Source organism: Pecten maximus, chromosome 12 (assembly GCF_902652985.1).
Source record: "Pecten maximus chromosome 12, xPecMax1.1, whole genome shotgun sequence".
NCBI lineage: Eukaryota > Metazoa > Mollusca > Bivalvia > Pectinida > Pectinidae > Pecten > Pecten maximus.
The window spans coordinates 16935352-17007440 of NC_047026.1; the positions used below are offsets into that span (position 1 = coordinate 16935352).

The 72089-nt window shown below is 35.4% G+C and overlaps 2 protein-coding genes across 2 annotated transcripts in view; one reads left to right on the forward strand and one right to left on the reverse strand.

Moving 5' to 3' along the window:
- LOC117338887 (M-phase inducer phosphatase-like) overlaps positions 1-7884 on the reverse strand; it is a 9657-nt gene extending 1773 nt beyond the window's left edge. Inside the window, exons 1-4 of the mRNA XM_033900251.1 lie at positions 7879-7884; positions 5123-5329; positions 611-769; positions 329-409 (exon numbers count right to left, since the gene is read on the reverse strand). Coding sequence (XP_033756142.1) covers positions 329-409; positions 611-769; positions 5123-5329; positions 7879-7884 — 453 coding nt within the window. The remainder of the gene's footprint in view (positions 1-328; positions 410-610; positions 770-5122; positions 5330-7878) is intronic.
- Positions 7885-22301: 14417 nt separating this feature from the next.
- LOC117339366 (potassium channel subfamily K member 9-like) lies at positions 22302-42742 on the forward strand. Its single transcript, XM_033900916.1, has 3 exons — positions 22302-22592; positions 24962-25468; positions 37452-42742. The coding sequence occupies exons 2-3, from the start codon at positions 24988-24990 to the stop codon at positions 38516-38518; spliced, it is 1548 nt and encodes a 515-aa protein (XP_033756807.1). The 5' UTR covers positions 22302-22592; positions 24962-24987; the 3' UTR covers positions 38519-42742.
- The last annotated feature ends 29347 nt before the right edge of the window (positions 42743-72089 follow it).

Here is a 72089-nt window from a genome sequence, read left to right on the forward strand (position 1 = left end):
CGCGGAGCTAACTGTAATGTCCAAATGTTTCGTCATAAATACATGGCGTTTTCAAGTTACATTTAGTGACGTCACAAATTAAATAATATCTTTGAAAGATTCCAAAAAATTGTGGTTTACACCATTAAAAAAATGTCTATGCCATCAACTGCATTCTATTTCCCATGGAACTTGTCACAAACTATTTCAGTTCGGCAGATGTTCTTTGAAATGGGCATCTCAAATATCTAATGTATATTTAGATATCTCATGTATTTCAAGAGATCTTCAGAAACAATATTTTAACCGCGGACGGAAAAATACAAAAAAAAAAGTTTGTCTGTCTTACCTGTCTTAGGATATTTGGAGTCTGTGAGAGGCATGGAGTTTCGTCATGGACCGAAAATCTTTTGTTTTCAAACATTTCATCCTTAAATTAACACAAAGAATTTATTAATACTTTACTCGTTTTTGTAATGATGATACATTTTTTTGTACATTTGTAATAATCTATTTTAATATAAATTAATAACATAATATATAATACATAATACATAATAAATAGATTATATCTAAACTTATTTCAACACAGGTCTAGATAATATTGATATATGACATCAGAAATACTTACAAAATCCATCCCTAGTCCAGAGTCTTCATCATTCATGTCCGGGGAAGGTAAGGATTTTGGCCGGGCCAGAGAAGTCTTAGCCCGTGGGGTGAGGATTTCTGTCAAATCCATGTTTAACTCTTCGTCATCGCCGAACTTCAATAGGGCCATGGGATTGAACTGTAGTACAATAAAGAGGTTACTTTAACGTCAAATAAACAGATATAGATAAATTACGTTATTGAACATAGAACGATATAATTTATAACCAACGCTTTCTAGACAATGAAATTTTACTATCTCGTCTACTTAGCCATTGATTGCATCGGAAGAAGTAAGGACAACTATATTGTTTATTTACTTTTAGAGCTTAAACCTTGGACTACTTTGAACGAAAACATTACAACTGTGAGACTATAGCAGGAATATAAAATAAGATTTTCTTCATCAATACTTTCTTTAACTTTCTAAGACCAACACTATTAAAGAGGGTCTAACCAAAGTCTTACATACCCCAAAACTGTTGTCAGAGTGTTCCATTCTGTGAAATTCTGTAAATAAAACAAATGTAAAATCAGTAAAATATATACAAATATATAAACAAGTATATGGTCTAGTAAGTAATAAATGTTATGGTCCAATATAGGTACTAGATCCCAGCAAACAGATGTTCGTTGGATGCGTATCGCTATATACAAAAAAAAAGTATATCATAATGTGTTTGGCGTTCAATCTTCGAGACATTTTGAACAAATTGATATTCCAGAAAATATTATGCCCTAGCTACTGAAAGCAGGTGAGACCAGTACCTTTCAGGCCGGAGAGTAAGAGCTGGACTGACCACTCTAATGTCACAACGTCCTTTATAGAGCTGACCGGATTGCTGTAATCCTACTGACCAGACCGTGCAATACTGACCGTGACATTATAATCCAGCTACAGTATGGCCCTACCCCCGGGAACCGTATTGTTATTATCCCATACAATGTAATATCGTCTATCATCGCCGTCATCTACCAGATTATCGATTCCATTGACCTAAGCTAATGATCATCAGTTCAGACAAATAACCCCACCCCGGGATCCGTACCGTAAATAGCGGTGACAATGCCCTACCACAATCGTCCTCAACTGCCCGTGGGACAGCGCTATGTACGACTTTGATCCAAAACCTGTTGTGTGGTATAGAGTTCGAATCTACATCAGATTAGATATAGTTATCCCCAGAGTCGTCAACAATTTATACGTATCACAGGCCCACGGGTTGTGTATACTAAAACTTGTTTCTTATATATATATATGTTTTATATAGATAACAAGCAGATCTGGAGAGGCTATTGGCACTTCTGGTCCGCCTTCTGAATTACAAAAATGCGGTAAATTCAATAATTTATTTACATTTTTTGCTTTTTTTTTTATCTAACAAATCTGCCAATTTACTGTATACAATATCTAACGCAGTCGACAGAAAAGTATGGCAAGCCAAGTTGTCATTTATTCACGGAGCAACGTTGATCTAGGATTTTACCAAATTATATAAGATATCTCCTCTATATAAATAGCCGGGAAAGGGAGATAACATATATATAGATACCCGAGAAAGGGAGATCTCCTCTATATAAATAGCCGAGATAGGGAGATCTCCTCTATATAAATACCTGAGAGAGGGAGATCTCTTCTATACAAATACCCGAGAAAGGGAGATCTCCTCTATATAAATACTCGAAAGAGTGAGATCTCCTCTATATAAATACCCGAAAGAGGGAGATCTCCTCTCTATAAATACCCGAGAAAGGGAGATATCCTCTATATAAATACTCGAAAGAGGGAGATCTCCTCTATATAAATACGCGAGAAAGGGAGATCTCCTCTATATAAATAGCCGAGAGAGGGAGATATTCTCTATATAAATACACGAGAGAGGGAGATCTCCTCTATATAAATAGCCGAGAGAGGGAGATCTCCTCTATATAAATACCCGAGAGAGGGAGATCTCCTCTATATAAATAGCCGAGAGAGGGAAATTTTCTCTATATTAATACCCGAGAAAGGGAGATTTCCCCTATATAAATACTCGAGAGAGGGATATCTCCTCTATATAGATAGCCGAGAAAGGGAGATCTCTTCTATATAAATACATGAGAGAGGGAGATATCCTCTATATAAATAGCCGAGAGAGGGAAATCTCCTTTATATAAATAGCCGAGAAAGGGAGATATCTTCTATATATATACCTGAGAGAGGGAGATCTCCTCTAAATAAATACCCGAGAGAGGCAAGATGATTGGCTCATCAGTTTAAGTGAGGTGTCGACATTCATGTTACTGTGTGTTCGTAAATAATGTTAATGGTTTTACATTTATAGTCACCTCTCACTCCTAACAGGAAATTCTCCTACTTATAATAGATATAACGGCGGATGTTAAATGTGTTAAAGAAATCGGTGAAGTTTAATTCCACGCGACATACGTAAAATGTAACTATCTCCTCATTGGGTATTTTATGAAATATAAAATTGAAATTTACTTTTGACAAATATATATATATATATAATCATTATTTAAATCAAACTGAAGCCAGAATGGATTTTCTAGATAAACAGTCTTATTTCACTTATCGATTTATTAGTATCATAAGCCTTGTGTTTTTGTTAGAGTTATCTCCCTTGTATAAAGTTGATATGTCGGTTTTAAAGATTATCTGATATTAAAATTACATGTTGATTTGTACACATTCAAATTACTTATCATTGGAACTATATAATTATGTACACACTCTTCTATAAAGAGAAAGTATTCGTGCTCAGAAAATATAATATATTAATTGAAAATTGCAAATTTAAATTTAAATATCTGTGTTCAGATCAATGCAATTCAATTCAATCTATTTCCAAATGCAATATTGCATATACTTGTAGTATTCCAAGATACATATATGACCACATACAACAATTCACGCAAACAAAATGGCGGAGAACACGGCCCAATTAATTCCGGAATTAAAAACCGGAACACAAACAAAATATATAATACAGATGACATGCCTATTATATGCTAATTACACTCTTTGTGAATTTGTTGGCTTCATATAAATGTCTGGCTAACTTACGAATTCCGACAATATTACTGACACACAGCAATTGGATAAGTTTATACATTGTACATCGACGGTTTGCGCCAGTAAAATGGTTTTATGTATTTTTTTCTAAAATCATGAAAACTTTTGCATGCTCTATAGGTTATCTTTTTTGTTACCTTTCTGTGATGTAGAACTGCCAAGGTATGTGGTAGTGGACCGGTATAAGTGAAGTTTTAGTGGAGGAACTACGTATATATATAGTTGGGCTAGATATATATGACAGGGGACCGTGTCAGGTTTTCGAGCACAGTTGAATAAGATTGCAATTTTCTGAAGTTGTTGTATGGAATTGACCCTGTCTGCTAAAATCATCTGAGTTTTAAAAACACTTAGGAAGACGTACCGAGTTTGAGGATAATTAAACAGAAATGACCAGGTGTTTGACCGCTTGACCACCCGAAGGTGTTTCTGATTGCCGTAATTAGTACGGACTATGAGATGGAGAAGTGGACTTACTCAGGTTTGTTTTGCTTAGAGACACTGAAGGGCGTGGCTTGTGAGTGGTCCCGGGGGTGGTGGACGTCTAGATATTCAATTAATTAGTTCTGGACGATCCGAATTGTGCATCAGTAATAAGGTCATGTTTTGTACTTACATCTTAAATACGTTTATTTAGTACAGAAGTAAAAAGTTTACAAAGACAGCTAATTAAACTAATACCTCTAAAATTATTAGGTTAATTAATAACGCCTCTCTTATGAACAGGAATAACATTACTGACGACCAATTAGAAGGAAAATAACCAGATTCTAGTATATATTTAAATATCGTAGATAAAGTAATTCCCCGCCAGCTTTTAAACATTCATTTAGCAATCAATGGGGTTCATGTGATTTACCATATTTTAATTTTCGAATAACATTTTGACCTCTTTGAATGAAATAGGAGTATCTTATTCATCAAAAACAGTGTCATTATCAGTACAATTTAATATCAAAGTCGTCATTATGGGCTGGATCACTATATCTTACTGGACAAAGGACAGGTTTTTGAAATGATTATATAATTGCTTATCATTTAGCACTAGTGCTTTAACTTTCTTCCTACCAAATTTCGTATAAAAAGACCCGGGGCTGTGTTTTCTGATATACTCCGGCATATCACCATCGGCACTCAGACATTGCCTATTTTATTTACTTTCGAGGATTTTTATTCTTTCTTCTTACGGGTAAGGACAGTGTGCGTCAAGTAACATTGATTAAAATTGAAATTCTTCAACGCAATTAGATATTGCTTACGTAGAGCTTCAACACGATCGTTAAACCAGGGTTTGTCTTCTACACTAGAGGTTTGGGTATAAACTTAAGCAGGGGACTTGTCAGTGTTATTATTGGACGAATTTCTTAGAGAAAAGGGTTTCATTGTTCCAAGTAAAACCTCAGTAAAATTACTTACAAAGGTGTCAACCGAATCTTGATTCAGTTCATCTTTGATTAAAACTGGTTCCTTTAATAAATATATGTTAACTTTGACATATTCCAGAAACTGATATTGGTACACAGCCTTCCATTTATACACAGGTACATCATCGTCATCGTCATCGTCATCGTCATCGCCATCGGGGTGTTCTGCCTGAGTGCTAATAAAGATCTCTCTCTCTCTCTGAACGCCAAATTTTTTTTAACAATAGATATGTGTTGTTTCAGGAAACAATGGGGATGCAATTATATACTGTTTCATATCAGATGTCCTTTTTTACCTGTACAGTCACCTGAGATTTACCTGTGTTTCACTAGGCATATATCAGAATTGTATTTTTTCAGCTTTTTGTACGTCCCCGCATTCAACAAATATATGAAGTATATGATACAATGTACCATGTAATGACATCATTTTTTTTTTTTTTTTTTTTTTTGTCTTTTTTGTTTTGTTTTTGTTTTTGCTTTTGTCTATATACTTATACAGATCACATTTACTAGAAATATTTAAAGAGTTAAATATAGTTTGCTTAGCTTGATCCTCTAAACGTTGTTTGATCAAGGGTAATAAACTGAGGAGCAAGTCTCATCCATATAAAACCCAATCCAAGTTCAAAAAGTTTCTGTTTTACAAACTCTAGCCAATTAGATTGAGGATAAGCTTTTTAAGTTTCTATAATGACAACAATCTGTAAATTTCATTCAAAATACAATTATCATGATTAAATAACAAACCAATATTTAATCTGATTAGAAAATGTGGTTATTTCTATAAGACTATTTTCACCGTATGTAAAAATTCAAATCATCAGGAATTCTTTTCCTTCCCAAAATCATTATTTTGGTTTTGCTGGTATTTACTTTGAGATGCCAAAGGTTGGAATATTTCAAAAATGTATTCAGCTGCTTACGAAAATCATCAGCAGTGTCTGATAGTAATATAGTGTCATCCGTGCACAGCATTACATGCAATTTCAATATATATATTTATTTCTTGTTCTAATCTGTCACATATATAAGACAAACCTTTACAATTTTGTTACTTAATAAAATCTTCTAAATCGTTAAGAAAACGTGAAAATAAAAACGGAGATAGATTATCGCCTTGTCGGACCCCGGAAGAACTCAAAAATACAGTTGAGAATACACCATCTTTACTTACTTTGGCCGTGATACGATTGTACAAATTTTTAATAATCCGAAAACATTTGCCATCGATATCATTGATCAAAAAGTTAATACTATTCAGTTCCGTTATTTTGTAAACCCATGGTTGGCGGTAAAATTATGAATTTATATATGTAACTCTTAATTCTGAATAAGTTTGACACAACAAAATAAGATGAGTTTCAACACAACTTAATTACTTTCACATGGCGTATACGCACTCAACCTATATGTACAGAGTGTATATGTATATTGCTGTTTGGACACACTTTTCTATATAAAGCTGCATATATTTAACTGTTTCATTTATCTCAATAAACATTTTTTGGGGGGAGGAAACAGCTATAATTTAAGACTTTAATTTTAAGACTTTGATAAATTACATTGATAATTTTTGACATAAAAATCATGTTCACAAATATGATATGGTATTGCATTTTTTTTTTTTTTTTTAGAAATGGTATATTTAATTTAAAAACAATACACACATAAATACGTGATGTTTAATTTAAACCCTTCATTTTACCTACAGGTGAGTATCAACAGGTAACTTTTACAGGTAAATTTACCTGTTGCCATTGAGACTCCTTTTTGGAAAAAGACTATAATCACTATCAAAACAAACTGCTCTACAGGTAACTTCAAAATGTTGGCGTTCAGAGAAACACAGTGAATTTCCAATGTGCAATGGAGCATAATCGGATAATTAGGATTTTTTTTAACTACAGAAAATATACTAAATGGTATCAATACATGATCAATAACACTCATACCATTTGTACCACAGGATCTCGGACTCGGATATTTTGCAATTTTAATTAATAACTCAGGCCTGCGGCCTTCGTTATTAATTTAATTGCAAAATATCCTCGTCCTCGTTGTATATCCTGCAATAATACACGAATCATCGTTAATTATTTCTTAAGTAACGCCAACTCACCGCCTTGTGTACAGCGAGTTAATTCCCTTGGTACAGCGAGTTAATTCCCTTGGTACAACAACTGCGTGGAAGTCCTCAAGTTCGAACTCAAAGTCCTTAGGAATTAATCGGGAAACGAAGGCAATGGACTGGAGAGTGGTATTGTCTGAACGTAACTGGTAAAGCATCAAGCCACCTACGATTTTAATTTGATCGGAATTAAACCGATAATACTAAGTCTGAATACTGAACTATTTTGCAGAGCATTTAAACACCACGAATACACGAATGTCTAGATAGTATTCAGAAAAACAATGTCAATTATAAACTATTTAGTGAGTATGTGATCTGACAACCAGTGTCACCTTGATCGCGTGTCCTGATAATTCGTATTGGCAGTGAAAACTGTACGCACGAGCGATAAAATGTCACTGCCGACATACTTTGCGATGTCATTACAGCCTCTGGGACTCAATTACCCATCTATTATTCATCGTATAATTTACTGCGTCTTGTTTCCAGGTAAACAAGCTCAGGATTTCCTTCAGTCATTGTACAAGATCTACCTGTTCGTGGATTTTAATTTACTTCACGAACACACGGATCAAAGACAGTGCCTTCTGTGATTCCAAAGGAAAATCAATTACCGCCATGACGACTCCGCGCGTGCTGTCATTCCGAGAGTCCAGCAGTCTGGGTGATATTGGAATTGAAGGTATGCTTGTTGTACGTCGGTCTGTTTTCTTTGGAGAAAGCTCAAGATATTTTATTATTAAGCATGATATGTAGAAAAGGTAAATACTGTTCAACATTTTGAAATATGAATTAAGTAATATATAACAGTATGTACCGAAAATGAATAAAAAAAACTACCTCATATAGCCCCGTCCTTCTAAAACTAGACATATATAGTTATTGACTTAAAAGTGGGAATAAGGAAGTAATGCTAAAATATTAAATAAGATATACTAAACTAAAGAGAGGTATAAGATACAATTCGAATAAATAGAGGATCGATATTGGTCCTTGAATAAATGAAGAGTCGGCTTGTAATAAGTATTAGAACAGGTCTGAATTTTAAAAAAAAGTTTGATATGCTTAATCAATAGTAAGTCACAATACGTATTGAAAGTATGCATAAAGTAGGGCTTAAAAGATATCTCTACAGTTAGTGTTAGATATATGGAGTGTTTGTAATGTTATAAAAATGACGTTAGGGCTCAATTTGCGGGGGGAACCCCTAAAAGCGAAATGTATATATTGCTAAGCAACATAAACACTTACAACCCAACCATTGCATAGTAAAATGATAACATATAAAAAAAAAATATATAAAAAATACTAAAACTGCAAAAAATTGTTTTTGTTCATTATATACCTACATGCACTAATATTTACCTACAACTTTCATGATTGTTTGCATATCTGGTAGTGTTTTTAAGGGTAATGTCCTATAGTGGTACGTTTTTAGATGTTATGTTAAATTCATTTGTAAACAATGATTATTCTTGTTTGAATCTTCATTAATCAGGAGCATCATGATAAAAAAAAAATTGGCATTTGAAATATGAATGATACCGTGAAAACTATATCTTCACTTCCAAAGTTGATAATGAATTCAAAACATGTTTTCCAGGCACACGATGTCATCTACATTGTCCTTAAATGTCTATATAGTGTTGTTAGGACGTTTTATAATACCAGTTTCTCTGTGTGTTAACTACGGGACTTAACTCGCACTTCCTTACTGATTCTATAATCCCGACAATGTCGGTTGTACCAGTAGCCTGTCTAACCATGTAACCAACTGTTATTGTTACCGGACTCTCTATGTAAATGTAAATTAAGTATTTTCGACTGTTGACCGGTCAATAATTTTTGACTGTTACCAAGGTATACAACAGTGACTGTCATCCTGGTAACTAACGGTGACTATCACACTGGTAACCAACGGTGACTATCACACTGGTAACCAACGGTGACTGTCATCCTGGTAACCAACGGTGGCTATCACACTGGTAACCAACGGTGACTGTCACACTGGTAGCCAACAGTGACTTTCATCCTGGTAACCAACGATGACTGTCATCCTGGTAACCAACGGTGACTGTCACACTGGTAACCAACGGTGACTGACACACTGGTAACCAAGAGTGACTGTCACACTGGTAACCAACGGTGACTGTCATCCTGGTAATCAAGAGTGACTGTCACACTGGTAACCAACGGTGACTATAACCATGGTAACCAACGGTGACTGTTACCCCGGTTACCAACGGTGACTTCCTCCCCGGCAACCAAATATTACTTTCACCCAGGTATGTAACGGTCACTACCAACACTATTCGTTTTACCATCCTTCTCGCACCCTAAAAATATATATACGAAATGTCTTTAAAGGGATATTCCGCACAGTTTTGTTCTTTTGTTTATCTGTACCCTTTAAGAAACATGTTAATGACATTTAAAACTAGTATCAATATCAAAATATCTTCCCTGTGGTCGATTAGGACAAGCACAATTGGTGAGAATACGATGCGATGAGAATACCTATGAAATAAGAGCGCCCCGATGGAATTCGGACGCAAAAGGATTACTAAATCATATGATTCATGCAATGTATTGAGTAAATAAACAAGTGTGTACTCTTTTCACTTATGATTTCTACTGGGATCGCAATTCCATTGCTTCGTTAGGCTATGTTCCTGCCAATTTTATAATGTACACCAATATTTTATACAGTTCATCTACTACAACCGAAACCTGGTATGACGTAGTCATTACCACGTAAACATTTGTAAATCTAACAAGCTAGATTGATGAATATGATAACCACAAATTGGATATCATATGTTTGGTGTTATGATAAATTGAGTCGTGCAATTTCCGCAATAACTTAAGTACCATATAATTACCTCTGTAACTTTTTTTATATTGAAAAAAATAACAAGTCGTGCGAAAGATCCTTTGAAGCAAATGGACTTGGCACACATTCTCAACTGACAGTCAACGTACGTGTCATTTATATCATTAATACATACAATGTATGCCAAGTCCCTGTTTCTTTAAGCGAATGATCTTCAATCACAGCAACACACAACAACACAAGGACATACTGTAACCAGCATCAGACGTAGATTGACATGAGTTTGGAATCTACGGTTTTATTTCCCTGATAGATTTTCAATGGTCTCTATGTACGTTTACATTTTCCTTATATTTTGCTTTCGTTTCATTGGATTTGAGTAAGAATTACTATTTTGTTTACATGATGGTGTTGTCTGCTTTGTTTGGATGTTGATAATGTCAAAATAGAATTTACATCAACCCGAAATGATTTTTATTTATGTTTCATTTTTATGAAACTTCTCTGAACATTTTTTGTCATCTTATATATCTCAATAATATATCTCAATATCGTAAGCATGTTCCGTACCTACAGCGATATGGTAAGTTTTAAAGGAAACAACTCATGGCGATAACGTTTGTAAACAAGCGTAAGTCGTAAATAGGAATCCCGATTTCCCTTTGTTCTCATAATCTATAAATAGCTTTGAGATAAGAATTTATTATCTTTTGTAAGTGTGTGATTTAAGCAGGGGACAATAAGTTGACCATCCAACTGTAGCATTATTAAATCTACACTTCAATTTTATTTCTGATGAAATATACATGTATATTGTACACAGTACAAAACGGGCACTCTATGTAATTGTCACCTTATTGACAGGATCTGACAACAAACGTGGCGACTTAAATTCAGCACTTTTATGAGCGTTCCTCTTTTGGTGGTACCATTACATCATATTCCATACTCAAGTTAATAGAGGTTTACAATATAACCTTTAAATTAAATGGAACAGAAAATCAATATTAAAGAAAGAAAAGTTTGACATAAAACTTCTCCCTTAGGATATATATTTCCCCTTAAACATTTTTGCTACTCCTTCCGACATTGCAAATTATGTATATTTATATCAGTATGAATTCCTGTAATTATATAGATAGCAGCTACAACATACCATTTTGAATCAAATCTCTAAATTCAGACACTGTAATAATTTAATAGTTATATTATCATTATATAATACTACCGAAATATACTTGTCCAGATTTGTGCACGAAGCACCTGTTTTGACCCTACTGTAAGTACACTTTGGGGACTATTGACACATGTGTGTGAACTACCTAACCCTCTGGTATTCCCAGTCTGACTGGCCATCATATGTACTTCCCCACCTACTCATGGGACGAGTGTGGGTTAACGAGGTAACATCTACATAATACTCATTATCTAGTCATTAGTAACAATAGGGGATGGTTAGTCGCGCTAGGCAAGAGGCCAACAGGGGTTTCATGGGGACCAGCAGAATAACGGATCATCTGACAATGATAGTGAATGGTTAGTGAGTTAGTGGTATGAGGCAGCAGTTTGGCCAGGAAAGTAACCAATCACAGTCACATCACAGGTGAAATAGACATTAAAACACTACATACTGTACATGTTGTTACACCTGAGACGATAAATCGCCTACATCATATGCACTGCTCAAAAATTTAAAAGCATAAAATGGCACCCACGGATATAGAACTTTTTCTAATTACCATCAACAGATGATAAAATATGCACATGCCCTCAAAATGATGACTTATAAGATCGAAAGCTTCATACAGAAGACGAAAGCAAAACCTGCTAGAGTTTCTTCGGGATGCAATTAATGATTAATAAATCAAAATAAATAATTATATCCCAAAGAAATGTTTTCAAAAGACAAAAAGAGAAGCTAAAACTTTCGGGGGATGGTAATACCGTAAAGTATTTAGTTTTTGGTGTTGTATCAAAATATACAATAGCCACTTCTTGTTTTCAATAGATTCTAATACACTTTGTTTGACAGGTAGCATCTTTAAAATATGTATGAAACCAACCATTTCACGTAAATCACCAACGATGATGGCATGAAGATGAAATAACATTCCTAGGGAATGTATCTTGTATATAATTCTGTTAAGATTAGGAGAACAACTTCAGGTGCACCAGATACTGAACTCCGCACTGTAGTAAGTAATGAGACATAACGTTAAGTGAGCCGACTCACATCTCAGGCACGCACAGCGATGACAACGGGATTTCCAAACCCACTAACATAAATGGACCCAGTGACTTCAGATTTCAACTTAGAACAAATGAAGAATTTTAATTTAATCCAATCTATACTACAATATTGAATTATAACTTGCACAGCTCGCTATATTATGTATAGTGTATATTTTGTAATACTCGCGGAAGATTAAATAGAGCTATACTTGCTGTCATTAAATTAATCTCTGCTGAAGAAAATATGTTTGATAAATACCCAAATAAGTGCAAGCATACGTTACCATTCGTAAGCAGAACGCTGCGCGGACTCGTCACTCGCACCCACATGACTCCGTGCAACATTGCTTATAAAATATCAACCGGGGCTAACAGTGTTTAAAAAAAGACATAAACATATATTCATACAACATTAGAGTTTCTGTAACAAGCTTTATGAAAAGTGAAAAATCGTTTATAAACACGTAGAATCGTCAAATGATAAAATTAATCATAATCGCTTCATTTGTTGAGTTCAATTATCGTGGCCATCATCATTATAGTCAAATATATATTTACTTAATTATTATCATTCTAATATTCTATTATCATTATAGTCATAATTTGTTACAGGCTGTAACTATTATTGGTAGACAAGGTACATGTATACACAAACAGTCTGTTATTTTATAATGGGACATATGGCATCTGTGTAGGGAGTTTTGTATAGGATCTGAGTGTTTATCAATCTTCTATACATCAATACCCACGACAAATGATCCTTATGGTCACACTCTTTTCAGTTCGTAGAGATTAGAAAGAATGATATGCTCATTGAGTTCTACTTGTTTGAGAATCCCCCTTTCGTGTTAGCCGCGTCGCCTTAGAACTGGCGAGAATAAGTTCTTAAAAGGAAAATTATAAGTATGTCTCCGGGTTGATATTTTAGTTAACACTATGAAATAGTCACTGAATTGTCTAGTTAATTTACCAAGTTGACTTACAGCATCGTACCCCAGTTCTCATTTTCAGAACGTACCATGACCTTACTTTGAACTAGATGATCACGTAGTCGTTATTAATAAACCAGAAGAGGCTTTCCCTCGCGTAAACCCTGGTCAGTAATGCAGTTTTTACTTTTCCAAGGGATTCCTTGTCAATCTTGTTTGGATTACATCAACGTCTATGTGTCGGGTTTCTATTGTTATTGTGTTTGTTTTGAATGACCCCCAAAACAATACATTATTTACGCAAACCTTACTTAGGACAAACATACATATTTATGTCATCTTTCCAACATCCTATTATCCCTACAAACCAGAATTGTCTGAAGCATGCTAGGGAGGTTCGTAACCTTACAATGGCAGATCGGGTATGGTGATACAATGTCGATCTATCCTGTCAGTGTCACTCACCTCGGGGCAGATCTGCGTCAGAAGCACCGACTTCATTAAGGGAAAGAGAAAATTATAGGTTTAACGAAAGGAAACAATGATAAATAAACACAACAGTTAATAGCGCCACCTATCGTACAATTTATGTCTCATTTGTTATTCTCGTTGTACAATTAACCTGATGTTGTTTTCCCGAATATCCTCATCATTGATGTGATAAGATCGTTGTAGGTATCAAGTACACCATTAATGTCAGTGTCCCCATGAACGTTTGCCCCTTTTCTGTTGCAATAGAACCACATGTTTTGCATTACTTAAATTCCATCGAGGACTTACTTAGTAAGCAACGAATATATGACGTTGTAGGTGTCATGACTGCTATCTGTGCTATTTAACTACATCATAGGTGACATATATTCTATAAGATGCCTGACACAATCGAGTCTGTGTTCAAAGGTATTTTCTATTGTTTAATAGTCACAATAACGATTTAGATGTTATTTCATGCGTGTCATTCTCAGTACAAATACAAACAGTAATATTTATCCTGAAGACAAATATAACTTTTCAGAGAGAATATCAAAATCATATTTATCTTGTCACTATGTCACAATTTCAACGTAATTGTATGTCATAATCATTAGATGGAATGTTTTTTCGTACGTTGACCGTTCGTCCGGTCCCAGTCCGTAAACTGACTTCTCGTAAAACCACTTGGGATAATCTGTTTGAAACCATCCCGGGAAAGTTACCTACATAAAGGTGACCGCCAGCAGTCATTTTGGAGTTTGACACATGGCGTTTGTTATCATTATTAACTTCACAACCAATCTCAATAACTACAAATGGGAATTGTTATAGACATTTTCAGTATATGCCTTATTTGGTAATACCTCAATTGAACCCGCTCTAATGTACCAAAAGTCATTTTTAATTTTGATGTAACAGTATCCTGGTTCACTTTGCTTTTCTATTGACTACATTAAGTACACTCACAGCAACATAGCCGTCTCAAAGCGGTTTACAAGTTATGATATGTTCTTTTTGGGCCTCTATGACTTTCCCAGCTCCCTTGAGAGAATACAGCAGGAGCTGCCATTTTTAGTGCTAATGGCTTACGCACGACATTTTCCTATCACTAGTGTCCTAACACTAGACCGACCATAGAATATAACAAATACTATAAAACAAATAACATCAACAATACCTCCCTCTCTCGGTGATACCTTTCTTTTGTTATCACCTCGCAACGAACTCGGGGAGAGGTCATCTAGCGCCCCCCCCCCCCCCCCCCCCCCCCCCTAGTACGTACGTGTGTAATCTTGTGTCAGCACTCCAACCACTTCGTTTTAAAACAAATTTTAAGCAAACTTCATTTATAGGTCAAGTAGGAAAATACTTCATACGAGTTCGTGTTTCAGCGTTTCAAGGTGAAAGACAAGGTCATTGTTAATATTTTAACCATTGTCAGCGCTCTAGCGACTTCACGCGAGGGGATTTATATTGCATGCGATGCCTTGTTATATTGCATATTTCATTGTACTAAGTTTAACGTTGTAAATATCCTGTGTACACTCACAATTTTGTAGTCCTTGCTCCTGAAAACTCATTCATATGTAAAACTCCATTAGGTCACATAGGCATATAGAGCATTCCCTAGGTCTGTATGTGACGATTCCATATAAATCCTGACATTTGTATACACCAACACACACGCCTTCAAAATGACCTATATACCTCGGTCGTGTGATAAAGAGTCAACTCGACATTCATGGTATTGATTTGATGTAAATGTTACGATAACATACAAACAGGACGCTTTGGTAGTATTTTTGATTTATTTGAACACACCACAGTTTACGAAAATAAACGTTGTACATCCGCCCCGGGATCGTTTACGCTTTTACGTTTTTCGCTGTCATTTTGCTTGTAATCTATTTTCACGGTTGTCGAAATTATTCCGCCTCCTTATCTCTTTGTTTAATTTGTGCTAGAATAAAATCAGAACATATCAACTACAACATGTACCTAAATTTCAAGAAAATATCTTCTTTTCTCTCCATCCATGTTTTAGTTTTAAGAAAAAGCTTTCCAAAAAGACTAAAGGCATGTCAATCGGAACAAACAGTGGTCATGACTTTTTCGGCAAGGCTCTGTATTTTTCGAGGCTGAATCTATATCCGAGCTTGTCAGAGCATGTAAAAATGTCAAAGCCAAGTCCTTGAAACATTAACCACGCCGAGCGCTTCTATCTTCTTCAACTTAAAACCAAAGACACATTTCTAAGGCACTTACCTAGGTCTTTTCAATATGACCAGAATGGACAGCGTGGTATTACGTGTTATGATAAGGGTAATCATTTAATTTCTCCACTCTAGATTTCCACTTGTTTTCTTACAGCAGTAGATGCTACCAATATTTCCACGACTGATAGCGACTAAAGAAAGAAATATGTGCATTACAGGGATAATGGTTGATGGACAGTATTGGAAAAGGTATGGTTGGCATTATTATCTCATCAGGAATGTCATGTATATGACTGGTTCTTCCCTTGTCATCATAATCCAAACACGTCAACTGTATCCTTCTGAAATGTGAATACGCGGACGTTATCGATAAAGCAGAGGACGTTTACCCATTCAGAACGTCTGGTCGTATTTTTGTTGACATTTATAAGAGTCTCCACGAAAATATTTTATTTGTTTAAACAGCTTGAGTTACGGATTTGTTTTACCAGTCGACATTCTCTTGTCTACTTTTATCAAGTCCCCTTGGACTTCAGAGTTTCATAATTGAATTATTTGGAATATATCAGTCTAAAATGTCCAAGATCACACATATTTGTAAGCTGTAGTTTTAGCGACATAGGTGATTCAGGTCATGATCAAATCAACATATTATTGTTTGTCTGATAATTTACTGAAAGGTGTATTAGGTCAACACTGTAGACCTTTACGTACGTTAGCTCTTGATGCAATAATGATTTCTGTTATAGATAATCACTTGGTCATCACATGATGAAGGCGATCCTGTAAATAGGATGAGTAGTGATGTAAGGACCCGTCATCAGTATGTTTGTTTGTCTATCCGTCTATATGTTTTTATGTCTATCTGTCTATCTGTCTGTCTGTCTGTATTATTATATAATCAATCTTGTTGTTTAGGTTTGCCTCTGTCTGTCTTGAACAATGCGGTGTGATCTCGAGTAAAATCTGTCTCACAGTGTATGTCAAGTTTAAAGGAGAAATTATTGATTCGCATTCCTTTCCATAATAAGATACATTCTGTATATCGTGTATTTGATAATGAAATTATGAATAGCTCCGAAAATACACATTGAGAGTGAAACAGAGGGACCTAAACCCGAGGGGGCAGCATAATCTCTCCCCGAGGATTGATACCACCCTCCCAGGGGCAGATGGTAATTTTTGCTTATCCCGTGTCATATTGCTGTTACATGAATGCAAGACATTGGTGACGTGGTGTGATTGTGGACATGACGCCATATATTGGTGCCGTGACGTCATTGTTGACGTGACGCCATGTATTGGTTCCCCATGACGTCATTGGGGACGCGACGCCATATATTTGTGCCGTGACATCATTGTGGGCGTGACGCCATGTATTAGATCCATGACATCAATTGGAAGTCACATGTCCAAATTAAAAGAGAACATTTCTGTAGCTGGGCTCAGTTTGTGCTATCACAATTGTTCATCATACTTATTTTCTTACAGGAAAAAACACGGATTGACATTCACGTGATACATTTACGTTTCATAGAAACTGCAAACGAAAATGAAGTAAAAAGTAATATAAACTTTTTCGTGCCCTGACCGGTTCACTCTCTAGGTCTAGAACAACCTATTTGTTTGGGACCAAACATGCATACTGTAAATATAGGATTACAATTCACACTTGCTCGGGAGAAGGACCTTTATGTAATGTGTAGTCGTGTCACGGTTGATTTCCCATGCGGTATAACATCACTCGCCGCAGTCTGGATGGATGTATTTGGGTGACAACGTCACTTTCTCCAGTCGTCATTGTTCTCAGAGATTGGGTCGATCAAAGTGTGATGTGACCCACAGGAGTATCATAATACCATAACGATGTAAAGGTTTATTCCAGTATGTTGCGGAGAAGTTTATTATACCATTTTCATTGCAGGACGTTTTGAAAAGAGAGCTGTGTAATGTGTTATCAGTTTTTATGTCAGTAACATAAAACAAAACACCACACACTAATTTCCAATTTCACGATATCTAAACATGTTTCATGTCTGATTGTGCAATTGACAAGAAGATACCATTTCAGTGCATTGGCAAGATATCGCGATAGAAAACCTCAACACTGACGTAAATAGAAATACGGTCTCCTGTTACTGTGTAGTTGGTCATTTCCGCGAGGATTTAATTTCTTTATATTCGATGTCATTTTACATATCCCAGCGAATATTTATCTATGTATACAAATGTATATGGATTTGATGTAGAGTGTCGGTGCTCCGCGAAATTTAATGCTCACGAAGTAGTTCCACCTGGGACAACCGCGAAAAATAATCCTCGTGTTTAACAAATATAGTGTAAGAATCAACAGTTGGAAGTTTCCCCTTAACGGCTGATGCATTGTTAAAGGAGCGGGTCGGGTGTGACTTACATAGTTAATCTTAATTATTCAAATGCCAGAATACGCTTCTTCGACTCAGTCGAGCCGCTCGACCGGAATGTGTTTCCTGTTGTTTTACATAATAAATAAACGAAATCTAATTGAACTTTTGGGACAATTTGGTGAAATTAGCATTATTGCATTGTGGTTAAGGTACCGGAAATTATTTTATTGACAAATCAAATTATGTTCTAATTCTAGGATAGATGAGAATTATTAATAACTATTGTATATAAATCATATGAATAGTAATAATACTATTGATATTTATTATTAATTAATATTCTTATATGAAATGTAAGTCAAATATTAACTGATGTATGAAATAATTATAGCGTACAACATTTTTTAGTCTTGGGTTGATTATAAAAGTTCATAATACAGGCACGAATCTGACGTTGATGACATAAACCTACATGTGCAAATGTATATTCATTTTCTAACAAAAGCTCGAGACTGATATTGATTATTTAAACACAAACATATCAATATAAATATCAATACGACACACTTATAAAACAATCTGACGTAAATAGCATAGGTCCCAGTGTGATAAGGATGGTTCTTAATCTTATTCAGGAATACGGCCTTCCTGTTACTTAATACCAGATATGTTTTATACATGGATATGATGTAATGTTGTGTGCTGAGTCACATCAGAGGATGCATTGTAAGCAATGTCTAATCGATCTAGGGAAAGTATTTCTAATGCAGAAAACGCCGATATGAGATGAAGAAAGTAGAAGATAAAACAACATAATTTTTATGTCGGGTGATCTGAGAGGATAATAGTGACAACGTAGCAAATGAAATCCATTGCCCTCAGTTGCTCTTCAGTTCGTATCGAATCGGGAGACAAACGGAGAACACAGATTAGTCATTATTCTTCCGCACAGCTAGCGGAGCGTTTTTGTAATATACATTTAAATTCATCGACAAACTTGATATTTTAATTAAATCATATTATTTTTTATATTGTTTTATGCTTAATGTGTTACATAAACGTATTTTTGTTTGAATAATACAGTTTCGTTATCATATACTGACGGACTATTTCTTTTAGCACTAATCATTAGACTTGCACAAGTTCTAGTAACAGAAGACTTGTAGCTCTTGTATTTATTAGGGGAAATGCGTGTTAATTGAAATATAAGGATTGAATGTTGCTTTGGTAAATTTTATGGGGTGATGAATCGAGTTGCTCTTGAGAAAAATTCAACATGAACTGCTTCGCATTTCCTTAAAGTTGCCCCAAGAGCAACCCAATTCATCAGCCAATGAAACTGACAAAAGCAACATTAAATCCTTAAATTGGCTAATTCTGAATATATATAAAATCAAGCATCATTATGGAGCGGGAATTAGACATTTTACCCGTGTTTTTGTTGTAAAATTTCATTGACTAAATTGAAATATTATGATATGAACAGTATTTTGGGTATTAAACACAGAAAATGATCTAGCCATTTTGAGATGTTTGTAATTGTGAATTTTCCAATACATGTTTATCCATAATATAATAGCTGTCTTGTGGTACCAGATATCTTGCCACCATGGCGATTGGTACGGACATATCCTACAGATAATTAGTCATCAAGGTGATTGGTACAGACATATCCTACCAGGTTTTTAGTCACCATGGTGATTGGTACAGACATATCCTACCAGATATTTAGTTACCATGGTGATTGGTACAGACATATCCTACCAGATATTTAGTTACCATGGTGATTGGTACAAACACATCCTACCAGATATTAGTCATCAAGGTGATTGGTACAGACATATCCTACCAGATATTCAATTACCATGTGATTGGTACAGACATATCCTACCAGATATTTAGTCACCATGGTGATTGGTACAGACATATCCTACCAGATATTTAGTTACCATGGTGATTGGTACAAACACATCCTACCAGATATTAGTCATCAAGGTGATTGGTACAGACATATCCTACCAGATATTGAGTTACCATGGTGATTGGTGCAGACATATTCTACCAGATATTTAGTTACCATGGTGATTGGTGCAGACATATTCTACCAGATATTTAGTTACCATGGTGATCGGTACAGACTACAGACACAATATCATCACGATGCGATATTACCATTTTGAGAAAAAAATATATTCCAACCAAAGTGCACACACAATTTGTTCACTTTCCCTGAATAATCGCACCACTTTAACTCACACAACCATATTCTACACTAAATTCTCATGCATTATATAAATAAAGGGGCCATATTTCAAGTGTAGTTGTGAAGATCAATACAACATGGCTGTTTGTTATGTTCTGTTAATGTAAACATCGTGCTTAGTAAACATTATATGAAGAAAACATGGAGTAATGGAATCCGTATGCTTGTTTTTACAATGGATGATAACACGGCAAGGCAACAGTAGGACTCCATATTGGTCTACTTTGTTTGGTGTATTGCGTCCTTGGTACAACACATCGGTTATATAACAATATTTTCTTCGTACCAACGAACCCACAAAGGGATCGTCTCAGCGGGACAAAGTGTCATATCGAGTTTCTACATGAATGTTATTTCACGTGCGGACTGCCAAATGTGCGATATCCCTTCTTGTTCACAGCTAATTTTTTAAGTACTTAGAGAAAGGTATTTTCCCTTGTGTGTACCGCTGAAATTTAATATATGCCATATACGTGTTATATAGGTTTGTGTTATTAAAGTAATGTCAGCATAAGTTCGGTCGGCTATCCAAGACTTTCATAGAAATGTGATACAATATATAACACATATATATGTTGCGATATATTACATATTACATATATTACAATGGATTACATATTATATATATGTTACAATATATTACATATTACATTTGTTTCAATATACAATAACATTTTATAATATATAACGTTTATTACAATAAATAACATATATTACAATATATAACATATATTACAATATATAACATATATTACATTATGTAACATATATTACAATATATAACATACACGTGTATATTACAATAAATAACATATATTACAATATGTAACATATATTACAATATATTACATGTTACAATATATTATGTGTTAAATATGTTACAATATATTACATATTACAGTGTACATTTGTTACAATTTATCACATATTACATATGTTACATATACTTTAACAAGTCATTCAACTTCACTGCTACGGTTGTCTTCGATATGGTATTTGAAGAAAAGAAATAGATTGATTGTTAGCTTAAAATCAAAGAATCATAATAATACTAATGACTGAAAATAATAAAAAGATTTCGAATACTGATGGAGGAAAAAAATTACAAGACGAGTTTTAGGAGATGCTAGTTGATGAAAACTGGTCATCACGATCTTATTGGACAATATCATCTTTCATGGTGTTCACACTCATTAGTAATTTAAGCGTTTTCTTTGACATTACCTCGGTTCCGACTTTGATAACATGACATTACTTACAATTGACTTAGATATTACAATGAACTCAGTGGGATCATGTAAATCACCGTTAGATTGATGCAAATGTTCCTTAAACTTAGTTGAGTATAATGAACAGCTTATGCTTTGGAACCGTCTAAATTGCGTTAAATACAATATTTGGTATAGTTTAACAAGTAACTGTTCAACATACAATGTACGCAGTAAAAATGTATTCATCACAGTTGGATAAACATAGATAAACACAATGTTCGTTAGAGTTCATCAAGTGCGCAGTACACAGTAGAACTGTCCAAACTACAGTACCAAGTACAACAGTTGATGTAGTTAGGTGAAACCTAAGAGTAAGCCCTGAACAGTACGCTGTGACCAACGGGAGTCCGATTCCCGGCGCCAGGAGCTGACTAAGTATAACAATAATAGTATATGTTCACTAGGGGCATATCTTGTTGTCCGAGATAATTATAACAAAGTAGTGTTTGTATATGTATACAAATAAACTATAAAAACAGCCAGGCATTATTTTAGAAAATCACGTGGAATGAGAAAAGACAGTATTGGTTGTTGTGTGGCCGATATGAGCGTTCCCTAGATAGAGCTGAACAGCATAGTGTAGCACCGTACTGTGGCAAGCTAAACTGCTCTACGTCAGGCGGAGTCATACCGATGGCTGACGAACACTGGATCATTGTATAAATTGGGCTCAGATGCGATTGCACGTGCTTCTAACCCTACGGATAGGTACCAAGGGTGTTTCTGGTGCTAATTTGTCGTAAGGTAAGACGAAAGCAGTTATTGAGGCTGAATAGACACTTACATACGTACTTACATTGTATTTTTATAGCATTTAAGACTGTATTTAATTATAAACAGGGAAGTGTAAACAAATTACGTCAATACTTCTTAATATTTCATTTCAAATTAATGGAACAATGTTAACTTGCATTTGATTAATTGAATTATCTTCAATTAACTAATGAAGCACTTGGGGGTAGTTGTATACAGGCGACACAAGTTGATCATTTCTACAGAATGGTGTCACCCTTTTACGCCATTACGGCTAAATACCGTTTTAGCTACTAACGGATATTTCCAGATAAAATATATCGTTACAGATTCCAAAGATTCTTTTGTGTGGTGTGGCGATATTCCATACACTCTCGCAATGTGTGCAACCAGGGAAGTCTGGGAAAAGCTTATAATTATATAACTTATTGTCAAGACGCATCCTATTTATAGCGTTGTGTTGGAAAAAGCTCTGTTGCAAGTATTTATCAAACGTGTCATTTCTATCATAACCTGCAATATAAATGTCATTCCGTGTGTGGTGCATCTAATAGTACTTCCGGAAGATGTCTTTAAATCCCCTATTCAAATAGGTGCTGTTGATTATTTCTATTTTTATTGCGTCTTCAGTACCAGACATCGATTATAAACAATGCCTTCTTTATATTCTAGAACCCGCAATGGGACCGTACAAGCTAGCTTCCATAGACAAAACTATGATTGCTGATGTACAAAGAACAATACTGAAAAGTTAACAATAGCAGTAGCCTCGAGAAATATTTATCGTTAGGCGTTGGCATCCATCGCGTCTCATATCTGTTTAGTTTAACACGGCTAATTTGAACGTGCATTTTGCTTTGGCATTTTGGTGTGTATACTACAATGTGCATTGATTTACCATCAACAGTGTTGAACAGGTCTGCCAGCTAAATCGTCTACATACGTGGTCATCAAATTGATGTCCGAAAACAAAGCCAGGGAGGGTCGGGATGATGTGTGTTATCTAAATCAAGCGCGACTACAAGGTCGAGCCGCACAGCTGACTGGTATTAATGGCCCCGTCCACGTGTTTAGCGTTAGTCCCTAATTGCTGTATACGTTAACGTTCATTAACCCTTAAAACATGCAACACAATACGTTTGACTGGTTAGACTTGCTAAGCCGTGGTCAGTTGCTTGTAACTCCCTTGAAAGATGTTTTAGCCGATAATATACTGCAGAGTTCAGACTTGTTACACTAATAGAATTTCCCACAGGAACTTGGTACAGATTTTTCTAACATGAAGTCCATATAGTACATATATATACAAGTCCCTGTGATGAAACATATATGTATTGCATTTACCATTTTTCAAGTATCTACATTCTAATTATAATTTCGTTCCTTCTTTCGTCGTTCCAGTTGACTAACATTTTCTGTCAGAACGTTGAACAATGCATGTTATACTTTTTTTTTTTTTGACAACTCTGACACGTGTCTTAAACATGTAGAACCGTTTTAAGGGATGATTGCAATTCACAGATCAAGGTGGGAAAATCGTATTCAGTAAAACAGAACCGTTCGCTTGCGTTGATTCTGTATAGTCTATATATACATACCTCGAGCTCGGGGCCTTTTTGATGTCTTTATCTATATAGGAAGAACTCAATGTGGCATATTGCCGAAAACAAATTCAAAGATTTTGACCGACTTTTAAAGGGTGGTGATCAATGTAATAAGCACTTGCATAATGCTGAACGTAAAAGGCGTATCCTCCTCCCCCAGCTGCATTCTACACCAATGGCATGTTAAAATGTTAAAATTAATAGAACGATCAGAATGTATGAATGAAAAACTTTGATAAGATGATATTATTTCCGGCTTCTCGGCTTCTCTAAATTGATAATTAGATTCGTGATCTTAAACTGTTTCCCATGAAAACAGCGCTAATGACTCAATAGTTGTATCAACCTAAGATTGTGCAGAGAATAGCTTCCTTGGGCAATCATTATGACGTGGAACTACATTGCTACCTTTGAGTCGGTGCAAATACACTGCACACTACAAACGACAGTGTATGATATATGTAAATACTTGTCTGACAGTAACAGTGTTAATGCTATATTCATCAACGTGCAGGGACTTGACAATGATTCAAAACCCTCGACATATATATGTTTTATCATATACAAAACGTATATAATGGAACACGAGTTAGACATTTGGGCCAAGTTCCTGTGTCTCTCCCGATTACGTAATACTTTTCCCTATATCATTCGATCAGATTCTAGATCATCGCAAAGTCAGCCAAGCACTAATAAGTTACTAAAAAATCTAATAAGGATGACTACTGAAGCAGTAAAATCATTCATATTTTTCAGAGCACGAGACATTATTGAACGACACCATGGAAACCACAGAAACTGATAATCCCGGAAGTAGTCGTCGGAAACCGGAAGCTGCTGTTGCAGCTATGGGTGAAAACTTAGCAAAAGGTGTAACATTTTGTACCAAATGTTTGAGAAATCTGAGAAAGTTTCTGATGACCGTGTATTCCATCATTAAATCACTGATTGGACTTATCATCATTCTTATTATATATACTCTCCTTGGCGCCGCCTTATTCCAAGCGGTAGAACGACCATACGAACAGGAACAGAAAAACAGTTTAATTTCTTACAAGGAACAAGTGTTCAAGGATATTAAAGACAGCACATATCAATTAAATTCAGGGAAGATAACTCTGTCGAAATGGGAGAACCAAACACGTGACCTGCTGGATCAGTACGAATCAACAGCGAGGAGCAGTGCATATGGATCCATATCTGAAGAAAAATGGAGTTTCTATGGAGCACTGTTCTTCTGTGGGACAGTGTATACTACCATAGGTAGGTAGATAGTTTATAAGTATCAGGTTAGTTGTTTATAACGCTTAAGTAAGCAGTTAACATATATATCTCAGTGCTGTAGTACATTTTCACTAAGGAGGCACGGTGATTCAAGAACCATTCTTGTGTGTAAAGCACATTTTCAGACGTTTTAGAGGGCGATATCAAAATTCGGTAATAATGACAGCCACGATATCCATTATTGACTATTTAATACACTTCGGTGTCACTTTTACCTAATTCTAATCTAGAAAACAATTCCTTAAAAAAAACCAAAACACGTCTGAAAATGTGCTAAAGACCCTAGGGAACGTCCAAATACAAGTGGACTGTAACAAATTCTCAGGTCTCAATGATTCAGTGGTAGCATCGCTTGTTTGCGTGCTGGTATGGGCAATACGTACTTTTAGTGAACAAGATACTTTATATTTCTTACTTAACTGTAAATGAATACGTGGTAGGGGAGTGCTGGATATATCTTGTATACAAGCTGTTCACTCCGAATGGCAGCTCCGGCTATATTGAAAACGACAATGGTTGGTAGCTCGGGAGATCATTAAATCAATTTGCTTGAACTCATTTAAAGAATCTTAGTTTTGTAATTTAACTATAGATGTAAATAAAGACAATATGGCAGAAGCTGTTTCCAATATTACGCAATATGTCCGGTTTTTCATGCGAATTGTACAGTTGTATACCTGCTAATGAGCAGTTCTCTTTAATCTGCCCAATGCCTATACCCATTCAGTGGTAATATAGCTTTGTTATGAAAACTTGTGAGCGCTCAATCTTTACATTAACTGAAATGCGTATAGATCTTTTACCTTGAAATTATTTTCGTTAAATTTGTTGTCTTTCAATTTCCTTGATTTTTTTAAAACTGTCGATGTGCTGATAAAAAATGTTCAATTGCTTGATAAATCTGAATTTTGATACATACTGTAGTGCAGTTCGTTTTACCACCTATCGCGAACCTTGCATTCGCCAAATAAAGCATACTCTCTAGAAACCCATGCTGACCATACTCACAAAGCATTACAAACGCGTGGTTAGGATGGCGTGAAGGGATAATACACACACGTATAGAACACAGGGACCTGAGAATGTGAAATAGTCTGAGTGTATTTAAACCTATCCTAATATTATAGATGTTAAATATTAAAAGGAGATAGCCTAGTATAATGCTAAAAGTGTACCCCTCTAGAACCGTGAGACGACTAAAACTACTCACTTGTATAAAACTATCCAATATATATCATTTAATACTTAGACTGCAACCTTTTATCAGGCGCCTGTGTATATGACAGTTATATCGAGACAATAACTCTTACGATATACAGGAAGGTAGGCATGCAGAAAGATAGAAGGATACGAGAGCTAGACTTGTATTTACATTGTGTGGAATAACCTTGCTTCCCTGTGAGAATATATAATCTTGACGGGAAATGTTATGTAAAAAGGCATCACGGATCAACTCGTCTGTGTGAAGTGTTTGTATCTCTGACATGAAAGACTGCTCCCATCTCTGTTTTTGGAGGCAGTAAATAGAATAATTATACAAAGTGTACAGGGTACTTTTTGGTCATGTCACCGGTTCGTCCGATGGTCTTTTGTCTGTCCTGTATATTCCAGGAAAGTTACTCCAGAAATAGAAGCCACCTTCTGTTAATATGTGTTATATACTTATTAAGGCGATATACGGTTCATGATTGTCCGGTACAATATGGACACATCCGTAACCTGAGGTCAAGGTTACAGGAAAAGTCAATGCCCTTATCATTTAATGACATTCCATATAGAAGTGTGTATGCCACGAGAAAACATTACGTTATAAAGAAAGTTCTTAAAATAATTTAATCACAAAGTTTACTTTAAACTTATATTCATTACTTTACTGGTCAGGATCAAAGCGCGAGAGATCACGGAATACCTTCGCGAAAGGCGAGTACTTTATTCTTTCTTTCAAAATATGTTATTGTCAACACAGGTATAAAACAAAGTATTCTTACATAGAAAATTATAAATATTTAGTATTAACAAAAGGGATTGGACAACAGGCTATGCCTAAATTTGTCCATTCATGTATATTTCCAGTACTTTATTGAGTGGGCCAACCGATTATGTACTGTCATATAGAATATCAACGTGTATGCCAACACCCACAATTTCAAGGTCACAATTATCTCAATTGCTGTTCTTGTCTGGAGAGTAACCGGACCAATAGATACTATAAGTTATTACGAAAGATGACGTGTTTCACTAGTGACTGTAGTTTACGACTAGACGATATATTGCCTGTCACGTATCTGCATCCTCAGATTATTATCGGGTGAAGGTCACCCATAACAACGCTTGTTTGAAACCATCCACATTGGTAATGTATGGATTTTTGTATTACAACTATCTCGTTGCTTCACATGTGTGTTAATCCATAAACATATCTTCCCTTAAATCAATGAATGAGCAGGAATAAAATATCAAGACATTCCTAGCTTCAATTGCACCATTAGATGGCAGTGCCCCAAAGTCAAGGTCATACTGATCTCGCGGAGTGTTGTATTATAGCAACGTTGGAAATGAGCATTGTCATAATATTCAAGGTCATTGGGTTCGGATCTTTGAGAGTCTCTTCTCGCTATCGTTGCCCAGTCTCTGTAAAATGTAAATATTTTCAAATGAAGGTTAACGAGAATCTTCTTCCATCGTGACGATAGAGTTTGAAGGCTTCACATTCTTTAAACATTACGATAAGCAGTAGATTTATAACGGGGAGTCTGACGCATCGCATACATGTAGTAAATATCTGATAACACACCAAAGTGGTAATAAACTTTTATCACACTGTTCATCAGCAACCTAAATCACTCGTACAACCAGGTCGGGCAATGACAAAACACTCCTCTTTTCTTGTTGGAACGGCGGAAATGCTTCTTTCACTTGGCAAGTAAAGCACGCCGTGTTTGCGGTGCTGTGTCTCTGTGTGAATAGAACCACGCGGGATGCTCTGAGCTTTCTTAAAATGATTTACGTATTTATATGACAAATATAAACTAAAAGGCCATGGGCCACGTAGCTCTCTTGGCAATACTTCGGACAGAATACGAAAAATAAAATTTCAAACCCCGCACAAAAAGCCGAAGCCCGACAAGGTATAATCCGAAGGTTTTTCTATCATATCTGCCTTTTGAAAATCTGACATTTGCCGACAAATGATCGGAGCTCCTAGGAGCCATAGTGAAACGGGGCAGAAAGGGGGCATTTAATCGTATGTTTTCAACTATTCAATACCGTCGAGTGGATAGAAACGCACACGTATATTGGAATATTGATCATCTTTCAACTTACCTGATCAAACAGGCTTTAACTTTTGTTTATTCTCTTTTCAACTACAAGTACTCTTCTTTCTATCTCTTTAGGCCATTGTTAGGTTTATAAGATGTATAATTGTATCATGGAGAGGACATTGATAAGTTTATAAGATGTATAATTGTATCATGGAGAGGACATTGATAAGTTGGTGTAACTTGCGTACGATCTTTTTGTGCATTGTTTATGCAATAAAATTGACTTAAATATAAATACATTTCACCATACATAAGCAGGTAAATAGATTAGTCGGTGTATCGTAGCCTAACCAACTGCTCATTATTGAAATAATCATTTAAACAAATAAGTTGGCATGAAACGCTTTTCCTGATAACAGCATGCTTCATGGCAATGTCATTAGAGAGTAATGGATTTCAAACACTGATTAAGGTGACAGAGTTTGTTTACACTGTCACATACATTTATAATGTGATCGAAAATCATGTGTATGGATTTAAAAAGAAATGAAAAAAGGGCGAGAAAAGCAATCTAGTTACAATTGGATGTTTGAACAGGGAGTATAACGAGTGAATAATGAACATCAGATTTTAATTAGATTGTGTGAAAAGTAAGCTCCAATCACATGGGTTTGAAATTAATGATTATGATAATGATAATATTAAAAAAAAATTACTAACATCATACACTGACACTTTCAGCAAGAAGGCTTTTATCACAAATTTTCAAATAATCTTATTCAATATTTACTGTCGCCTATTTTTCACGACACTTCCGTCGATACTTTAATTATGAAATGTAGTTTAAACATTCATACCGTTAAATGGATATTCCGTTATATCATGAGGTTTTAAAACACTTTTGTCGGTACCTTCCGATTTTTTTGAATTAACACTTTTAATATTTCGCTTTCGGTTGGACGTAGTTCGCAGTTAGTAAATTTCGAGGACTGAATCGCCTTATCGAATTTTGCATAGATGATCATATCTAGACATTTGCTGGTATATACATGTACAGAGGTTTAGAAAGAACGGTATAACATTTTGCATTTTGCTAGACGCTGATTTACGCGATTATAGATAAAATAGTCCCCCCCCCCCCCCCCCCCCCCCCCCCCTTATGCGGTAATAAATCCTGTTGATTTGGGCTGTTTTGGCTAAGCACAATAATTCACAAAATATACACGTATTTCAGGATTTATGAATAATATTTAATATATCTACCCTCGACTGTTGTATATAAAGTTTTATTGATGTCGATGAGCTTACTCATTTTTTAGTGCCGAGTTAGCGAGTTGTAAAAGTACCAGCCTCAGTCGATAAGCTGTAAAATACATCACAAACATAACACTTTTTTGTATACACACTCAAACGTGTACTTAACAGACCGAGGACCTAAATGCAGCTCCTGAATAATTGATGAACGAATTACGTGGCTGTTGCATACATATAAGCTAATATGTCACAGTGTCTGCACTCTGTTGTAAGGGGACATCGGCCGTTTGATGAATTTCATTTATTTTGCCATTAGCAAAGAGGCTAAATCAAATTTCATTAAGCTCCGAGCAATTATCTCTCAGACGATTTTTTTCAGAGTTGCACAGTTTATTCCCATGGTTATGGCGATAGTACGTTTCGGTCAGACAGTATCTTAGTTATGTTGTGAAACTGTTATTTCTTATAAGTTAAAGGGTTAAGTGCAACTTTCAAACAAAATTCCGGAATCTCAAGATCACCCTTACCACGATTACGTATTTCTATAGTCAATTGCTCATGTAGTAAAGAAATAACTCGATTTATTTGGTGATAATCATATTCCGAGGGTTGAAGTTTTTGTCAACGTCACGCAGGAATGACGAATTTTTCCTCCCCGGAACGCATCCTCATTGATAGCGTGTGGCATATATAACACACTTGATGACGCCAGCCTATTGTGAAGTGTAATGTTTTCAGGATAATTGTGTGGGATAAAGACATATTTCTACCCCCTTCCATTTTTAACTAGATAATTTGATATTCAATACATTGCTGCTACAGTACCTTAACATATAGTAATATATATTTGTAGAGCCGTAATCGCCACATCTAGATCTATATGACATCTAAGCTAGTAACAATTTTATTTGTTTCAACAACCAAGACGAGTTTGATGCTCTTGAGTATGTCACTACCCTGGTTCTATTTTTGAGAACGGGACATTTCTTCGAGAGAGATTGTTTGTCGCTATCGTCACTACAGTTGTGTCCCACTCTACAAGAACAGTGGTTCCTTTATTAGTCCCCTGCCGTTTGAAAAACGGGGGGGACTATAGGTTTACCCTCCGTCCGTCTGTCTGTCTGTCTGTCTGTCTGTCTGTCTGTCTGTCTGTCCGTCCGTCTGTCTGTCTGTCTGTCACGCAATAGTTGTCCGGACAACTCCTTCTAAAGTACTACTCCGATTTTAATGAAACTTGATATACATGATCAGTATAACATGTAGTTGTGCATCCCACTTTTTTTTTTCCAAAAACCAATTTTCAAAATGGCTGCCGGCTTCTCATTGGTTGAGGCTTGTCCGGACTACTTCTCCTAAAGTTCAACTCCGATTTTAACGAAACTTGGTATACATGATCAGTATAACATGTAGTTGTGCATCCCACATTTTTTTTTTTTCAAAAATTCATTTTTCAAAATGGCTGCCGGCTTCTCATTGGTTGAGGCTTGTCCGGACAACTCCTCCTAAAGTACTACTCCGATTTTAATGAAACTTGGTATACATGATCAGTATAACATGTAGTTGTGCATCCCACATTTTTTTTTTCGAAAAACTAATTTTCAAAATGGCCGCCGACTTCTCATTGGTTGAGACTTGTCCGGACAACTCCTCCTCAAGTTCAACTCCGATTTTAACGAAACTTGGTATACATGATGAGTATAACATGTAGTTGTGCATCCCACATATTTTTCTTCAAAAATTCATTTTTCAAAATGGCTGCCGACTTCTCATTGGTTGAGGCTTGTCCGGACAACTACTCCTAAAGTACTACTCCGATTTTAACGAAATTTGGTATTCATGATCAGTATAACATTTAGTTGTGCATCCTACATTTTTTTTCCGAAAAACCAATTTTCAAAATGGCCGCCAACTTCTCATTGGTTGAGACTTGTCCGGACAACTCCTCCTAAAGTACTACTCCGATTTTAACGAAACTTGGTATACATTATCAGTATCACATGTAGTTGTGCATCCCAATTTTTCTTTTCGAAAAAAAAACATTTTTCAAAATGGCCGCCGGTTTCTCATTGGTTGAGGCGTGTCCGGACAATCCTAAAGTACTACTCTGATTTTAACGAAACTTTGTATACGTGATCAGTATAACACGTAGTTTAAAAAATGGGAAATAAATAGCTGCACTCCTGGGTCAGGCAGGGACTTTGTATTGCTGTTGCAATACTATCCATCCTTGTTTATGCTAGTTACAATGATTTCGGTGTAGTTTTTTTGTTCACTTAGGTATGTTTTTTATGTTGTAAACTATGAAATCCGAAGATAGGATTGGCATTTCTGAGTTGAATTTCCCTGCTGCCAGTGCGATAACCGGATGCAATTTATAGCATCGTGGGTTTTATGGTTTTAATTGATAGATTTTCATTTGCTTCTGTGAGATTAGAAATACGTTTTTGAAATAGCATATATGTCATTGTTTTGGAGAAATTCCAAATTTGTGTACAGTTTCAAATATGGCCAACAATTCGTGTACAGTTTCACATATGTACTACAACGTCTGTTATCGATTAGTGAAGTGTTCATCATTATACTTATATAATGTACATTACACGTGGTAACCTGATGATAGATGGCGCTGGGGGTTAATACTGTAGGCATATATCAATTTCTCTGCAAAATCATGTTGTGTAGATTATAATACGGTAACCTAAAATAAAAGGCGCTGATTAACGTCATGATTCATCTGGATTGTATATCAATTTTTATATTCTAGACATACCTAGGAAAGCATTAAAATCATTTTCGTTTGAACTGCAATCGTCTTTTCCAATTCCTCGTGCATGCACGTCGACGTATATCGTTTGCCTGTCTGTCTGCATGCATGCATGCTATTCTATCTGCGCAATCAATACATGTACTGCATGCACGCAAAGGTAGAATCGTGCTACATGTCAATCATACTAGCGTTAGGTGGCAAGGAAAAAATAAACTGTAAGTTTGTTGATTCTAGAATGAGCATGAAGTATAACAACAGTCGTAAGGTGTAGTAATAGTGCTACATATGAGGAAAAAAGAAAAAGAAAGATTCGTGTATGTTTAAATATGATATTTTGGGGCTTATTAATATGGCCGGTTGATGGTAGTACCGGTATAGTCATTCGCGGGATCATCACTTTGAGAATGTGACCTGGTTTTACATTTCCTGTGTCTTAGATTAGATTAGATTTATTTTCTGGTGCAGGGTGTAAATCCTCTATACCAGACTCAATACATAATACATGATATAATAATGTATATCTTGATTTTCCCAGTGTTATTCAGCCTATCTTTAAACGTGTTCGTATTTTTCGAAGATATCACTTCCTTTGGGAGACTGTTCCATGTCTTGACTGTCCTCACTGAGAAAAGGTTTGCCCTTGTTGATGCCATGGATAGTTGCAGATATAACATTGACGAGATGTCATATTATCCCATCATTTTACGAACGTACTTGCTGCTTCGTTGTAGATGTTGTCTTCGATGAAAGCATAACAATCCGAAACCTATGGTCTATTCTAGTATTTGTCGATGGTCCTCCAGATGATCTATGTTTGATAATAACACACACCTGTTGTATTGACTTTAAGTTAGAATTACGAATGCTCTTCCTTCTGAAGTATCGCTACGTGTCACTCTGTGTTAGCGTTTTAAACTCACTAACATGTCAACCTTACCCTATTAAAACATCTCCCTCGGACTTGACATAAACATATTGATAATTTCAGTGGTATACGTTGCTGGTGGACTGTATTCCCGAGGATTGATTTAGTTAGTGACACGATTTGGAATTGAGAAGAGTATCTGAGCTTCATTTGAAAATTATCGAAATATATGAAATTTATTGAATAATGTAGCTATTAATCTTCCCTTTTCGATTATGACATTTAAAAAAAAAATTCTTTGGTATTCCCAAATTTCCTCCTAGACATCAACACTTTAGGGCCTTGGCATCATCACTGACGAGTCCGAGTCGTTAGTTAATTTGGCTTTACTATATCTTACTCTAAACCTGTATTGAATTATGCCAATATATCGTGTCTTTTATATTCCTTTGGATTGCTTTAACAGTATAAATGATATGCTTAGTCCTCAATTTAATTTGAAGTATATGGTAGAAGGTGGTGATTTTCGTTTACAGTGCCCAGATTTTAATTTGTTATGAACCAAACTTCTAACTAGCATGGCGAACTAATCATTTTATCATGTACATTTTGGCGAATATCAAAGAATGAACTAAATATAGCTCCAGAAACTGTTGGAAGAAAACCCCAGCCAAACGCCCCCTAATGTCAGTTATAACATCAATATTATATATATATGATTAATTCTACATTATTTAATATGGCTATGAGTCAAATGTCACCAGGATTAATTGATGTAATAAGGCTCTTATCTATGGAATTCCGTATTATTTAGAAATGATTATACCATTGTATGTTCTAGAATAGAATAATTGGTTACTAACAAGATAGAAATTCAGTTTGATAATTAAATCTGTCTGTTATCTCTCAAATAGAAACACAAGGCTTTCATCACTTATTAAGGTGAACTGTTCTAGTCATATCATATCAGCTTTCGGATTGGTTTGCTAAAAATATATCTATATCTGAAATGAAAAAAAAATGCTAGAAAGTAGCAAGAGATCTGGCTTACATTAAAACATATTGATATAGCCAAGCTGTCGAGACATGGACCGAATGCTATCTATGTTGACGTAGTTTTAATTTATCAACATACATGCTTAGCATATTAAGTTATTTATAGAAATTCACATACACTGTAACAGTGATCGTTTTGTGTGGAACCCAATATAAAACAATAAGTTTTTTTTTATTTAATTGTTTCTTATCCAAACAGGTTGTTCATATTATTGACAATTAAGTAAGATAATTTGTCCTGTAAAACCATTACATATGTCATCATCTTCCGTTTTGTGGGTGGTGATGTCAATGTAGTCTTATTAGTAGTTAATAGAATAACACTATTGTATTCTTCTTGGTTATTTTTCGGCATAGCCGTATAATATTCTTTTGTCCCGGATATGAAGCGACGGGTGGCGTTACTGGTCAAGATGAAGCATGTGATTGGTCAATGTAGAGGTAAATGCAAAATGCAGATATGCAGTTAAAAACGAAACAAAGTTAAGATTGAATGCAAGCTGAATAAGTGGATGTATCTTTTCAAATGACACATTAATAAAATTATATTCCTGATTCAAATGCAGTCCTATTATCACCAAAATGATTCAAACCGATATGATTTTGTTATCTGTGCTGAAACGCATTAGTTCGTTGATTTATTTCACCAGCAGTTTTACATCATAACCACCAGCAGTAAAAGTATGCCGTTTATCTTTTTTAAAGATATTTCTTGTTCCTTTTTTTCCATCAACACTATTTTCTTGTCAGAAACACAATATATTCAACGATTAAGGGGATGTTTTCACTACGTACAAATACCTCCTGAGGTTATCGGATGTCTAAGTAACGCTAAAGGTATCAGCTACTGAGTAGTTATTTTAGAGAGCAGAAGATCATCCTTACACACCAAAACCACAGTGTTATTTACAAGGCATGGTAATTAGGCACATGTTCTGTTTTCTTCTGGTTTATTTTGAAAGCATATGCATACATATACTCCCAATACAACTACTGACTCCAAACTGATATCTCTGATCTGTGTTAATGAGAAAACAGTCAAACAATAAATATATTAATTGTGTCTTTTAGAAGTTTACTGTTCCACAACTTAAAGAAAAAATCTCTTTATTTTCATTACAAAAAGCGACAATGATGTTTATCTTTTACATGGAAAAATAAAAACAAAGTAATTTGATCTTTCCCATTTCTGTTTTATCGTAACACTAAAGATTAAACAGAATCACAAGCATACTGCGTTACTGTATGCAGCTGTTTTGTGTTTGTTTGTTTTGATTTTTCAGCTTTACTCTCTACAGCTAACAGCTTGTGTTAACACAAGGTTCAGTGTACGATAGCTCATTTATATATGAATACACTCCACGCCGACTTCTATCTATCTCATTAGGCGCTTTACATCAACACGATCAGGATCACATTCGCGTTTAGCAGGGTTGTTTCCTTTCTATTGGTCTTTTTTCTATGGTACACGTCTGGGTGCTTTAGTTCATCCCTATTAATTAGCACCTAATGACACATCAGTTTAACACATATCGCCACCCAAAGCGTGTGTTTGTATGCACTTTTACTTCCCCAGAAAAACATTCAGATTTTAAAATTTTGTATGAATTATTGATTGTATGTCATGATCGTAGATCGTATACTTAATCGTTTATTCTCATTCATGTTAAGGCGACTAGTGTAACCGTTGGGTGATTGAACGACAAAATTTGGCAAGTTTCTGCTAGGTACTGATCTCCATGGTGCCAAAGCACGATGCTGAATCGTCGTCTGCTCAGTAGTGTGTACCTCGTGTCTAAATCCGACCACACAATGTCTCTTCCTATGTTCATACAGTACAAGTAACACATGTCATACTGTGAGACTGCTGCGGTCCGTCTGAGTTGCGAATTCCTGGCGAAATGCATGGCTAATCAATCTTTACGGAACAATACGACAACGTATTCACACAACTACCTATTATCTACCGACAACAGAACTACGCTGATTACTTACTAGTATATGTTCGTTCCTTTCGAGAAAAGGACCATTTAGCAATCGCCTAATTTACATACAATAAAAAATATCAAAGGACAGAATAAAACAACTTAGCTGATTGGTCTAATTCTCATTCGTTTAATTCTTACGGTATTTATCAAGATTATAAAATATATATTGCCATATGAATTAAGTAGCGTCATACCGTAAGACACAACGAACAAATACATAATGTATTTCTGTAACTTTTTTCATATTTATCAAAAATTTAGAGTTGTCTCACCTTGACAAATGAGCATTGGCCACACCACAGGCAGTGTAAAACAAATGATGCATGATGCAGACATGTCATTTTCAGTCGTATTTCTGATATTGGGTTCACTTTGCCGGTATTACGTCATACTTTTGTTAATTAAAGGTACAATTAACTACCACCTTTTCATTGTGTATCGCCGTTTGTGTTTGTTAAAATGTTGGATACACACAAAAGTTCGTACCGCAAAATAATGTCAGTAGCTTGAACATTATTTAAAATGAACCACGAAAAAAATATCCCCGCGGATATTTCCTATCATACAGTATTTGGTTTGAGTAAATTTGTGAATTTTATCCATGCTGTTAAAAATGCCACCAAACAAAACTTTTACTGATTGATTGCCTTTTAGCAGATAAATCTCTGCAAATTCCCCCTAATTTCTGTTAGTCTTTTAAAAAGACCTGTTAAGAAATGTTAGCTAGTACTTAAGAACTTTCAAATAACAACGTTTTGTGTCTTTTCAGGGTACGGGAATATCGTTCCTATGACTGGTATCGGTAAGATATTCGCCATCATCTATGCCATTACAGGGATTCCTCTCGCTATGATCGTGTTGGCGGAACTTGGCCGGAAGTTCACGATTGGTCTGAAAGTTTTACTTGTGATTATACAGAGGTTTTACCGGCTTCGAGACTATCGGAAAGTTTTACAACGGAGGTTCCGTCCAAAGGAAAACACCAAAAATGTGGAAGAAGGGAATGTTGATAATGGACCGAAGGGAGAATCTGATCCAGCACAGCCGCCTGATGACCAAGAGGGAAAAGTGGATACCGTCGTAAATGTATCCCCTAATGGAAAAACCGAAGTGGTCAACGGAGAAAGCTCGGATCAGAACTCTCCAAAAAGCAACGACACGGACCTGGAGGCAAAAGAGCAAGAAGGAAACGAAGACACGAATGTTGAGAGCAAAAAGCACGTTAATGTTGTGTTTGGGGTTGAGATCGACGAAGAGTTTAACTTACCCCCATCTCTCGCTTTAGCAATTATGGTGATCTACCTACTTATTGGTTGTTTGATGTATCCCGCCTGGGAGAACTGGACGTTTCTCGATTCTTTCTACTTTGTATTTATATCAATGTCCACTATAGGATTCGGTGATATTCTGCCCGCTCATCCTAAATATTTTCTTATCAGTGGAATCTATCTTTTCATTGGCCTATCGCTCATCTCCATGTGTATAAATGTTGGCATCGAATTCTTCACGAAAACAATGAAGAAAGCCAAGAAGAGAATGAACAAGGCCAAAGATAAGATGGCTGAGATGAGCAAGGAGAAAATGTCAGAGGTCGGAAAACATATGGACAAAGCTAAGGATAAAATGTCGCAGGTCACTGATAAGATGGCGGAGGTCACGGATAAAATGGCAGAGGAAGTGAAGAAAAATGTCGAGAATGTGCAACGCGAAATTCAAACGAAAAAAGGAAGCAAATCTGGTACCCCGGTTCCTTCTCCGACGGAGGATGTCACAAAGGGGAGTAAGGCTAATACTCCTGTGCCTTCCCCAAGTCAGGTGAAAAAAAGAATGCTTTGAACGATTACATTACCAAGGGACATAATGTCGGATTATTGCAGAACCGGCGACGTAGTACACCTTTGATTGCATGTGTTGTCGCGTACGTGTTGCATATTATACCAAATATCAGTGACGTCTTACACAAGAAGTCATACACTATAAAATGTCCTACTTCGAGCGCCAACTATTTACTATAATCTGGTTGTCCCGTCTTATATGATTACATATGCGAATACACAACAACCAATCACTGCCGTTCTTCTAAATGGTGACGCACGCGCAAATGATGTCTAGTTGCGGACCAAAGGAAATTGGTGGTTGAGGCGAAGTCGACTAGGCATGCGCATCGTAACTTTTTGTTTCTCTAAACATGCGTATTACATGTAACCAAAGTGAGTTCGCTTCCATAACAGTTAAATCTTAGTCACTATAGTTGGCGCTCGAAGTAGGCCATTATATGGCACAGCATTGTCTATGACGTACTATTGTCTATAACGTACTATTGTGTATGACGTACTACGCAATAGTAACATAAATTAGATTGCATAATTGAGCAATATCCGATATTGACAATCGTTGACTCAAGTTCGGTTGGAAACCTGTTGTTGTGATTAATTGTATTATCATTTTCTTCATTTCCATATGTAATATAGGGTTTTGTCATCTAACGAGCTATGGTATAGGGTATCCTTTGTCGGTAGACTGATGGTTCCACAAGCCATCAGTACCTCTGACGGGAACACTAGGAACTCCGAGCTTACATCCAATATTTATGAGCTTTGAGGTGTGGCCTAACGTGAGAGAAGTCTATAGGTTAATTCCGTAAGCTCATAATACGTCACCTCGGAGGGGAACTGAAAGCTTTTATTTCGTAATGATTGATTTTTAAGACAAATCTTAATACTGACGATATTTTTGTCCTTATATAAATCTTTAATGTTTTATGTTTCTTTTTGATTAATTTTTTTTTGAGATTCGTAAACAAATATAACTCTACTATTTCCTCGGTGCCTTTCTGTGTAAATGTTATTCCGAAGTAAACGATTTTCTGGAATTAATGTTTTTTTCCGGAGTATATGTTTTCCCGGAGTAAATGCTTTTCCGGAGTAAAAGGTTTTCCGGAGTAGATGATTATCCGGAGAATAAAATGTTTGCATCCTTACATATTCATACACATCTAAGGTGTTGTGTGAAACACACCCGAGGGGTTCCGATTGATGAACAGGGAGCACCAAGAATGGCTTTTATTGAATACTGTTTCAATGAAACAGATTTGATTGTGGTCCGCTACCACAACCTCGTTGATTAGTCTCATCAATAAGCTTTGTACAAATTAAATTCCACCAATTTTTTTTTTCTCCTTCAAGATTTTTCAAATTTAGATACCTATCCATGTTTGTGCTGTAGTTAGATGTTCTGGTAATGTTTATTAGACTTTTTGTGTATACCGACTGTGATTTCCCTAGTACACATGTACACCTGAGCCGGATTAACAGTGATCTTGGACTTATGGCGATACGGAAGAATTGATAGAATTTCCTTGCATTGTTTTCTTCAGTAACTATTGTTAGATTTGTGCATGTTATCGATCGTTATTTTTCTTATATGCGTATGTTTAACTTTGTGATTTACTTGAAAACGTGTGCTGCACGTGAGGTGGAAAGAATGATGAATGCGTCAACCAGGTGAAAATGTTTTTGATGACCTCTGTTTTACATTGTAACAACATTATTATTCCATTCAATTCCATTTTATGATCATGTTTTGTCTCCAGAATCGTTCCATAGGATTCAGAAGCAGGCGTTATAAAGTGTACATGTTGATGTAGGAAGGGGCATAACTCGTACTGTAACTTCAGTGTCTACACATCATCTGTTATCAGAACAGGAAACACGTTTAGCTGTGTATATGTTATTTTCAAATAAAAATAGACATATTTACCATGACAATAGTCCGTATCCACTAAACTTTAGATAAAAATCACTTCTTCGTCAGTCGATTTCCTGGATTTTTACTTAAAACCAGCGATATCTTACTACTAAGGAGCATGATGTACGCGGTAAATTGATATTCTTACTTTAAAAGTTTTAGCAATTTCTGAATAGCGATCCCTACTTCCTCATTGTTATCATACCCACATGCTTTAGTTCGATCATGGCTTTTTCCAATACCGATGCATAGTCCCGAGGGTACGAGGAATGTTTCAACGTGGTTAATATGATCTTAATTGTAAACGTAAATGTAAATTTTATTTATTTTCCAACAATTGCGAAACAATTAATAAAACTAACACCAATATACACACTCTTGTTGGCCTAGGTAGAAACGCGAGGGTCTAAGTGTGTCTTAGCGGCACCCGGAGAAAACCCACTTGGTCGGGCAGGTGAAACCAAACATTTTCACGTCCGCTCGGGTAATCGAACCCCAGCCGCCTAGTTGAAAGGCAAGTGCTTTACCTCTGTGCCAACTGACCATCCTGTCTATTTTTAGTACTAATAGTGTTATGTTCTTCAATGTATGCTTCATGTGAACATGTAGTAATATGTTCAACACGATCGAAAACCCTTTGGTATGCTAAGAGGTTTTGTTAGCACTACGTGGTTTCCCAATTTAATAACTTGACATAACTTGCATGGACTTGATAACACATCGCATTGCACTTTCGCGCAACTGGACGGAATGTGTCTGATTGGCTGAAATTACGCGACGTCACAGAACACTCGCACGAGCGTGCAATACGATGTTTTATTACTGTCGCAGAGTGTTAAATGGAAAGCACGCTTGTACGGGTTTGATGTAGACGATGGACATCTGATACAAAACGGAAAACGTAATAATAATGATTATTTGATCTAAATTAATGATGATGATTAATAATGTAAGTGTCGTCAAGTTTAAGATGCTTTCTTCACCTGGTATGTCAACAAGAATTCTCTTTAAAGATTTCTTCTGCTCATGTTTAAACTTCGTTTCCTTGATTTTGAGTGAGACTTATGGGAGACAAATACATAGTGTTCTTGACATAACAGTGCCAGAGATTGAGAAAAATATATCGGGGAATGCATATTAAAGCGAAAAATCTACAGTCATACTTCCGGTTTGTACTTGATGTAAACGTACAATGGTACGTGAGTGCAGTAATATAATGTTCGGAAAAGTCCGTCGTTTTACAACTAGCTGTAAACCATGCATACTTCAGTGTGAGGATTACTTTTAGAAGTTTCAGATAAAAAAAGAAAAGAAAAAAAGGTGAACGTCAACTCGATTAATTATCATTCACAATTATTTGGTGAAATTCGAACATGTGTAAGTCAACATTCCTTATGATCAAACCTAGTTTGTTATTATTGTTTTTTTTTTTAAATCTTGGTGTATTTGAAAACAAAGTTATTAAATATTTTATCTGGCGACAAAGCCATCAACTTACAGTGTATCGCGCAAAATGTTGTGTGGTTTGAGAATCAGAGTATAGACATGTGTTCAGCTCAACCCGCTGATTTGATTTTGATTGCTTGACATATTGCATTTAACAAACCTCGAAACCGAATTCAATTCAACATGTTCTCGTGCTTGGCTGCATTAGGCAGAGATTTCCTCATATTCTATTAGATTTCTTTAACTTTACATTCCAGTTGATACTTATAACCCTACATTAATAATGTCAAGTTTTGATTTCGTAATTGATGGTATTTAGACCGCCCGCTGCTTGGATTTTCACGCATGAATATGTTTGTTATTCCATATAAAACCATGTTATTGCTTTCCAAAATGCTAATGTTTATTTAGAAATGTAGAAGGAGAGGGTTCTGCAGGATAAGTGATTCTAAAGTTACTCGTGTATAAATCCAACTATTGTAATTGAAATAAAAATGTTTGTACACCTAACCGCTGGTTTTCTTTAAGACACTGCCCGCGATATTTTGACACGTTTTAACTAAATTTCATTGGTCTCAATTTCCACACAGATAACTTGTTCGCTGACAAAGGCCTATCATGCTGCTTAGGAGGTTAATTCTACCCAAACACGATATGTAATTGTGTATTTAGATACACTACAGTGTAACCAGGTAGATCACTACATGCTATAAAGCACCCCAAGTTTACTTTTACTGTACATCCTTGATGGGAATTCCGACATGAACTGTTTTCATTGTGTCCTCCTGGTTTGTGTTATTTTATCATTAAATCTATTATCATTATTGTTCCAGTGAAGAATGTTTTCGTATTAAAATATGAATTTTACATGTGTTTGTTTTGTTTTTGTGTTGACTGCCCGATGGTTATTATATGTTACATGGCACAATGCCAGTTTGTGAAAAACTTCAAAGCACGTGATAAGTATTGAAGTAGTCTACTACACCGATTTGTTTTTTAAACCCATTATAACAGCGCCGTGAGTTACAAGATCAAACAGAGCTATTATTTACCCTAATACAGAAGGATGATTATTCTTACAAACTAATACATTTGAACAGTGACCTCTTTCACCTGTGATCACGTGCTTATCTCGTGCTTTGTCAAATCGCTCGCTGACAACAGTTTGCTACATTCAAATTCGGGATAAAATGACATGACACCTCTCGGTGTTCATGATAAAAACAGTCCACGAAACATCTTACAATTCCATACACATATACCGTACTACAAATGTAAATACATATACAGTGCTATACACATATACAGTAATATACACATATACAGTACTATACACATATACAGTACTATACACATATATACAGTACTATACACAAATATACAGTACTATACACATATACAGTTCCCTGCACATATACAGTACTATACACATATACAGTTCCCTACACATATACAGTACTATACACATATATACAGTACTATACACATATATACAGTACTATACACATATACAGTACTATACACATATACAGTACTATACATATACAGTACTATACATATACAGTACTATACACATATACAGTACTATACACATATACAGTACTATACACATATACAGTACTATACACATATACAGTACTATACATATACAGTACTATACACATATACAGTACTATACACATATACAGTACTATACACATATACAGTGTCATACACATATACAGTACTATACACATATACAGTACTATACACATATACAGTGTCATACACATATACAGTACTATACACATATACAGTACTATACATATACAGTACTATACACATATACAGTAATATACATATACAGTACTATACACATATACAGTGTCATACACATATACAGTACTATACACATATACAGTACTATACACATATACAGTGTCATACACATATACAGTACTATACACATATACAGTACTATACATATACAGTACTATACACATATACAGTAATATACATATACAGTACTATACACATATACAGTGTCATACACATATACAGTACTATACACATATACAGTACTATACACATATACAGTGTCGTACACATATGCTGTGCTATGTACACATATGCTGTGCTATGTACACATACACAGGGTTATACACATTTACAGTGCTAAACACATACACACTAGGAGAGGAGACTGTAACACAAGTCCTTATGTTACATCACTGCTTTTACGTTTTACTCGACAGTCTGAAGAGCTTTAAACTTACTTTAAAATAAAACATACGAAAGACACACCTTAAATATCAATTAATCATAGATATGTAAACGCTGAATAATTAATATAAAACCTATCATAAAGCTGGTTCATCCTTATAGGATTATTCAGAGATGCTAGTGCCAAAATATGGAATCAGGAAGTGAAGCCATTAAAGTCAAAATGGACCAAAAGTAATGTTAAAATATAGATGGAGATCATGCTTTAAATCCATAACTTAATCAAAAACGTTTTATTTTTTGTTTTTTTTTTATAAAAGTTGAATAAACGAAGTGTTAATATTACTAACCAGTGTCGCTATTCATAAGAATTAAACATTTAAAAGATTAAAATAAAATTAAAAAAAAAAAAAAATAAAGATAATAAAATGTTATCTTCTTCTCGTCATTAATATTCAAATATTTCCATCACTTATATAATGGTCTATGCCTGTTACAGAAAACATTTTTACGACAGAATGACTCATTTGTTGTCTAAGGGATGTTTAACATATCTTACAGGCGTGTTTCTAAGTGGTTAGAGATATGTGTATATCTGTGGGACTAGTGAAAACGCAACACTTAAAAATATAATACCTATCTAACCTCTCATAAAGATCTTATCTTAAAGGGACGTTTATTTGATAGAAGTCCACGTAAGGCTGCTGTTCACTCGGGTCGTCCTCACATGAGTGTACATTCCTGTACATGGCCATAATAATCTACATATATCCCATAATAAACAGCAGCAAATTGTTTACCTGTCGAAAAGATCCAGGTGTCAGCGACAACGCTTTACCCCTCAGTGTTCACTTCCATAGATATCGTTGAAACGTATCTCGAATTTATTTTGTTTAAGCTTACTTGTAATATTCGTTTACAGAGACAAATACATAAAAAAATCTGCTGCAGACGATCTACAACCGAAACTTAAAGGATTGTTATTAAAATCAACTAGCGAAAATTTACAGGTAAGACGAGTCTGAAACGGATGACTTCATATATATTGCGTGCATGAAACCAGACAATATTATACCTGTGCCGGTGTGCTGTTGATAAATATGTTCCCGCGGTAAGACGACCCATTTGTATGGCGGGGTGTGTCGAATTGTTATCTGTAAACACTGTGTATGTGTTGCGATCCCGGAAGTACAATTAAAGCTTTGGTGATTTAACCCACTGGTAATCACCACACACAGAACCCACTGGACAATTATGTGACCGAGACATTTTCTAGTGTCGACTTGGAGCAGATTTCCCATGGAGGAGAATACATGGTTAAAATACATTGCCAGTACAACGACTAACTACAATCAGTGTTGATGTTCACAGGTACAGCATGTTGTTACTATTTTCATTAACATAAACATTTGTCGTTAGTGAAGACATCGTGACAATAGTTTCATCAATTCAGTTGGTGGATTATTTGATCTAAAGTTGAAACAAATCATCAGAAAAAGAATTGGACAGTGTGTTGCTTTTTAAAAACAGTTTCCAACCATGTCCGATTTTAGCTGTCCAGTCCATGATGGACGTCCATGTGTGATGGCTTGTATTTCTTGTACGTATTTTTTCGTGTGTGATAAGTGTATTGAAAGCGAATCCCACCACGGACACCAATTGATGACATTCGATTCCGCGTCTAGATGTGTTGTTAAGAGATTATATCAAGAGCAGGTCGCTAATGCAGCCATTAAAAAACACCTGGAGTCTGATTTGGCGCAGTGTTTGGCGATAATTCAGAAGGAACAGGATTTATCCGACTGGAGGAAGCAAACAATCATAACAAAACGGGAAAGCTTGAAAAGTAAAATTGATTTTGTGGCAGATAAACTTCTTCAGCAATATGACCGGGAAGCCGCGGTGGTGCTGGATAAAATTGATGCTGAAAAGAAACTTATCGAAAATTCTATCTTATCTGCAGATGAGTTTCAAAAAGAGGTAGACTCATTGTTGACATGTGAAAATTCCGCGGATATAATTGCCATTGGAAGACTACTTGAACGTCCAGATAATATTCGTGGACCATTTCCAACGATTCCGAGATCAGTTTTACAGGATAGAGACCCGACAGAGGACGATATCAGACATTTGTTTGGGGATACAGTAGTTGAAAACGTGAAACTGTTATATCCATCGTTTTTCAATGAAGACGGTACATTTATCATATTAGAAAAATGTTTCGCGGGACCACAAACTCCTGGATCCACACACGAATGTATCTTGAAAGGTCATGAAGACGTCAAGACTCCGCATCCACTAACTACAGTAAATCCAGATTTTACTGAAAGTTCTTTTAAATGTCCCGAGGACACAGAGAATGTACGCCCACTAACTTCAGAAAGCCAAGATAGTGTTCTCAGTAAATCGACAAAGAAGGAAACCGAGTCTTTCCATGTCGTATCAGAAGATTTGGAAAGTGTTGCAAATCTGCCACGTTTGCCGTTGCTTGAGACAGAGATTTGTGATGACACCGAAATGGAATCAGAGGAGACAAACATAACACATGCATCTGACTCTGTTGGAAACCTTCCATGTCAAAACATGAAGAATTATGACAACTTCCTCCGTCTCTCTGATGATTTTTCTCATTCTGACTCTACTTTCGATGGATCTTTTTCTTCAAGTGTGTCCACACCTGCATACTGTTATTCTGACTATTTGCAGAGAAACGTGGATGAAAAAGTGTGTGATAAATCAAATGAAGAGGATGTCTTCGTTCCTACAGAAACCGAAACAGATGAAATATGTGTTAAACCTGAAATGTCGTCTTCTTTAGAAAGTCTTACTGTAACCTTTAATGATCACGAAGAGGCTGTTCAACACAATGACCAAGTAACAGATGGAAGCCCGAAGCAGGTACCTGCATGTTCTGATCAAGATGAGGATGTATTTTATCCTTCTATAATTGAAGAGCCATCATATTCCAATGATGACCAAAGCGATAACTCGTCATTAGGGAAGGTCATGGAGAGAGGGAACAGTTTTAAGCATAATTATTTTGAATGTGTACAGTTCGAAAAAATTGTTCCACGCGTTGTGGAGAATGGAGATTCAAAACCTGCCCCCAGCGATTTGGCTGGTGTTGAATTCGAACCGGTCATACTTCGTCCAAAATCGAAAAGCCGTGACCTCTTTCCTAGCAAGGAATTCCCAATTATGGAAAGAAAAAGCAAAGAGATCGACGTCGAGCGAACCAACGATAGGCTTGAAGGCAATAAGGACGATAGTGTCCTACCACGTGTCCTTTTTGATGACGTCAGTCCCTCTGTTCACCGTGTACTTCCAACATTAACTGACATGCGGAGGTCAGTGCCCGACACACATAAGTATAGAACAATGCCAGTGTCTCGTAAATCGTCTTTCCTTCAACAGGATCCTTCCGCAAGGCTGAAGCTTAAACAATCGTTCTCGATAGATTCGCCAGTGATAATTGCCTGTCCTACATCTGAAGGGCGTTGTTGGGTTTCGTCCTTCAATAGAGAAAATGAAATCGTACAGCTAAATCGGAGAGGTCGGGTGAAGCGTACGGTTCAGTTTGACACACTTGTCTTGGGAATGACTCTTTTGGACGCCAACCAGTTATTAGTTTGTTGCCGTGACGAAATGTGCATCAAACAGGTGTTACAGGATTTTCATGTTAGAACTTTCTTCAGCACTGCGCCTCTCAGGCCTTCCTACATCAGTAGCGGCTTCACCGATGAGATGTTCGTCACGCTTACCAACAAAACCACGTGGTCAATAGAGCATGGAACTACTTCCGTTGCTGTTAAGTACAGTGGCTCCACCTGCCAGGAAATGGCTCGCGCGCAGTTTGATGAAGACGGGGATGATCTTTTCTTTTTCCCCTCAAGGATCTGTTTAAACAGCAGATGTAGATCGGTGGTCATCATTAATTACACGTCCCCATCAATGAGTCACCTGGTGATGCTAGATCGTCACATGTCGTTGGTCTGTAGATACATAGATCACAACAAAGTCATTTCAGCCAAACAAACCTTGCCAAAGCTCTCGGAAAAGTTCTTCATCACTGACGTCACCTTCGACCCCTATGATAACATCATTATAGCGGAGCATTACACGAAAGAAATCCAACTTCTTGACCAGTCCTGTCAGTTACTGAGGGTCATGGTCAGTGAACAGGCCACTCCCTGGTCACTGGCTCTACACAGCAACGGTTACCTGTGGGTAGGCTTCGATAATGGATTGATCAATGTGTACAGTTCAAAGTTAAAATCCAAGCGTGTAGTGTCCTTACAAAGATCCATTCCGTCGCCATGGTGATGAGTTTTCTAACATATTTGCCAGTACATCAACTAGTAAAGAATTTATCATGACATATGGTCGTGGTGTCGTGTGAGAAGGAAGATCCGTTATATTTCTAACCAGAATTCGACATTTTTCTATATGCAGGAAGTGGTGTTGTGTTGACAGACCAAATATAGTAATGTTTTGACAAAGAGGAAATTGTCGAATTCCCAGAGAACAGAAATTCGTGGTGTACAACACAAAGGAAGTCAAGCTTTTGTGACTGAGAGGAAGTATTTTTTGTTTTGAAATACTGAAAGTTAAGGATCGAAGTATTCAGACAATTTTTCAGAAATCCTGTAAAATATACGAAAAATCATGTTATGTTGATTTACAGGAAGAAATGTTCTATTGACACACCGGAAGTAGTGTTTTATAAATATACATGAAAAAGGTTTTTATTGACACACCGGAAATAGTGTTATATTGATATACACAAAATAGTGTTATATGAATGTACCGGAAGTAGTGTTATATCAACACTCTGGAGGCAGTGATTTATCAGCCTACAGAAAGCAGATGAATTGCAAAATGGAATAATCGTAGTGCATCAATTTGCAAGAGGACACCGTGCTTTTGTAACCAATGTATCAAATTAACAGCCTGGAATTAGGGTTGTAACCTCGAGAGGCATATTTCAATTTCTGACAGCAATTTGAGGATTATATGGACCAGTGATACTACATAAACAATTAAATCATTTTTCAATATAAGACAGGAACTAATTTAAGTTACCTGTCTGGATAGTGTGTTCATTAGTAGACAGGATGACATGTTGTGTTGACACACAAAAAGATTATTTAACACTAACACTAACACGTGTTTTGCTGTTTTAAACGACTAAATGTAATGTGCTGACAGACAGAAAGTTAATATTGTGTTAATATCTATGATGTAGTGCTGTGTTGACAGACAGGAAGTCGTGTTATGTTGACAGTCAGAAAGCTGTGTTATGTTGACAGTCAGAAAGTCAATATTATGTTGACAGACAGGAAGTCGTGTTATGTTGACAGTCAGAAAGCTGTGTTATGTTGACAGTCAGAAAGTCAATATTATGTTGACAGACAGGAAGTCGTGTTATGTTGACAGTCAGAAAGTCGTGTTATGTTGACAGTCAGAAAGTCAATGTTATGTTGATAGACAGGAAGTAATATTATGTCAACTGTCAGAAAGTTAATGTTGTGTTGATAGACAGGAAGTAATGTTATGTCGACTGTCAGAAAGTTAATGTTGTGTTGATAGACAGGAAGTAATGTTTGTCGACTGTCAGAAAATTATTGTGGTGTTGATAGACAGGAAGTAATGTTATGTCGACTGTCAGAAAGTGATTGTTGTGTTGATAGATATGAAGTAAAAGACTATGTTTTCAGTAAGAAAGTAAACGATGTGTCGACAGACAAGAAGGAGTGATATGCTGTCAGTCAGAAAGTCAATGTTGTGTTGAAAGACGAGAAGTCATCTTAGGTTTCAGTGCTATGTTTTCAGACAGACAGGAAGTCAATATTGTGTTGACAGACAAGAAGTCGTGTTATGTTGTCAGTCAGAAAGTCAATATTGTTTTGACAGACAGGAAGTCGTGTTATGTTGTCAGTCAGAAAGTCAATATTGTGTCGACAGACAAGAAGTCGTGTTATGCTGTCAGTCAGAAAGTATATATTGTGTTGACAGAGAGGAAGTCGTGTTATGTTGTCAGTCAGAAAGTAAACGATGTGCTGACAGACAAGAAGGAGGGATATGCTGTCAGTCAGAAAGTCAATATTGTGTTGAGAGACAGAAGGGCATGTTATGTTGTCAGTCAGAAAGTCAATGTTATGTTGAAAGACGGGAAGCCATCTTAGGTTTCAGTGCTATGTTTTCAGACAGACAGGAAGTCAATGTTATGTTGACAGACAGGAAGTCGTTATGTTATCAGTCAGAAAGTCAATATTGTGTTGACAGACAGGAAGTCGTTATGTTGTCAGTCAGAGAGTCAATATTGTGTTGACAGACAGGAAATAGTGTTATGTTGTCAGTCAGAAAGTCAATATTGTGTTGACAGAGAGGAAGTCTCAGTCAGAAAGTCAATGATGTGTTGACAGACAGAAGGGCGTGTTATGTTGTCAGTCAGAAAGTCAATATTGTGTTGACAGACAGGAAGTTATGTTATGTTGTCAGTAAGAAAGTCAATATTGTGTTGACAGACAGGAAATAGAGGATATCTAACAGTGTCTTCACACTGTTAGATATTGTGTTTATTACATTTTTTATCAACAAAAAACCTACCCCGTATGCTAACTAGGCCTACAGCGATAATTTGTAAACAAAAACAGTAGTTCCCCCTGTCCAGGTGCTGACATATATGTCGGGCTTTCTGATTGGTCAATTATTTTGGTATTTTGTAATCATTGATTTGATTGGTCAAATCAGCAAAAGTGATATTTTAGTATCACTTTTATAGAATGAATAATTTTTGATATTTCACAGGTAAAAATGTAATAAATAGTGTTATATTGTCAGTCAGAAAGTCAATATTGTGTTGACAGACAGGAAATAGTGTTATGTTGTCAGTCAGAAAGTCAATATTATGTTGACAGAAAGGAAGTCGTGTTATGTTGTCAGTCAGAAAGTCAATATGTTGTTGACAGACAGGAAGTAGTGTTACGCTGTGTTGAAAGACAAGAGGTCGTGCTATTTTGACAGGCAGAAAGCCAATGTTTTGTTCACAGACAGGAAGTCGTGATATGTTGACTATCAGATAGTCATGTTGTTTTGACAGAAAAAATTGACAGACAGAAAGCTGTGGTATGTTGACAGTCAAAATGTCCATGTTGTATTAACAGACAGGCTGGCATGTTGTGGTGACAGTCAGAAAATCAATGTTTCTTTGACAGACAGAAAGTCTGTTTGTGTTGAAATATAAAATGTCAAAAATGTCATTATGAGAGACAGGAAGTGTTGTGCTGTGTTGACAGACAAGCAGTCGTGTTATGTTGAAATATAAAATATCAATAATGTTATTATGACAGACAGGAAGTTGTGTTGTGTTAAATACATTTATCATTACATCCCAAGGAAACCTATTTTTACTTGGACTATCAAACCAAATTCAAATTGATCATGTGTTCATGAAACGAAGTAATTATACAATATAGGTTCAATATTATGTAATATATATGTTATTTGACGTATAAAGGGATGAATAGATATACAGTTTTGTTAACTTATTTAAAAGAAATTAAAATCTAGAAAGGAAGGATGTTTTTGATGATCGTTGATTTCGTCAAATAATTCTGTACAAAGGCTACATATCAATTCTAATAAAATACATATCTATGCGTGTGTCATTAACTTAAAAACTACTTGTACAATGAATCTCGCCGTTCTGTTTATTTCATGATACAGTGTATATCTGTGAAGTGTAATTAAGGAAATTTATTTAAACTGTTAGTTATTAAACATAAACTGTATAATTATTATTTTTACTACAGTATTTAGCTTGTATGAATTTCAATCAAAATGTTTATTTTACACCCTCCCATTTTGACCCCCAATTTCCTATGAACCCACACAAAACCAGATGTTTTGAACATAAGACAAGCTGCAGCTGATCTTAAAGTATCTTCCTGTAAAATATTAACCTAATCACTGATTGGTCACAGAACGGCCCCAATTGGCACGCCTTCTTTAAACCAGTCCGTCAACATTTACGCATTGTGTAACCGCTCAATGAAAAAAACAGATTCACCGCATTTCCTTTATTGTTACCCCTGTAGTGAAATTTAAAAGTATTTATAGAAAGTACACAAAAAAAAATCACAAATAAAGTGTTTGACAATAATAAAACATGTATGTGTAGCATTCATTTATATATTCAACAATTTTACTGAGATGTAAATCGGTGTAGATATCACCTCCCCTTCCACACATGATTTGATCAGATATCGTGTACTCGTGGGAAGACAGTTTTATTGTGGCTGGTATACATGATAAAACTGTTAAAGTTGTGACATCATTTTACTTCCTAAACTTGTCTCAGGGTCTATCTGTACGTTGGAGGATATTACAGTTTGAACGGATTTAAATACTACGACTACTATATGTGTAAATACACTCGTGTCCATCACAGTTGTAGTATAGTTACCACATATGTGTTTTATGTTGAGGCAACTACACAGATACAATATATATTGTGATCCTAGAAATGTAAAAATAGATATTTAATATAACAATGGCATTACTATAATTGATATCGTGACTTTGATATCTGAACTGTATATACAGGATGCAGTGATTCAGACTGACAAAACAATCTAAGAGCAAAATTCAGTTGGTGGATCTCCCGATGATGTGGTTTAGGTTACCAATAATTTGTTCCGTTGTTTTCAAAGCGGATACATGACGTGTTTCAGTACCGGGTGACAAGTACAGGGGCCGTACAGGTGTCCCGACACTTTAACGCTAGCCTTCCACCTGGGTTACGAGTTCAAAACCTACGTGGGGCAGTTGCCAGGTACTGACCGTAGGCCGGTGGTTTTTCTCCGAGTATTCCGGCTTTCCTCCACCTCCAAAACCTGGCACGTCCTTAAATGACCCTGGCTGTTAATAGGACGTTAAACAAAAACAAACAAACAGTTGTACATTTACATTTAATATTACACAAATATTACCTGTTGTTTGTGTTTAATATATCATTTTGTATATATGTAGTATAGTTGGATATAGGTAATGTCCTAAAACAGGTAATACCCATCAGTAGTACTGTGCTGAAGACTCTTCATCTATAAACAACATTATACCATGGGCATGCCATGAACCCTCGTTACCGTAATAGCTTTTAATTGTATATAACACATACAGGCGGGTCTAGCTTTGTAATGTGTTTGGTATAAAGACAGGATATTGATCTTATGTTTGATGACACAAAGATGACCTACGATGAACAGTGAAGTTATATTTTAGCCAGAAAAAATGTCATGAAGCATAATAATAATAAAAGACGTGCATTCATTAATATTAATCGATCTACGAGTAAGCTGAATCAAGTCCAATTTTAAATGGCGATTAGATAAAACCACAAGCTGGAAAACTTAAAACAGCAATGTCATTATGATATTATACACATAATATTATACTTATATATATCATGTTCAGGAAATATAACGTAGAAAGAAGATACATATTAAACAATACACTTAGACGTAAATTTACCTTGATCAAATGATATCATGTTAGCATTATTACAGCAGACACAATTTTAAATATAGGGGATATCTAACATTTTCTTCAGTAACACCAAATATATTTGTCGTTACTGAAGATACCGTTAGATATTCTGTTTATTACACTTTTATTACAAAATATAGCCTGTTCAGTTGTTCACGGTGGAAAATGCAAGAAAAATTTTTATTTTCACAAGTGAAAAGTATCACTTTTAAAGCATGAATAATTTTCGATATGTTACTGGTATTTGGTCAAAGACTTAGTGTAACACTGACCCGGACAAGGAAGTTATTAGGAGATGAGTTATCGTTCGTCTTGTCTATGGTAACCGGAAAACACACACAGCACACCTCATTTGTAGACACCAAAATATTGAAAATATTACCAACATCGTGACGGCTGTCGAAAAAGTAATGTTTACTGGTTGTTTTTTCTTGTTTTTTAAACATGTCATTTTTTTTATTCAATAAGGATATTAATACAGTTTTAATGATGATAAACAAAACGAAACTTGATAAATGAGAAGTTTTATCAAATTTATGAGTAATGATTTGTTGTGACAAATTCATTATTGATTTTTAACATTTCATTGTTGTTTATATAAATTCAACAGCGTGTGTGTTCAAAATAGATATGCATATTACATAATCCATGTAATACCGTATGTTCTCGGTATTCATGTTCTCGATCCAGAACATAAACATATATACAACCGACGTCAGCATTGTATTATTTATGTAGAATATGACTATTACTGAAAATAGACAGTTCTAACAAAAATATGTTGACTTTCAAAATGTATTGATAATCTCACAATACTTATATTTTTACAAGTTACCTCCCCTGAACCATTCTTTTTAAAGTCATGACCATCTTCAGTGGGAGCCGTCATAACTACTCTCTGTAATGACAGAACATATGTATGCTGTACTTACTAATGGAAAGTACATACTGTAAAAGTGGAAATATTCGCGGTGTGGAAATTTTCGCTTATTTCGCTATCAGTAAATCTCCGCGAAAATTTCCACACGCGAATATATTAACACATAAAAATACTAAATATAAAAGATACAAGTTAGCGCAAAAATATCTTGACGGCGCGAAAATATCCACACCGCGAAAATATCCACTTTTACAGTATTGAAAACAAAGCTGCTTCATACATGTATATCTCAAACTTGACGTGTAGGTTTATCTTTAATCACTCTAGATGTACCCGTTTAATTGAAAATGGTCCACAGGCAACCATCTTGGAATTTGGCACTTTCCTGAAACTTGATATCTGTAGGTGTCCCATTCCATTTAGAAGTACAGGAAAAAATAAGACTGAATATCATTCAATGGTTGGCACAAAGACCCCTCGGAGGTCTTTTGTTCGTTTTATTGTCGCTTAAGTAAATATAATGTAAAAATGTACCCACCAACGATATTTTATAGACGTGCAAGAACACGTGATATAACTTAATATAATGTAATTATAAATGCTGTACAAATCTTGCCTTTTTTGGAACAAGATCCGAAGAGCTTAAATATATTCGGCCAATGTATCTTTGTGTGTATTCCAGGCGAAATTATTGTTCACCATCTACGATGGATGATTGATATATTGCAAGCCTCGTATTAAAGAAGGTACTCAATGATGTTCTTTTTAAGTCCCACTATTTTCTGGCTATGTAGGGCCGTGTACTCAGGGACTGGTCTCATTTGGTTAGTTTATATCGACGAGGTAGCACTCTAAAGTAAACAAGACAAGCGGCTTTTGCAAAATGGACAAACTCGGTGAAAGAACAGTGATTCAAAAAAATATTTGAATTAAGAAAAGGGTTAACACCGAAAAATATCCATATAGGGATTGGATTTCACTTTTATGTTAACCATGCTTTTATGGAGCAATTCCTCTAAGAATATAAAAAGCGCGCCCCATAGAATATATTCTTAGAGGAATTGCTCCATAAAAAGCATGGTTAACATAAAAGTGAAATCCAATCCCTATATTTACACTTACGGATGTTGTTTCTATAAGTCTTTGTGATTACAATATTTTTTCTTTGTGAATAAAAAAAATCATATAAAAGTCGGACACAGTGGGAGGAGTCAATTATTAGAACAGCCAATGGTGACGCTTCACAACAAATTGAGACTTTTTTCCGCGGTAAAAAATAGTTCTGTTTTTTATTATGATTTTACATAAATAACAAAAACATTTTGATAGATTACCATATTTAATATTGTCAAACATGTTATTTTTATACATTTAACAATGGTAAACAAAGCGTGTTGTTTTATTTTAAGAAACATTTCATCACGCGTTCATCGAGAGTAACAGAAAACAAACCGCGACCGAAGCACTCGCTACCCGCTCAGCCGCTGACACGTGTAATCATTGAGGAGTTTACAGTTTTCTGAAGTTAAATGTGCACCCGTGGAATACGCTGTTTGTCATCAACCCAGAGTTTAAACAGCTGGAAGTGTTAGATATGGATGTTTGACTCTGTGATGCCGTTGTTAGGCCAACATCCATAGAAACTGAAGGTGTGTCGTGATCAATGCTCCCGAAAGAAACGACATGTTTTGACGGTTGATCGCACAGTTACAGGAGGGCAAAGGGCCGGCGGCTCGGAACGACAGCTATCTACTCGTGGACCACTGGTACAGGCAACCGATGATAAAGTTAAGTTTTCAAATTAAAAATAACCCTTTGTAACTTAAATTGTAAATGTAAACAAAGCCATGTGCTTGGCGAAAGTAGTTCCCGTACCCTGTCATATTTTCATACGCAAGTTCAAAGATCAATGTTTCCATGCAAGAATGGTAAACAAATCGGTCTGGTATTGTTATATAGTGACAAAACTTTGCAAGTGTAAATATAATGATATGGCAGCAACACTAGGGAAAGATGTCCCTTCATATGTTACAGTAAAAAGGTGGGTGGCGGAATTTAAGCGCGGCCGACAGAGCCTTGAGGATGACCCCGTCCGGGAAGGCCTCTCAATGTTGCAACCCCAGAAATGGTCAATACATTCATATGGGACACACTTTCGACTTTTATGAACTATAAGACAGTATGATCATTCTGAACAATCGTTTTGAGTATAAAGTGTGCTTCCCGTCAATATACCGATTATATCCGGCTGTGGACTTGTCGTCTGCTCATACATAATGTGCACGGTCTTCTCACATTTAAACACTTATATCGTTAATTTACATTATATAATTTGGATGGAATATCTGTGTCATGATACAATTTGATGAAATAAAACAATAGAGATGATTTACAGACGAAATCCTGGTAACAATAAGAGTAAAAATGTCAGTGTTAATACGGATCTTGGTAATTAAACACTTCGACATCATCATCTCTCATTATGACTTATGATACGCATAGGATAACACATTATCATCAAATATAACAAAGTATCAATATGAAAGTCGTGTGTAATGATGGGGCAATAATACTGTCACTTTCTAACTATTTATAATCGTATATGTACTGGATATGATAACACCAACTTCTTGGATAACCAGCATAATAATAAACACGTGTACATACCTAACAATTGTAATAAAATTGAGCTTTAGCTGTCTACTTGATATACAACTACATTTCATTTTGAAATCTTTGCTGTAAGTTGAAAACTTCCCGTGATGGATTGCTCATAGAGAGAAATGATACTTTGTTATTCAACAATTGCAGGTAAATGTCAGATTACGTTTACAATGTCTTAAAATATGCTTAATTAAGTTGACGTCTCATAACTACAAGCTTCAAGATCTTACAGATTTCGTCTTGTTGATCCTACTGAACTCTCAGTCATGTCTTAGCTATCATGTAATGGAATATCTTCTGAAATTCCTCAATGTTTAGACAAATGACATTTCTGACTTTTTAGTACATATTTGAACTTTGTTTTTCACAGAAAAAGTTACCAGTTAAGAAACAGTGACAGTCATGCCATCGAAACTGACTCCATTTCCCGTAACACAGGCAGTTAGCATCTTTTTCATCTTCACCCTTGTTATCTGGATTCCTTCTAACCCAGTTTGAGTAGCCAGTCATTGGGGAGCCGGATGTTTCCCATACCCACGTGCCTTCCTCCAGTCTGTCGGAACCACCTATCCAGACTCTGTCAGATAGATCTATGAGATATTCAATGAAGTTAATTAATGTTACGAAGAACAAAACACATTATCGACATTTATGTATACTGTAAATATTTCGTCCTAGTAATTTACGCCATTCGGCTTCTAATATGGAGGTCTGAAACAAGAATTAGAAATAATAGCCGAAACATACATATGTACACAAAGATGATGAATATACGACAATTCATCTCAAACTTCGACTTTTATTCAACGATCAATAAGAAATAATACTTTGAACCGTCGTTTACATCATCCTCCGTTTTTATCTATTACGGCAAATGTTTACCTTTATTTCTGGGATATAGATGTAACAGGTAAGGGAAGAAATGTTAGATATTACAATTATAAGACTCGCACATCGTTTCCAGTCCCTATTCCTGTGCAATATAGGCTCCAGAACAAATCTTACCATGCGATAAACAGAAATATGAATCATGACATATAAAATTGAAACTCCGAAAATAATAAGTTTTAATTCAGATGCACCAGTTTGGAAAGGGTTACCTGAAGGCATCTTCTTTAAAATACTTCGAAGAAAGACGTCTTTTGATTTGGTGTCCGCTTCGGCCAGTCTGGCGTCAAGTAAGTGACAGTATGCCTAGAAATACAATAGAGGTACATCTGTATAACTATTTTATGTGTGCTAAAATTAATAAAGTGTTATTCTCACTGGAAATTGGAAATTCAACAAAATTTACAAAAAGAAATTCCAGGTAATATATCGGATTCAACTTTCGGTTAAATCAACTCATATTGATTATATTCACATCTGTCTTGGAAAACCTCGATAATATGCATATTAAAAATTAATTCTTCCATTTATTGAGAAGCTAGTAGAAAATGTTTCATCATATCTTATGGATATACATGTATCAGAAGCGTGAATGTCAACAAGTATACTTTTTATTAGGAAACAATTTGGTGTCATGAGACTACATGTACCTGTCACGACTCATCCTCCATGGTACCACGTGACGTGTATGGTACCACGTTACAACATACATTGTGACGTATCATCATGTATGGTACCACGTGACAACATACATAGTGACGTATCATCAAGTATTGTACCACGTGACAACATACATAGTGACGTATCATCATGTATGGTACCACGTGACAACATAAATAGTGACGTATCATCAAGTATGGTACTACGTGACAACATACATAGTGACGTATCATCATGTATGGTACCACGTGACAACATAAATATTGACGTATCATCAAGTATGGTACTACGTGACAACATACATAGCTACATCATACATTGTGAAGTATTATCATGTATGGTACTTCTTGCCAAACTAAGGTACTCACCAAGGACTCTTCCCAATTCAGATTTACATCTGGTATAAGAAAGCATGATATTCCGAAACTGTACCATCCATACGGACAGCCGTCTTCTGTCACTATTATATCCAACATAAGTGTGTACAAGATAAAATAGAAACAGTCAAAATAATATGGCGGAGTGTTCAATAAAATAATAGATGGTAGAGTTTATGAAATACGACCTGGTTCCCGTACAGAATAGTGATAGTGATATATCGATGAATGAAGTAGTTGATTAACTTAAATTCATATCTATCACAGAAGGAGCTACCAAATCACCTACTTTCTGGTATGTATTCTAGCTGTGATATAACTTTTTATATTTTTATTTACATTTTTATCCTAATTTGTATTGGAAACTAGACGACAGTCTTATTACGTAACCCTGTCTTAATAAAGAAATAAAATAATTTAAAAAAGTGATAAGCTCTTTTAGGAAATACTGACGACTATAACGTTAAAAGGATTTATAGCATAGACAGAGATTGCTGCTGCCAGTTGTGCGGACGTTAGATAAATTATTCTCATGAAGATATTTAAACATTTTAAATTTTGATAACTATATATTTTTTTTAGTTCTCTTTTTAGTCTTATAGCAGATACATTATATGCAGTTTTTATTCTTAGGATTTTATGTGGGTTTTTTTGTCAGACAATTCAAACATTCGTAGCTGGTTACATTGAAGAGATTATCAGGATAGGTGACAGAGAACTAGCAAAGTCCTTTAGTTTCACTTACAGGTGTAGTGACTGTGTAAACAATTCCTTACATTTGTGAATATATATGCATATATTGATATTCGCTGGGTATTTATCTGGTGCAATATTTAATAAAAGTTCATTTATTGAAATTAAAATCTCACTAATATTACAAACTGAATAGTATACATTTTCAAACTACACCACCAAATCACCGTACTGAGGTTCCAGACGGAAGATGAGATCTTTGGTTTAATTCTCATCAAGCTTCTGTAACGTCCACACACGGAACTTGTAGTTATGTAGGAAACGAAACAGCATCCTTCCGTTGCTAGGCAGAATATCATGCAGGCGAAACTGCTGGATGATAAAGTAACGTTGAATTCGGAGTCGTACTCAGGAACAAAGTCCTTGAGCGATTTAGCCTCTTTAAAGTAGCCATCAAGGCAGCTGATGCATCGAGACATGCGTAACAGTACAAAACCTGCTAGACATAAAAAAACGTTTTTTTTTTTTTATAAATTGACATAAGTTCTTTGTAAGGTGAAAACATGTACATGTATAACCTTCTCCTTTAAGTCTTTATTGTGTGTAGTCTATTATATTCCGAAATGCCATAGAGAAGTATAGTAGTCTTAGCCTTATACAGTTGTAACTTACACCCTATATGGGAATAGTATAAACCTTACACAATTGTAGAGTACATAACACACATTAATAGCCTACAACGTTTACTCTACTAGTCTTTTTAAGTAACACCCTCTGGGTCATGATTAAGACATCGTCTTTGATGCCCTCATAATTCAATCAACGCAAGGTAACATCGTTAGCTCGACAGAAAACGGAAAACATAAATCGTCTTTTTTATATTGGCATTCAACGAAATCCCAATTTGGTGGTTTGAGAGTTTCTATTGAAATGTTGATACACTGAGGAAAATGAGTAGAAGAGAAAAAGGAACGGGGCGATTCCTATCGGAGTGTGTTTTTTCCGGTTATTTTACATAATCAGTCCAGTTCATATCAATATAAATTAAATTCAACTTTGGCAGACATACCTAAATATTGACTAGATAATCACAGAATTGTAAGAATTTGAAAATATCAATCTATCACCGACAGTTCTCCCACCTTTCACTGATTTGTCTCCCGTTTTGAGTGTACAAGATTTCTCTGTCTTTTTTAGCGCGTGCAATCTGTCATACCCTAGGGTGTGACAGATTGCACGCGCTCACTTTCTTCACCGGAAGTACTACCGGAACTACTTTTTTGTTTACATTACGTCGTCTGCTACGTCAACAAACAAATTGTGTACACAATAATACAAAAATCCCCAGTCTCTAAACAACTACAGACAACTGAACAGTTTCCAAAAACAAAAAATGTCTGCCATTCTTTCAAATACAAATGAATCCCCCAACTTTAGGCCTACAACTGAAACTGAGAGCACAAGTGCACCTACCTGCACCGATCGCGACAAAATTGTTCAACTGTCACAAGTAAAAAGATCGCACAACAGCATTCCCTTGTGCCCAACTCCGTCCGATGTCACAAGATCGGTGTTTGATGGATCCACAATCAGTGGGGGAACATTTAACATCCATTTCCACAGCCATAATGACAACACAAAGTCGATTTCAAAGCGACCTCGTGTGATTTACTCCGAGTCGGACAGTGATGAGTGAGTGACGTCACCCCACGTGAAATGGATGAATGGAAATGTGTGCATATTTCCCTGCGGTTTTTTTGACATGTGTACTTGTTTACAAACAGACGGAGATCGCCGATGGGAAAACACATAAAGAAAAGAGGTGGGAGAAAAATAATCATTCCCTACCTTGAGGGTGTAACAAAGAAATCTCAACCTTCGGGGGAGATTTTTGAATGTCCAAACCCTCGGCAAGCCTCGGGTTGGACATTCAAGAATCTCCCCCGAAGGTTGGGATTTCTCTGTCACACCCTCAAGGTAGGGAAAGATTCTATTAATCAACATGCATCCTCAGTTTTACGTTGTGTATGTAGTACGACAAGTTTACTTGTGTATAACGCTGTCATTTGGTCGATATGAGATGTACTTATATATAATTAAAGATACGTAACAGACAAGTTACACATCAAAACATTTGCAGATCAATATATTGAAGTCGATATTTGAGGAATTACCTGATACAGCAACACTATTGATTTTGCACCGAACCAGTTTGATCAGAAGCAGGTGCTATTTGTAGAAACGTAAGTGACAATATTCTACAAGTACATGTAAATAATTAAAACAATTCTGGAACCCGTGTTATGTCCTATGCATTCTTGCCCACCATAGGTGTACAGCAGGGTTCATTGTTAATACAATACAAACAATAGTGTGTGCCGTCAAATTATTTTTTGTTCTTCATGTGAAATTATGTTATTTTTAACGAGACAATATAATCCTTAACGAGACGCTGAAAAATTTAAGGGGACAATATAAGTCACTGTCTTACACAAACTTCCGGTTTAGTTCTTGAACAATGAATAAATTAAGCTAGTATTTGGTAGATTATGTTGATGATGATGATGGGAATTCCTACAAAAACTGGAACAGGTGAAATATCACGTGACCTATTTTGATAGTACAAAAATAGATCGCCATGGTTCTTTGATACACTATGCATGGTCAACGGATTACGACAACATTGCGTATAGTATAGTAAAATTGACAAATCAAAAAAGGAATTGTGCACTTCCAATCCATTTATGTCTTTTGTCGACACTGCAGTTTGTTTACATGAACTTTTAGATTTTAAGCGAAAATTTTCAATTGCAACATTGTTTATCTTTATTCTAAATACTCCCTGAAATACACGTCAAATGCTTAAAACATCTTCAAACATGGCCAGGAAAAAGTAAATATTAGTAAGAAACGAAACAAAATACATTTGGTGATTCAAACCGCGAACCTTCAGCGTGCAGAACTATGGATCCACCATATGAGCTAAACAGAGTTGTAGTAAAATGACGTTGATATTGTCATTGATAGGTATTCTAGTTAATTCGTGAATCAAAATATATCAACTGCTTTATTTTAATTTATTTGGACCAGCGCATCGGAGGACCACTTTTTAGGAATATGATTTTATTTGCTTTTTGCACATAAAATAAAATAGGATATTCTAAAAGTGGATCTATCGATACTCATTATGTCATAAAAATCCCTTCGAAAGTTGCAAATAACCTGATGATGCAACTTTACGGCAATATAATGAAATATTTATTGAAATAAATAAACGCATTTTTCGCCAATAAAAGTAAAAGAATTCGACTGGCCACCCTATATAAAAACTCTGGAAGTTGATCGACATCCCACATCAGACCACATATCGAGAGCTACCCATCTTAGTTGAAGACATCACGGACTATATAAAAGACACCTTGTAGTCATCTACCTAATGATACACACCTCGTCACCATGGATATGGTCTCCCGTGCAGCGAGGGACACTTTTGGGAATAGGCATCCTTCATTAAATAGCTTGGTGGACTTTCTTGTGTTCATACTCACGCTGAACTACATTACATTCAACAGAGAGCACATCCTACAAGTTAGTAGTACGTAGATAGACTAACAATGACACCATCATACGTGCACGTGTTTATTGGCCACCTCGAGACTAGGTAGCTGACCACTGTAGGATTCCCTGGCCATGGGTGATTTGTTTTGTTTAGCAGGCAATCCCTTTATCAAGACATGACAAAATGTATCCTACAACTAGATATTCAATATAAAGTGGTCTATACCGGCTTCAGATTTGTAAAATGATGATTTAGATTTGATGAGTTAAAATGATTTTTTTTGGATTGATCTAAATGTGTGTTAACCTGGAAATACTACCTTTGCTTGAATAAAAAATGAGGTCTTGACAAAAGGTGGGCTACCGGGAAAACTCAATGTTGACCATATATAAAAAGAAGATTAATTCTGCCTTTGAGATAAAGATGTTTAATTTAAAATAGGTTTCAGAAAAAAAATGTGAAGGAAATTAGTATTTTTTGGGCAAATATCATAATATTGTGCATTTTTTTAAAATGTGTTTTGTTGTGGTTACCATGGTTTTCACAGATGTGAACAATCATGAAAATATAAGCTTACTCATGCCTTAGTACTCAATTACAGCTTCAAATTTTGTGTAGATTACAAATATATATACTTCTGTGTAGGTATTATAAAAAAGTTAATGAATTGATAAGAAACACATAACTTATTTCTAAGAATTGGGCACTTTTACTAGACAGTACTCGTGCTGCTGATGTGATACAGTATTTGTGACTTTAGACAGGAGCCGCAAACTGAGATGAACACTACGGAATGGTCAGCAACACTAGAACTGCTACCTGGAGTAAAGCATAATCGGAGACAACAGCCTGGAAAGAGGTAACACATACCTCGCAGTATCTACATCTAAGTCCAATATACACAACAGAGATGACAATTACATAGTGTGTAGATGACTAGACAGTGTAGGCACTAGTCTAAAGGTACAGCCATCCTGGTCTGGACCGGGATGACAATGTTTCTGTATTGACAAATTTTGAGCGGGCTGAAGTTAGCAGCGGATTCGTTATTCGTTATTGGGGATTCGAATAACGAATCCGCTGCCAGCAGCGGATTGGGGATTCAGTTTTTAATGTTTAAATACTATTTCTTTTTATTGACATTTTGATTCAAATAGCGAATCCGCTGCAGCAGTCGATTTGGGATTCAGTTACATATTAGTTATTTTTCTTTAAAGGGACTAAATGGCTAGATTTCCACTTAAATAATATATAAAAAGGGTATACGATTTAAGTGTCATAATTTTGTAAACAATCTAATTTCAAGTATCACAACGCTTTCCGGAAATCAAATGCATGTTGAAATGATTGAAATCTAACCATTTAGTCCCTTTAATATATGATTGGGAATTCGAATAACGAATCCGCTGCCAGCGGATTGGGGATTCAGTTTTTTATGTTTAAATGATATTTCTTTTTATTGACATGCTGGCAGCGGATTCGTTATTCGAATCCTCAATAACGAACAACGAATCCGCTGCTAACTTCAGCCCGCTCAAATGTTGGCCCTTATGGACAGTGTGTTCCATACACATGCATAAACAGAAAGTAGGAGAGCCAAAAGAAAAGGTAAATGGACATGGTGATTGATGTCATATCTCCGCAGCACGTTCCATATATTGAATATATAACTTCAGCTCTTAAATACATATTTACATAAAAATGAATATATATATATATTATACCTCATTCATTTAAGTGCCTATTTGAGTCTAGTAGTTGCTCCGGTCCATATATAGTATATGGCCCGGAGTCAAGGGCCGAAGTCCTTGACTCCGGGCCGACGCTATATGAAAATGACGTCATAATACCAAGTTGACGTCGTCATATTATGACGTCATCATTTCAGACACTGAGCGAAATGGCGTCTGGCAGTGATAGATTTGCGTCCTTGGACGAAACCGAACTTGTTTCGATAACCGATGCGAAGGACTCCATCAATACCAAACAAGCAACTAAATACGCAGTGAACACCTGAGTAAGTAAGTGAGTGAGTAAGGAACACCCTGTATTTTTGCATCGTTTTGTTTGTTTCAAATTAAATGTTTAATGATTAAGAACAACTTGTTGTTTATTTTTTCCATGTCATGTTGGTCATATTCGGTATAATATAACAAATATTGGGTGACTGACCAGTCCATAAACTCCCATATTGCCCTCAGTGCCATGCAATATTTGTTAAATATGTTTTATTCCACTAGTGGAATATGACCTTCCGGTCGTTTGTTTGGTCAATAATTCGAACTTTGACCCGAGCTGCATCTGTTATTGACGTCATCAATAATCGAATGACGTCACATCATCGGGTCCCGGCCGCACCTGTACACCTTATTTGCATTCGTGAAATAAAACTTGGCCACGTTTCCTTTTGATTCAAGCCGATATTATTGTGGTAATACTGGTTACACGACTCGTGATTTTTGGATATGGAATTCATTTCACACTCGTAAGTTGTTTTTAAAAGCTACTCGCTGAAGTTCGTGTCTTTTGTAACTTTAAAAAAATAACTTACTCGTGTGAAATAAATTGTATACATGTATCCAACAACCAGTCGTTGGGTAACCTCTATTTACCAGATAGTCCGCAGAAGGCACATTTAAGGTTTTAAATGTTTTCTGCTCTATCATTACTGAATGTGTTATTAAACAAGGGTTCCCTCCTCCACACAATTATCGTTACATCTGGTGTACCATCGTTTTGATAGGGGAACATTTTGATATTGGCCCGTCTCCCTTTCGAATAAGTGTGCTGAAATACGGAGTTTGGCAATATGTCTTCTTAAATGATAATTAGGTATTGTATTGGCATCAGGTTCTAACCCAACTTCTCATCTTTGAAGATATTGTATTGTTTTACGTCCTATCGACAACTTTACTATATTGTATTTTAATATTGTACTATATTGTATAACTTCACTGACTATCAACAATTTAATCACATATAGGGCCAAACAACCCCATATCAGAATGGCGTTCACTGAACGAAAACATATAAAACTCATACTTAAACGTGTGGAGATAAAAAAAAACCTGAAAAAAACACTTTTATTGCATTTGTGCCAGTGATATATGGAAATCACACTAAAAAAACATATCGTCATTGCAGCGATGAGCATTTTGCAGTGAAAATGTCAGTTTTTCGTTTTTGACAAATCAGAGCGAACTTTTGTACTCATCTCATTGAGACTTGCGATTTTTCTAATCGAAGCGAAGATAGATATATTGGTTATTTTATTGTTTTTCTGAAATATTCATACCAGTTTTTGACAAAATACTCACTTGACGTTAGCTATGCATGCACAGATGCTCCGATAACAACAAAAACGCTTAATTTGCGTTGATCAGTCATTTCAAAATGGCGCCGTCAAGTTGACAGGATACAGTAGTAGTCTAAACCTTACATAGTAATAGTTTACACCTTATACGGTAGTAGTTTACACCTGATACAGTAATAGTTTACACCTTATATAGTAGTAGTTTACACCTTATACAGTAGTAGTTTACACCTTATACAGTAGTAGTTTACACCTGATACAGTAGTAGTTTACACCTTATACAGTAGTAGTTTACACCTGATACAGTAGTAGTTTATACCTTATATAGTAGTAGTTTACACCTTATACAGTAGTAGTTTACACCTTATACAGTAGTAGTCTAAACCTTATACAGTAGTAGTTTACACCTTATACAGTAGTAGTTTACACCTTATATAGTAGTAGTTTACACCTTATACAGTAGTAGTTTACACCTTATACAGTAGTAGTTTACACCTTATACAGTAGTAGTTTACACCTTATACAGTAGTAGTTTACACCTTATACAGTAGTAGTTTACACCTTATATAGTAGTAGTTTACACCTTATACAGTAGTAGTTTACACCTTATATAGTAGTAGTTTACACCTTATATAGTAGTAGTTTACACCTTATACAGTAGTAGTTTACACCTTATATAGTAGTAGTTTACACCTTATATAGTAGTAGTTTACACCTTATATAGTAGTAGTTTACACCTGATACAGTAGTAGTCTAAAACTTATACAGTAGTAGTTTACACCTGATACAGTAGTAGTTTACACCTTATACAGTAGTAGTTTACACCTTATACAGTAGTAGTTTACACCTTATACAGTAGTAGTTTACACCTTATACAGTAGTAGTTTACACCTTATATAGTAGTAGTTTACACCTTATATAGTAGTAGTTTATACCTTATATAGTAGTAGTTTACACCTTATACAGTAGTAGTTTACACCTTATACAGTAGTAGTTTACACCTTATACAGTAGTAGTTTGCACCTGATACAGTAGTAGTTTACACCTGATACAGTAGTAGTTTACACCTTATATAGTAGTAGTTTATACCTTATATAGTAGTAGTTTACACCTTATACAGTAGTAGTTTACACCTTATATAGTTGTAGTTTACACCTTATACAGTAGTAGTTTACACCTTATACGGTAGTAGTTTACACCTTATACAGTAATAGTCTAATCCTATACAGTAGTAGTTTACACCTTATATAGTAGTAGTTTACACCTTATACAGTAGTAGTTTACACCTTATACAGTAGTAGTTTACACCTTATACAGTAGTAGTTTACACCTTATACGGTTGTAGTTTACACCTTATACAGTAGTAGTTTACACCTTATACAGTAATAGTCTAATCCTATACAGTAGTAGTTTACACCTTATATAGTACTAGTTAACACCTTATATAGTAGTAGTTTACACCTTATACAGTAGTAGTTTACACCTTATACAGCAGTAGTTTACACCTTATACAGTAATAGTCTAATCCTATACAGTAGTAGTTTACACCTTATACAGTAGTAGTTTACACCTTATACAGTAGTAGTTTACACCTTATACAGTAATAGTCTAATCCTATACAGTAGTAGTTTACACCTTATACAGTAGTAGTTTAAACCTTATACAGTAGTAGTTTACACCTTATACAGTAGTAGTTTACACCTGATACAGTAGTAGTTTACACCTGATACAGTAGTAGTTTACACCTTATACAGTAGTAGTTTATACCTTATACAGTTATAGTTTACACCTTATACAGTAGTAGTTTACACCTTATACAGTAGTAGTTTACACCTTATACAGTAGTAGTTTACACCTTATATAGTAGTAGTTTACACCTTATACAGTAGTAGTTTACACCTTATATAGTAGTAGTTTACACCTTATACAGTAGTAGTTTACACCTTATATAGTTGTAGTCTAAAACTTATACAGTAGTAGTTTACACCTGATACAGTAGTAGTTTACACCTTATACAGTAGTAGTTTACACCTTATACAGTTGTAGTTTACACCTTATACAGTAGTAGTTTACACCTTATACAGTAGTAGTTTACACCTTATATAGTAGTAGTTTACACCTTATATAGTAGTAGTTTATACCTTATATAGTAGTAGTTTACACCTTATACAGTAGTAGTTTACACCTTATACAGTAGTAGTTTACACCTTATATAGTAGTAGTTTGCACCTGATACAGTAGTAGTTTACACCTGATACAGTAGTAGTTTACACCTTATATAGTAGTAGTTTATACCTTATATAGTAGTAGTTTACACCTTATACAGTAGTAGTTTACACCTTATACAGTAGTAGTTTACACCTTATACAGTAATAGTCTAATCCTATACAGTAGTAGTTTACACCTGATACAGTAGTAGTTTATACCTTATACAGTTGTAGTTTACACCTTATACAGTAATAGTCTAATCCTATACAGTAGTAGTTTACACCTTATACAGTAGTATTTTACACCTTATACAGTAGTAGTTTACACCTTATACAGTAGTAGTTTACACCTTATACAGTAGTAGTTTACACCTTATATAGTAGTAGTTTACACCTGATACAGTCGTAGTTTACACCTTATACAGTAGTAGTCTAAACCTTATACAGTAGTAGTTTACACCTTATACAGTAGTAGTTTACACCTTATACAGTAGTAGTTTACACCTTATATAGTTGTAGTTTACACCTGATACAGTAGTAGATTACACCTTATACAGTAGTAGTTTACACCTTATATAGTAGTAGTTTACACCTGATACAGTCGTAGTTTACACCTTATACAGTAGTAGTCTAAACCTTATACAGTAGTAGTTTACACCTTATACAGTAGTTTACACCTTATATAGTAGTAGTTTACACCTTATACAGTAGTAGTTTACACCTTATATAGTAGTAGTTTACACCTTATACAGTAGTAGTTTACACCTTATACAGTAGTAGTTTACACCTTATACAGTAGTAGTCTAAACCTTATACAGTAGTAGTTTACACCTTATACAGTAGTAGTTTACACCTTATATAGTAGTAGTTTACACCTTATACAGTAGTAGTTTACACCTTATACAGTAGTAGTTTACACCTTATACAGTAGTAGTTTACACCTTATATAGTTGTAGTTTACACCTTATACAGAAGTAGTCTACACCTTATACAGTAGTAGTTACACCTTATGCAGTAGTAGTCTACACCTTATACAGTAGTAGTTTACACCTTATACAGTAGTAGTTTACACCTTATACAGTAGTAGTTTACACCTTATACAGTAGTAGTTTACACCTTATGCAGTAGTAGTTTACACCTTATACAGTAGTAGTTTACACCTTATATAGTAGTAGTTTACACCTTATATCGTAGTAGTTTACACCTTATATAGTAGTAGTTTACACCTTATATAGTAGTAGTTTACACCTTATATAGTAGTAGTTTACACCTTATACAGTAGTAGTTTACACCTTATATAGTAGTAGTTTACACCTTATACAGTAGTAGTTTATACCTTAAACAGTAGTAGTTTACACCTTATATAGTAGTAGTTTACACCTTATATAGTTGTAGTTTACACCTTATACAGTAGTAGTTTACACCTAATACAGTAGTAGTTTACACCTAATACAGTAGTAGTTTACAACTCATTTAGTAGTAGTTTACACCTTATACAGTAGTAGTTTATACCTTAAACAGTAGTAGTTTACACCTTATATAGTAGTAGTTTACACCTTATACAGTAGTAGTTTACATTTGATACAGTAATAGTTTACACCTTATACAGAAGTAGTCTACACCTTATACAGTAGTAGTTTACACCTTATACAGTAGTATTTTACACCTTATACAGTAGTAGTTTACACCTTATACAGTAGTAGTTTACACCTTAAATAGTAGTAGTTTACACCTTATACAGTAGTAGTTTACACCTTATACAGTAGTAGTTTACACCTTATACAGTAGTAGTTAACACCTTATATAGTAGTAGTTTACACCTGATACAGTAGTAGTTAACACCTTATACAGTAGTAGTTTACACCTGATACAGTAGTAGTTTACACCTTATACAGTAGTAGTTAACACCTTATACAGTAGCAGTTTACACCTTATACAGTTGTAGTTTACACCTTATAAAGTAGTAGTTAACACCTTATATAGTAGTAGTTTACACCTTATACAGTAGTAGTTTACACCTTATACAGTAGTAGTTTACACCTAATACAGTAGTAGTTTACACATTATATAGTTGTAGTTTACACCTTATACAGTAGTAGTTTACACCTTATACAGTAGTAGTTTACACCTTATACAGTAGTAGTTTACACCTTATATAGAAGTAGTTTACACCTTATACAGTAGTAGTTTACACCTTATACAGTAGTAGTTTACACCTTATACAGTAGTAGTTTACACCTTATATAGTAGTAGTTTACACCTTATACAGTAGTAGTTTACACCTTATACAGTAGTAGTTTACACCTTATACAGTAGTAGTTAACACCTTATATAGTAGTAGTTAACACCTGATACAGTAGTAGTTTACACCTTATACAATAGTAGTTTACACCTTATACAGTAGTAGTTTACACCTGATACAGTAGTAATTTACACCATATACAGTAGTAGTTTACACCTTATACAGTTGTAGTCTAAAACTTATACAGTAGTCTAAACCATATACAGTAATAGTCTAATCCTTTACAGTAGTAATCGAAACATTATACAGCAAAAGTATTATTTTTTTACAGTTCTATAAAAATTGTACAATTATAGTCTGAGTAATAATTCCGTTTAAGATATATTTAGATCATTTCAAATGATTCAGTATGGAATATGTATATAAATATTCAAATCGTCTTTTTTCATATTGGCATCGAACGAAATCCCTGTTTGGTGGTTTTGAAAGTCTCCTTTGAGATTTGGGTACGCCGAAGAAAGTGAAAATTTGTCTTGTTAATTGTGTTATGATCAACGCACCTGTGACCTGGGATCGATTCCCATCGGAGAACTCAGCAGGAATGTTTATTTCCTGTTTTTATTTTCCAAATAGTCAATGTAGTTCATATAGGGCCCACAGAACCAAATCAAAAATAGATTGTGGGTTTTCCCCGTTTGGGCAGCTGATTTAATAGGAAGGTGAATGCATCGGGGCCTACTGATTGGATGTTTAGGTGAGAGAAGTTTCCAAAGTTTTATGTGTGGGCTGGGCAATACATGTAGATGTAAAATATATAGAAGAAAAGTTGTTTTTTTCCTAGCCTGTTTTTGTCAGGGGGAGTTAATTAAGTGTGTATTTTGTTGTAAATTTAGATGAATTTTTGGTGCTGAATTCAATACAAGATGGTGGCCCCCATATAAAAAAAAGTTCAAATTGGTAGGATTTTTAATCATTCTATT

Excerpts from the sequence above, each read along its gene's own strand:
- LOC117339366 (XM_033900916.1), top strand. The coding sequence starts at position 24,988 with ATGGAAACCACAGAAACTGATAATCCCGGAAGTAGTCGTCGGAAACCG. Across the intron at positions 25,469-37,451 it reads GACAGTGTATACTACCATAG|GGTACGGGAATATCGTTCCT; the intron begins GTAGGTAGATAG and ends GTGTCTTTTCAG.